At 37.6% G+C, this 66,642-nt stretch overlaps 3 protein-coding genes and 2 pseudogenes across 4 annotated transcripts; all 5 read left to right on the top strand.

Annotated features, from left to right (window-relative positions):
- The first annotated feature begins 5,914 nt into the window (after positions 1–5,914).
- LOC143585306 (fatty acyl-CoA reductase 3-like) lies at positions 5,915–9,732 on the top strand. The gene is made up of 10 exons (XM_077067120.1): positions 5,915–6,123; positions 6,527–6,630; positions 7,208–7,410; positions 7,605–7,705; positions 7,836–8,031; positions 8,362–8,523; positions 8,614–8,695; positions 8,786–9,055; positions 9,175–9,302; positions 9,418–9,732. The coding sequence occupies exons 1-10, from the start codon at positions 6,045–6,047 to the stop codon at positions 9,569–9,571; spliced, it is 1,479 nt and encodes a 492-aa protein (XP_076923235.1). The 5' UTR covers positions 5,915–6,044; the 3' UTR covers positions 9,572–9,732.
- A 2,125-nt stretch (positions 9,733–11,857) lies between these two features.
- Positions 11,858–15,371, top strand: LOC143585314 (fatty acyl-CoA reductase 3-like; annotated as a pseudogene).
- A 2,327-nt stretch (positions 15,372–17,698) lies between these two features.
- LOC143585303 (fatty acyl-CoA reductase 3-like) lies at positions 17,699–20,958 on the top strand (annotated as a pseudogene). The gene is made up of 9 exons (XR_013144531.1): positions 17,699–17,855; positions 17,935–18,038; positions 18,859–19,059; positions 19,254–19,354; positions 19,485–19,680; positions 20,013–20,174; positions 20,265–20,346; positions 20,437–20,706; positions 20,826–20,958. The product of XR_013144531.1 is annotated as a fatty acyl-CoA reductase 3-like (transcript).
- A 6,566-nt stretch (positions 20,959–27,524) lies between these two features.
- On the top strand, positions 27,525–31,139 carry LOC143585302 (fatty acyl-CoA reductase 3-like). Its single transcript, XM_077067118.1, has 10 exons — positions 27,525–27,616; positions 27,720–27,823; positions 28,682–28,884; positions 29,184–29,284; positions 29,377–29,572; positions 29,715–29,876; positions 30,000–30,081; positions 30,170–30,439; positions 30,723–30,850; positions 30,935–31,139. Exons 1-10 carry the CDS (start codon positions 27,538–27,540, stop codon positions 31,086–31,088), a joined length of 1,479 nt encoding a protein of 492 aa, XP_076923233.1. The 5' UTR covers positions 27,525–27,537; the 3' UTR covers positions 31,089–31,139.
- A 24,641-nt stretch (positions 31,140–55,780) lies between these two features.
- LOC143585304 (fatty acyl-CoA reductase 3-like) lies at positions 55,781–59,419 on the top strand. Its single transcript, XM_077067119.1, has 10 exons — positions 55,781–55,955; positions 56,035–56,138; positions 56,958–57,160; positions 57,355–57,452; positions 57,583–57,778; positions 58,111–58,272; positions 58,363–58,444; positions 58,535–58,804; positions 58,924–59,051; positions 59,167–59,419. Exons 1-10 carry the CDS (start codon positions 55,877–55,879, stop codon positions 59,318–59,320), a joined length of 1,476 nt encoding a protein of 491 aa, XP_076923234.1. The 5' UTR covers positions 55,781–55,876; the 3' UTR covers positions 59,321–59,419.
- Positions 59,420–66,642: the final 7,223 nt, after the last annotated feature.

Below are 66,642 nucleotides of genomic sequence, written 5' to 3'. Positions count from 1 at the left end.
ATAAAATCGCCAAGATCCGTGATCATCTGCTGACTGCCAGAAGCCGACAGAAGAGTTACGCAGATCGTAGACGGAAGCCTCTCGAATTTCAAGTTGGTGATCTTGTTCTCCTCAAAGTGTCGCCTTGGAAAGGTGTTGTCCGCTTTGGGAAGAAAGGTAAGCTTGCTCCTCGTTATGTTGGTCCATTCAAGATTCTCGCGCGTGTGGGAAAAGTTGCCTACAGACTTGACCTGCCGCCCGCGCTCAGTAATGTGCATCCAACGTTCCATGTATCCAATCTCAAGAAGTGTTTAGCTGACGAGAACCTTCACATTCCACTTGATGAAGTTCAAGTTGATGAAACTATGCGTTTCGTTGAGAAGCCTGTTGAGATTATGGATCGCGAGGTTAAGCAAACCAAGCGCAGTCGTATCCCTATCGTGAAAGTTCGTTGGGAGTCCAAGCGCGGAGCCGAGTTTACATGGGAAAGGGAAGATCAAATGAAGATCAAGTACCCGCACCTGTTCTCTGCGCAACCTACTTCGAGATAAATTTCGGGACGAAATTTCTTAAAGTAGGGGAGACTGTGACATCTGACCCGATCCGACCCGACCCAGGTACCCGTTTCTCTGACCCGATCTCTTTCTTTTATGATTTAATATTTATTTATACTTATATTTTACTTTTAATAATAATAATATATTTTCCTTCCCGCCTCTTTCTCTCTCTTTCTTTCCGCCGTCCCGCCCTTAAGCCTTGTTTCACTCTTTTTCTTCTAACTCTTTGCTTGTCCTTTGTTCCTTCCCGCCTAAGGTTGTCTGCGCAGCTCCACGCGCCCGACCCCTTACAAAGGAATCCCGCGTGAAGACCATCTGTTCCAGCGATACGCGAGATGAACTCTTCTCGCAGCGCGCTAAGAATTGTAATTCTTCTCGCAGCGCGCTAAGAACGGTAGTTCTTCCCGCGACGCGCTAAGGATTTGTAGTTCTTCTCGCAGCGCGCTAAGAATCGTAGTTCATCCCTCGACGCGCGAAGAATTATAGTTCTTCCCGCGGCACGCTAGGAATTTTAGTTCCTCCCGCGGCGCGCTAAGAAATGTGATTCTTCCCGCGGCGCGCTTGGAAATGTAGTTCTTTCCGCGACGCGTTAAGGTTGTTTCTGTCTGCCTTCGCGCTCGCGCTCTCTTGACCTTCTGTGTCTGCCTTCGCGCCTTAGCCTTCTCACGCTAAACCCTTTGAGTTTTCTTCTGTTTAATCTAGCCGTTTGCTTTTGTGTTGTCTTATCTTTTGTGCTGTTGACCTAATCTGCTTTATGTCTGAAAAGTTACTTTCGGCGCAGCATGCGCACCAACCCCATTGGTTGACAGATAAAGTGACTGACATAATCTTTTGAGGATCTGCTTTTTCCATGCTTGACCAGTAACTTTATCTGTCCTCTTCCATGCCTTTTTCTGAATCCTGTCAGCCTTTTTCTCTTTTTCCCTGCTACCATATCTTTTGATATCTTTACTTTTCAGAACTTTTTACTGTTGATATCTTTTCTTTTACTTTTGGAGATCTTTTCTAGGGTTTGTGTCCCCTAGGGTTTGCCTATATATAGTACTATTTTCTTAACACTTCACACACTACACTTATTCTCTTCCTCCCTTTTTGCTCTCTGCCGTTGTTCTTCAGCCGCCTCCCTCCTCTCTTGCCTCCGTCTTCCTCCCTGTTCTGCCCTGCTTTTCCGGTAATATATATATATAATAATTAACTTATTAATTATGCTAACTTATAATCAAGACTTAAAACCGATCGTTAAAACAATAATCTTATTTATAGGTTAACTTGTGCTTGTTTAAAGTTGGTTCTTGCTTTATCTTACACCGCATCGTTTATCAAGTGAGTTATCTCGTACCTAATCCCTTTTTGCTTTTAATGTTTTGGGATGATCATGTGTTCATACAAACTTAGAGTCTTAAACTTGTTTATGAACTTTAGTCGCGCAGTATCCCACGTGTTGAGGACGTAGACTTGGCTGTTTATTTGTATGTGTGGATCATTAACCGTCTTGTCGGTCTATTCCGCAGTTTTCATGGTACCATTAGATGAACACGGGAGAACTATCGTTTATGATTTTCTCTTTTGTTACACTTGCACAGTTAGTCTTGTTTGTGAGCTCAATTGTGAGCACTGGCAGTCTTGTCTCTTAGAGTTGGTCCCGATCTGATTACACCCTTGTTGAAACCCAGACATACACATGTTGCGCGCAGATTTATGGTTATCTATGTATTGTATTAAACTTGATTTCTCACCAACACGCAAGTGTTTGACGTTTATTTTAACACATGTTCAGGTTTGCAGTAGCTGTTTTGGAGCTTGTGGACACGTAGGAAGTTTTCTTTATTTTTGACCTAGATTAAAATGTATCAAGACAAGTTATTGCTGTTCGGATATTATGATTTATAATATATTGATTTATGTTATCTCTTGTTTACCCTGCGCGTGCGCGAATGAATGTATTTATTAAATATTGACACCCAATAGTGTCACGAGTAATGAAACAATATGTGGCGCCCCGATGTATAATCCGCCTTTGGTCGGGGTGTTACATCAAACTAGTTATACATAAAATATGTCTTGGGGAGGGTTATTTTGAGAACCATGGTGCGTTTTAAGAACTCAATTTTGAACCATACATTTAATTAAATGATATGAAATGTATGACTGAGATTAAATTAAATTAAAAAACGAAGCAAGAGAGAGAATAAGTATTTTTGATAATTACACAAGTTTAAACGTTAGTTACACATGTGTAAAAAGTCGATTCGGTGTGTAAAAAAATACCGTAATTTTTTGTACATCACTTACACTTACGTATTACACATGTGTAGAAAAAAATCGAAAAATAAAAATTGTTACGTTGAGTTCTTTCGAGTTCTTAAAACTCAAAGGGGTTCTCAAAATAAATCAATCCAATATGCCTTTTTCATAAACCGTTAGTATTAGCTATTTTATTTTGATAACTAGTAAATAATTTTATCGGGTGATATCGTGAAAAAAACGACTATGTGTAAGTGTCAATACTCAGTATAACCAAAGCAAAATCATGGTGGATTTTTTTTTAATTACTTTTTAAGACATATGATCAAATACATTTTATTCTTAACATGAAAACAGTGAGAAACAATTTGTTGTTGTTATTAGGTTTATATTTATAGGTGTTTGCTGTTATTTTTTGTTCGTATTTGCTAATTTTCGATTATGAGCCGTTATAAGTATTTGTTGATTTATATTTTGTTGTTATTATTAGATTTTTTCTTTTGTTGTTATAAGTATTTGTTTGTATTTGTTGTTATTATGTTGTTCTTCATTTTGATTCTTTTGTTGTAATTTTTAAGTTTTTTTCTTGATTATTACAAATCATTGTTTATGTATACTGGTATTGTAGTTGGTATTGTTCTTACGTTCTCATTTTTATATAAATTGATATTATTTCCTACGTTCTCATGTTAAGATTAAAATGTACATGAGCCTTCCCTTATTTTTTTTATACCAACACATTATATATGCATCCAACTTACACGTTAATTACTTTTTTCAATTTACTTAAGAAAATTATGTATTTATAAAAGCCATATTGTTACTGCACAATATTAAATACTAATTTTTAATCCTTTCACAATCTCATTTAAAGTTTAGGAGGTGTACATGTACAAAACCGGCAGAACATGTACCGTTTTAAGTCGTTAATAAATTTCACAATTATGTTCAGAATTAACATCTATGGACACTTTAATTAGAAAAAAATTGTTAGAATTTTGTAAGAAAAAAAAAACATGTTGGCTTTTTATAGTATTATTGCTTCATTAGTTTGATTAAATTTTATTTTAACTAAAGTTTTATCATCATTGACCGGGTGATGCTAGCTAGGTAGGAGTTGGAAGTTAGAGATGGCTAGAAACAGAAACAATTTCCTTAATTGGGCGGTGTTGAAGAACCAAAGTATGACTTTGAAATTAACCTTAATGCCCATGCAGTCCACATACACATTGTTCTCTCTTTTTAATTAATGTGTTCGTACGTAACATGCGTCTTAGAATTTTCTATTGATTCAAGTTGATTTATTTAAATTATGAAACTTTCATTAGTTTAGACCAGTAAATTTAAAAATTTAACTTAACTGTTGAAACCTTTTGGGTTAAAGCTAGTTTCAACTTTCAACATATATACACACACATATATATATATATATATATATATATATATATATATTTAATAAAAGAGAGAAAATATCATATATAGAATAACACTTAAGTTTCAAAATTGTTTCAATTATATTACTATTTTTTTGCACAAACAGAATCATTAAACCTTCAAACCGAGCCATGATCGGAACTTTTTGTGTCAAGAATAAAATGGAGGAGAAGATGCGGGAGTCGGGATTTCCAATCTACATAGTTATATTAAAATAAAAAAAACACGTTAATTAAATATATTAAAAAAATAAAAAAATACCTAAAATCCACGTACGTCATCAACCCACATCAACATATAAAAAGGAAAGAAAGTTTTTCTAATTGAAACCAAAAAGGAAAATGCTAAAATTAAACTACGTTAAAATCTATAATTTAAATAAAACATGTAGGATGACTGACTTAATTAAAACACTTTTAAAACTTAAAAACACTAACTAAAGTATTTTTAAAATGTGGTCATTATTATGTAAAGTTACCCCAACTTTACTTATCTTTTATAAGATCATATCACTATATATTGTATAGTATCTTTTTATAAGATCATATCACTATATATTGTATAGGTGAGTGATATGATTTAGCGGCTTGCCGGCTTGAATAGAACGTATTGTTTGTGGTTTGTACTTTGTACTAGGTTTATTTTCAGTTCTAATAATATCTCTAATCTGAGCTTATAGTTTACCTGACTAATTTCATTGGTTATTACTTCTTGTTCATTAGTCGTTACTTCTTGTTCCAGTTATCTAGAACTATTTTGCATCTTTAAGTTTATGTGCTTTCTTTGTTTGTAAATGCTTAAAGTGATTTTGATCTTACGAATGTTAAGAGTGATCAGTGAGATGAACATGTTGGGCACTTGGGCCGACAATTCTTTACTTAACAGGTTAGAAATGACATACTTAACACAACTAATATCAAACGTGAATACGACTCTTTTTAACTATTTTATATGTCATGACTATAAGACATTTTTAAGTTTCATCTACCAATAAGAGAAACTGAAGAAATCTAGCAGCTACTAATTACAATTATTTAAGAAAATAAAAAATATTCACATACTGCATTTTTTTTATTAACAGATCTTATCGTGTCTTAAACATATACCTAATAATTAGCCCAACATGTTATTACAAATATAGGTGGACGTTGTGTCGGTGGACGTTGTCTCAAATATTAACAACTGATTATACACTCTCAATACCACTAAGTACTTGGTTTGCAAATTTTAGCACAGTTGTGTATTTTAAAACGGGATAACCCTCTCGAGTGTATCAAACTGTGGATGATACATTGCAACTCTCCGAGTATATTTTTCAAAGTCCAGACCCAAATTTTTTAAAAAAGTAAAATATATATATATTGCAATTTATATTTAGTACACGTCACAAGTAAAATGAGTATTTTTTTTAGATTTGTATTCTTATATTAAAATAATAATTAATGTAAATGACATGGCATGCTTAATGCGTTAAATAAATTCATACTCGTTCGTTATATTGTGGTTTAACCATCGAGACGTATTGATATTTTTTATTAGATTACGTGGAAAGCATACCGTGAATGTGAAGCACCGAAATGTCCGATTGTCTTTACCAAACAATCTATAAAACATTGATTGGGTGTGCTCTTTCATTACTCACCACTTGTCAACTTCCTTCATCCTTTCTCACCTTAACCTATCTTTATATATTGCTTGTGTCCTATTTTCTTCTTCACCAATTTCCCTACAACTCCCTCTCTCTCTCTACAAACTACTTTGTTCTTACTCAATCTCTTTCTCACTCTCTCTACAAAGTCTTTGTGTTCTTGTTTGCCATACTAGCAACTAATGGAGTTGGATAGCATTCTTGGTTTTCTTGATAACAAGACCATTTTAATCACTGGCGCCACTGGTTTTCTTGCTAAAAGTAGCATCTCTCTCTCTCTCTCTCGCTCTTTCTCTCTAGATCTCTCTCTCTCTCTCTCTATATATATATATGTGTGTGTGGATAGGTTACTTCACTAGAGAATGATAAAAAAAGTAAAGAACCGGGTGTGTTTCACTTGTAAATAATCATAAAATTTTAATTTTACATACTTTTAAAATTCATTTTTTACTTCTACTTCTACATATGTTTATACGCAAAAGTTTGTAAAAAATTTATGCAAACAATATTTTTTTTTGTGTAAAAATGAGTTCTTTTATGATATTTTTATATATAAAACTCAGGGTTCTTTGGTTATAAATTTTTTTGTTTACTTAATGAACCTCCCCTTATAAGTATATATGTAATGTTTTTTCACAAATTGTCGTGTTGTGTGCGTTTGTAGTATTTGTGGAGAAGATACTAAGAGTTCAACCGAACGTGAAAAAGTTGTATCTTCTTGTGAGGGCTAGTGATGCCAAATCCGCTTTGCAACGTTTCAACAAGGAGGTATGTATATATATCGTTTTTTAAAGTATATACACATTTGTCTCAGTACATAAGAGTTTGGTATACTTAATTCGTGTTTGGTGAGGTTTGTTTTGCCGATATTGTTTCTTACGATTAAGAATAATATTGCACAATTAGATACAAGATGATCATATTGCCTTCTTAAAATGCCTCGCTATAAAATCATTATTTCAATCCACTTTAAGAGTTATGTATATATGTATGGATCTACGTATGCATGCATGTAACTACTTTTTTAGGCAGAGTTTAATTATATCTTTTAGTCGAACAACTATAACACTGTTTGTTTGAACTTTGAAACGCTGTTGTTTTACAGAATCCAAGACTTGTTACGAAATCTGTCTCTTCGTTTCAGGAAATTGATATTGGTTACCTACAAATATATATATATATATATATATATATATATATATATATAATGGTATATGAATACTAAATGAAATAATAAAATGAAAACTCACAAACTTTTCAAAGTTAGCTGACCAGACTATTAATTAATAATAATATAATAATATTTCATTACATTCTTAAAAGCAATTATTAAAATTGTCTTCAGGCTGTGGCAAAGGACTTGTTCAATATCTTGAAAGAGAAGTATGGTACAAATCTGCAGTCTTTCTTGTCGGAAAAGGTAACTCCGGTCGCCGGAGACATCACCTATGAAAATTTGGGAATAAAAGACCCTGGCTTGATTAAAGAGATGTGGGGAAATATTGATGTTGTTGTCAATGTGGCTGCCACTACCAACTTTGATGAAAGGTACAACTACTATATATTTTCAAGTTAAATATAAATTACTGATTAATTAATAGTTAACTTACAATAAATACTTATTTTGAGAACTTTATTTGTGTTGTGTGCTAACCAAATTTTATTATTTTAAGAACAATTTATATAGATTTGAGAAGAGTTAACTAGAATGATTTTGATTCTTTTCATTTGATTTATTGTAGATACGACGTTGCATTAGCTTTGAATACGTTTGGAGCCAAAAATGTTTTAAATTTTGCTGCCAAATGTGATAAAATAAAGTTGCTTCTTCACGTATCCACTGGTTAGTATGCATATATAGACTCGTTATTTTGAGTTATTTAAAATATGGTTCTATCGTATACATGCATTAACTATATGAATTTTACACACATATAACCATGATGATCGAATTTAAAATTGTGTTTGTTCAGCTTATGTATCCGGTGAGAAACCTGGGCTAATACTAGAAACTCCATATCATTTGGGAGAGGCGCTTAATGGTGCGCACGGGCTTGATATTAATACAGAGAAGAGGATCATTGAAGAAAGATTAAAAGAACTTAGTTATGATGAAACCGCTACTGATAAATCGATTACATTGGCCATGAAAGATCTTGGTATTGAAAGGTAAATAGAGTTTTGCTTTTTTTTTTCCCATCTATCCCCTCAAAAAACATAGCAAGAAATTCTTTTCAGGTTTGACTCACCACTTACACTTTAAACTTATAAGCTGATAAACTTTATTTTTCTCTCTAAATCACCCTATACATATGGATCGATATTTTCCACCATGTTAGTGGTAACTTAGACCGATTATCTTGAAATCTATTGAGTAACTTTTTAATATCAAACTAAGTATATATTTTTTGTGTCTATAGGTATCCTATAACTAATTAATAGTCTTTATTAAAGGTATCAGTTTTTTTAATTACAACTTGATTTCATCCCTTTGTATAGAGCAAATAAATTTGGTTGGCCAAATACATATGTTTTTACAAAGGCATTAGGAGAAATGATGCTCGGACACTTGAAAGGAAACATGCCGTTAGTCATTCTTCGACCAACGATCATCACCAGCACCTACAAAGAACCCTTCCCCGGTTGGATCGAAGGCATAAGGTAAATAATTCCTCATTCTATTTCCTTTTAAATAAAAAGGTTAATTTATTTGATTAAAGTAATATTTTCATATGTATTCGAAAAATACAGAACAATTGATAGCTTAGCACTTGGTTATGGCAAGGGCCAATTATCATGCTTCCTCGGGGATCCTGAATCCGTAATTGACACGGTGGGTTCAATTTATACATCATCTTAGCTACTTAACTTATTTTCGTGATTGAAATTACTAACTATGAATGTGTAAAAAATAATTTGACAGATACCAGCGGACATGGTGGCGAATGCTATGATCGCGACAATGGCAGCGCATGCAAATCAAGCATCATGTGAAATAATATATCATGTTGGATCGTCTGTGTCTAACCCACTAAAATACAAATCAATTCAACAAAGTGGGTATAATTATTTTTCAAAGCATCCCATGATCAACAAAGAAGGCAAAGCAGTTATAGTTAGCAATGTTAAGGTGTTGAACTCCATGGCTAGCTTTCAAAGATACTTTTCTCTTCGTTATCTGATTCCATTACAGGTTAATCCACATGCTCATACATTGACTTTAGGACCATCAGTAATTTTACAACTAAGTGCTGTTGTTCATCATGTATTGATGAATTTTTATATATAAATGTATGGACTGCATGTTTTCAGGGTTTGCAAGCTGTGAATGCAACATTATGTCATGCTCTCAATGGAACTTATACAAATCTTAAAAGAAAGACCAATTTTGTGTTGCGGCTGGTGGAGTTATACAAACCTTATTTGTTCTCAAAAAGCTTGTAAGTTAATTCTTAATCATACAATCACTTTTATTTTTTACAATAATTAATGAATAATGTTTACTTAATTAATTTCCCTGATAAGTTTTGAGCATTTCTTTCTTTCTTTTGTTAGGTACGATGATATGAATACGGAAAAACTTCGTCAACTAGTAAGAGAAAACGAAATTGAAGCCGATATGTTCTATTTTGATCCTAAGACAATTAAATGGGACGTTTATTTCGAGCATACACACCTTCCTGGTGTTGTTAAACATGTATTTAAATGATTGCAGACCTCACGAAAACAAGGGATGTCGTATTTGTCACCATATTTTTTATTTTGTATGAATGTCATAAATTATGCTTTTCTTTATTGTTGTAACCGCGGGTGAACTGTAACATTAAGATACCGTGAAGAACATGCTATTGTATGCAATTTCTACCGTGTATAACAAATAGTGTATTATATGTTATCCTTTTAATTAAACGTGAACAAATGTTAACTAGAAAATGTCAGTTAATTATTAAATCTATTAACATGATCAACTAAAAACTAATGAATACAATTCAGATGGTTTGAAGACCAAGATAAAATAGTATACACAAGCGGAGTATTATATAAAAGCTACACATCATTTACAAGCGATTTGTTATAAAGAAAATGATTTTGAAACAACTCAGATGGTTTGAAGACCAAGATAAAATAGTGTTTTCTGCACTTATTAATTTTAGTACATAATTATATTGTGTTATCGTGCGACAGTGAAAAACTTTAGCAAGTTTAAAGTAGAAAAACATTTATATCTATCACCAATCAAACATTTCAAGGTTTAGGTGGTCCAAAATGTTAAATGTATAAAAGAGAAGGACTGAGATCGTAAATGCAACATAAAAAATTCATAAATTTTATTTAATAAAAATACCAAGAAAAAAAATATAAAAATCTTTAACTTTTCAAATAGTAGTATAAACACATGCATGTATTTATACTAGTTGTTAAAGTTTATGTAAATTATATAAAAATTATTGAAGCGTAAGTTTTAAGTTATTTTGTAAACATTATAAAGTTGTGTGCATGAAGTGTAAGTAATCAAAACTTTGATTTAGTTGAAAATAAAGTGAATAAAACCAGGAGGGCTATTTGGTCATTAATTGAAAGATGTACAAAAGTGGTAAGTCTATGAAAGTAGTAGAAACGATAAGAGAATGCCTAATGGAACTAGAAGGACTTATGTTTCCTGTTACGTTGAATGTTTTAACGTTAGGAGGATCTTGGGTATCGATTGGTTAGCCGAGTTTGAGGCTCAAATAGTATGTTGAAAGAAGATGATTCATCTTAAGACACGTGATGGTAATTCGGTAACCATTTATGGTGGGTATGTGATCATCTCCATGATCAAGGCAAGAAAGTAAATGAGGGTGCGGTGCTATCTGGCACATGTTCACTTCCGCCATTTGAAATGGCATGAGTGATTAATATTGGTCAAAAAGAAGAGAAAGTCTTGTAAATTGTCATAATTGTCAGTATTATTCACTTATGCCATTTGAAATGACATAAGTGAACAGTGTGGTCAAACACCTTGTCAGACATGTGTCAGAATATTACTATTCACTTCCGCCATTTAAAATGGAGAAAGTGCAATAAATGTATGGGCATACTATAAAGGGGTAAAAGTGGTGTTCCGCCATTTCAAATGGCGGAAGTCACTTATTTTCCACATTTAAAATGGCGGAACACCAGAAAAACCTCCAGATCACCAGACAATTTCTGGCACGCTCTACAACTAGTGTGGGTTCCGCCATTTCAAATGGCGGAACACCTAAAATCACAAAAAAAAATTCTCTCTCCTATAAATCATTTCTTCCCTTTCATTTTTCCTATATTTAAAATTTTTTCAATAAAAAAAGCAACCTCATTAGTATTTATTGAACCCGATTCATTGTCAACACATGCCACTAATGTACTTTAATCACTTTTCTTCAACAAACCAACCAATTATTGTTTTCTTCAACAAACACAATCGGCTCCATGTGCCTGATTTTGCCAACCAATTATAGCCAAATCAAGACCCATGTGTTGCTTATTTCATGTGATCTATGTATATATAACATCTAGAGGGATAAAAAATTGAAAACCCTACGTACGCACTTTAATGTCCTGAATTTTTCATACATAAATTATATGCCAAATCGATCAAACTCTTTTCAATTATATGGTTTTATTTTTTCTATAGCAATTAACATATCAACTTTTATATAGTATATGTCACGTACAATGATTTTTCTATATTTTTGTCTAAAGTATATATTATTAATCCAAAATTCTAAATTCAAATGATCACATAGCATGATTAAGAAACGTTAGGTAATTAACACATAAACAGATTTTACTTAACTTATAATGATGTGGTTTCACCATTGATACAATTTTCTTTTTTGTCTTATAAGTTTACGTAACACCGAAAATCCTGACTGTTTTTACCAAACCAGCGGCCACTTGCCAACGTGTACTCCCTCTAGCTTCCTTTCACACCTTAACCTATCCTTATATATCACTTGCGTCCTATCTTCTTCCTCACCAATTTCCCTACAACTCCCTCTCGATATCTACAAAGTCTTTGTGTTCTTGTTCTTGCTATATTTGCAACCAATGGAGATGGATAGCATTCTTGGTTTTCTTGATAACAAAACCATTTTAATCACCGGTGCCACTGGTTTTCTTGCTAAAAGTATTTCTTCTCTTTCGCTCTCTAAATAACTATATATGTATGTATAACGTTTTTCACAAACGTCATGTTGTTTGTGTAGTATTTGTGGAGAAGATACTAAGAGTTCAACCCAATGTGAATAAGTTATATCTTCTTGTGAGGGCTACTGATGCCAAATCCGCTTTGCAACGTTTTAATAAGGAGGTATATATTTATATCCATATATATCGATTGGTGTTAAGTATATATTTGTTATTTTAATACGTAAGGAGGTAAGTTGTGTTTTCATTTTTTTAGCGCGAACCAGACTTCGTTGTGTTGAGATTTGTGTCACGATTTTTTCTTATGGCTAAGAATAGTGTTGCACATTCAATACAAGTACAAGGTGTACCACATTGGGACAGTTGCCCTCCTTAATTTTTCCTTTTTAGTGTAACATACCCAAAAGTCTTGATCGTCTTCCATAAAATTTTGGTTTACTAGCCCCCATGAAAATAAATTCTCAGTCTGCCACTGAATACAAGATGATCGAATGGCTTCATTGTAATGTCTCACTTACGTCGGGATCATGAAATCATTTCTATATTTCAATCTACTTTTAAAGTCGTACGCATGCATGCACACACCTACCTCGATCTTAAAAGAGTTTTAGGGCATGGTTTAGTCGTAGTCAAACAACTTGAGAGAAGGTGTCGTCCCACTCCGAGCATCTCAGGGGTGGTTTTCGTCACCGTGGGGCTTAGCCACCTGCCAAGCCGCACCTCACCGGCCTACTTTTTCATAGCAACAGTTCTAAGAATTGGCACTTCAACTTATGTATAGATAGATATATTAATGAAAATAGAAACAAAACTTAAAAGTATTTTTTTACCTTGGTTGGTAAGGTGGTGAGGATGTAAAATAGGAGGTGAAAGGTTCAATATTTCTTTTAGAATGCAAAATTTAGATGTTCAAAAAAATAATAATAAATTTCACTAAAATCCTAAGAGAAACAACTAAATATAATGTTTCAAATTGTTTATAGGCCGTGGCAAAGGATTTATTCAATATCTTGAAAGAGAAGTATGGTACAAACCTGCAGTCTTTCTTGTCGGAAAAGGTAACTCCGGTCGCCGGAGACATCACCTATGAAAATTTGGGAATAAAAGACCCTGGCTTGATTAAAGAGGTGGGGAGATATTGATGTTGTTGTCAATGTAGCTGCCACCACCAACTTTGATGAAAGGTACAACTACTATATATTTTCAAGTTAAATATAAATTACTGATTAATTAATAGTTAACTTACAATAAATACTTATTTTGAGAACTTTATTTGTGTTGTGTGCTAACCAAATTTTATTATTTAAAGAACCATTTATATAGATTTGAGAAGAGTTAACTAGAATGATTTTGATTCTTTTCATTTGATTTATTGTAGATACGACGTTGCATTAGCTTTGAATACGTTTGGAGCCAAAAATGTTTTAAATTTTGCTGCCAAATGTGATAAAATAAAGTTGCTTCTTCACGTATCCACTGGTTAGTATGCATATATAGACTCGTTATTTTGAGTTATTTAAAATATGGTTCTATCGTATACATGCATTAACTATATGAATTTTACACACATATAACCATGATGATCGAATTTAAAATTGTGTTTGTTCAGCTTATGTATCCGGTGAGAAACCTGGGCTAATACTAGAAACTCCATATCATTTGGGAGAGGCGCTTAATGGTGCGCACGGGCTTGATATTAATACAGAGAAGAGGATCATTGAAGAAAGATTAAAAGAACTTAGTTATGATGAAACCGCTACTGATAAATCGATTACATTGGCCATGAAAGATCTTGGTATTGAAAGGTAAATAGAGTTTTGCTTTTTTTTTTCCCATCTATCCCCTCAAAAAACATAGCAAGAAATTCTTTTCAGGTTTGACTCACCACTTACACTTTAAACTTATAAGCTGATAAACTTTATTTTTCTCTCTAAATCACCCTATACATATGGATCGATATTTTCCACCATGTTTAGTGGTAACTTAGACCGATTATCTTGAAATCTATTGAGTAACTTTTTTAATATCAAACTAAGTATATATTTTTTGTGTCTATAGGTATCCTATAACTAATTAATAGTCTTTATTAAAGGTATCAGTTTTTTTAATTACAACTTGATTTCATCCCTTTGTATAGAGCAAATAAATTTGGTTGGCCAAATACATATGTTTTTACAAAGGCATTAGGAGAAATGATGCTCGGACACTTGAAAGGAAACATGCCGTTAGTCATTCTTCGACCAACGATCATCACCAGCACCTACAAAGAACCCTTCCCCGGTTGGATCGGAGGCATAAGGTAAATAATTCCTCATTCTATTTCCTTTTAAATAAAAAGGTTAATTTATTTGATTAATGTAATAATTTCATATGTATTCGAAAAATACAGAACAATTGATAGCTTAGCACTTGGTTATGGCAAGGGCCAATTATCATGCTTCCTCGGGGATCCTGAATCCGTAATTGACACGGTGGGTTCAATTTATACATCATCTTAGCTACTTAACTTATTTTCGTGATTGAAATTACTAACTATGAATGTGTAAAAAATAATTTGACAGATACCAGCGGACATGGTGGCGAATGCTATGATCGCGACAATGGCAGCGCATGCAAATCAAGCATCATGTGAAATAATATATCATGTTGGATCGTCTGTGTCTAACCCACTAAAATACAAATCAATTCAACAAAGTGGGTATAATTATTTTTCAAAGCATCCCATGATCAACAAAGAAGGCAAAGCAGTTATAGTTAGCAATGTTAAGGTGTTGAACTCCATGGCTAGCTTTCAAAGATACTTTTCTCTTCGTTATCTGATTCCATTACAGGTTAATCCACATGCTCATACATTGACTTTAGGACCATCAGTAATTTTACAACTAAGTGCTGTTGTTCATCATGTATTGATGAATTTTTATATATAAATGTATGGACTGCATGTTTTCAGGGTTTGCAAGCTGTGAATGCAACATTATGTCATGCTCTCAATACAAATCTTAAAAGAAAGACCAATTTTGTGTTGCGGCTGGTGGAGTTATACAAACCTTATTTGTTCTCAAAATGCTTGTAAGTTAATTCTTAATCATACAATCACTTTTATTTTTTACAATAATTAATGAATAATGTTTACTTAATTAATTTCCCTGATAAGTTTTGAGCATTTCTTTCTTTCTTTTGTTAGGTACGATGATATGAATACGGAAAAACTTCGTCAACTAGTAAGAGAAAACGAAATTGAAGCCGATATGTTCTATTTTGATCCTAAGACAATTAAATGGGACGTTTATTTCGAGCATACACACCTTCCTGGTGTTGTTAAACATGTATTTAAATGATTGCAGACCTCACGAAAACAAGGGATGTCGTATTTGTCACCATATTTTTTATTTTGTATGAATGTCATAAATTATGCTTTTCTTTATTGTTGTAACCGCGGGTGAACTGTAACATTAAGATACCGTGAAGAACATGCTATTGTATGCAATTTCTACCGTGTATAACAAATAGTGTATTATATGTTATCCTTTTAATTAAACGTGAACAAATGTTAACTAGAAAATGTCAGTTAATTATTAAATCTATTAACATGATCAACTAAAAACTAATGAATACAATTCAGATGGTTTGAAGACCAAGATAAAATAGTATACACAAGCGGAGTATTATATAAAAGCTACACATCATTTACAAGCGATTTGTTATAAAGAAAATGATTTTGAAACAACTCAGATGGTTTGAAGACCAAGATAAAATAGTGTTTTCTGCACTTATTAATTTTAGTACATAATTATATTGTGTTATCGTGTGACAGTGAAAAACTTTAGCAAGTTTAAAGTAGAAAAACATTTATATCTATCACCAATCAAACATTTCAAGGTTTAGGTGGACCAAAATGTTAAATGTATAAAAGAGAAGGACTGAGATCGTAAATGCAACATAAAAAATTCATAAATTTTATTTAATAAAAATACCAAGAAAAAAAATATAAAAATCTTTAACTTTTCAAATAGTAGTATAAACACATGCATGTATTTATACTAGTTGTTAAAGTTTATGTAAATTATATAAAAATTATTGAAGCGTAAGTTTTAAGTTATTTTGTAAACATTATAAAGTTGTGTGCATGAAGTGTAAGTAATCAAAACTTTGATTTAGTTGAAAATAAAGTGAATAAAACCAGGAGGGCTATTTGGTCATTAATTGAAAGATGTACAAAAGTGGTAAGTCTATGAAAATAGTAGAAACGATAAGAGAATGCCTAATGGAACTAGAAGGACTTATGTTTCCTGTTACGTTGAATGTTTTAACGTTAGGAGGATCTTGGGTATCGATTGGTTAGCCGAGTTTGAGGCTCAAATAGTATGTTGAAAGAAGATGATTCATCTTAAGACACGTGATGGTAATTCGGTAACCATTTATGGTGGGTATGTGATCATCTCCATGATCAAGGCAAGAAAGTAAATGAGGGTGCGGTGCTATCTGGCACATGTTCACTTCCGCCATTTGAAATGGCATGAGTGATTAATATTGGTCAAAAAGAAGAGAAAGTCTTGTAAATTGTCATAATTGTCAGTATTATTCACTTATGCCATTTGAAATGACATAAGTGAACAGTGTGGTCAAACACCTTGTCAGACATGTGTCAGAATATTACTATTCACTTCCGCCATTTAAAATGGAGAAAGTGCAATAAATGTATGGGCTGACTATAAAGGGGTAAAAGTGGTGTTCCGCCATTTCAAATGGCGGAAGTCACTTATTTTCCACATTTAAAATGGCGGAACACCAGAAAAACCTCCAGATCACCAGACAATTTCTGGCACGCTCTACAACTAGTGTGGGTTCCGCCATTTCAAATGGCGGAACACCTAAAATCACAAAAAAAAATTCTCTCTCCTATAAATCATTTCTTCCCTTTCATTTTTCCTATATTTAAATTTTTTCAATAAAAAAAGCAACCTCATTAGTATTTATTGAACCCGATTCATTGTCAACACATGCCACTAATGTACTTTAATCACTTTTCTTCAACAAACCAACCAATTATTGTTTTCTTCAACAAACACAATCGGCTCCATGTGCCTGATTTTGCCAACCAATTATAGCCAAATCAAGACCCATGTGTTGCTTATTTCATGTGATCTATGTATATATAACATCTAGAGGGATAAAAAATTGAAAACCCTACGTACGCACTTTAATGTCCTGAATTTTTCATACATAAATTATATGCCAAATCGATCAAACTCTTTTCAATTATATGGTTTTATTTTTTCTATAGCAATTAACATATCAACTTTTATATAGTATATGTCACGTACAATGATTTTTCTATATTTTTGTCTAAAGTATATATTATTAATCCAAAATTCTAAATTCAAATGATCACATAGCATGATTAAGAAACGTTAGGTAATTAACACATAAACAGATTTTACTTAACTTATAATGATGTGGTTTCACCATTGATACAATTTTCTTTTTTGTCTTATAAGTTTACGTAACACCGAAAATCCTGACTGTTTTTACCAAACCAAGTGGCAAAACATTAATTGGGTGTACTCCTTCATAACTCACCACCGGCCACTTGCCAACGTGTACTCCCTCTAGCTTCCTTTCACACCTTAACCTATCCTTATATATCACTTGCGTCCTATCTTCTTCCTCACCAATTTCCCTACAACTCCCTCTCGATATCTACAAAGTCTTTGTGTTCTTGTTCTTGCTATATTTGCAACCAATGGAGATGGATAGCATTCTTGGTTTTCTTGATAACAAAACCATTTTAATCACCGGTGCCACTGGTTTTCTTGCTAAAAGTATTTCTTCTCTTTCGCTCTCTAAATAACTATATATGTATGTATAACGTTTTTCACAAACGTCATGTTGTTTGTGTAGTATTTGTGGAGAAGATACTAAGAGTTCAACCCAATGTGAATAAGTTATATCTTCTTGTGAGGGCTACTGATGCCAAATCCGCTTTGCAACGTTTTAATAAGGAGGTATATATTTATATCCATATATATCGATTGGTGTTAAGTATATATTTGTTATTTTAATACGTAAGGAGGTAAGTTGTGTTTTCATTTTTTTAGCGCGAACCAGACTTCGTTGTGTTGAGATTTGTGTCACGATTTTTTCTTATGGCTAAGAATAGTGTTGCACATTCAATACAAGTACAAGGTGTACCACATTGGGACAGTTGCCCTCCTTAATTTTTCCTTTTTAGTGTAACATACCCAAAAGTCTTGATCGTCTTCCATAAAATTTTGGTTTACTAGCCCCCATGAAAATAAATTCTCAGTCTGCCACTGAATACAAGATGATCGAATGGCTTCATTGTAATGTCTCACTTACGTCGGGATCATGAAATCATTTCTATATTTCAATCTACTTTTAAAGTCGTACGCATGCATGCACACACCTACCTCGATCTTAAAAGAGTTTTAGGGCATGGTTTAGTCGTAGTCAAACAACTTGAGAGAAGGTGTCGTCCCACTCCGAGCATCTCAGGGGTGGTTTTCGTCACCGTGGGGCTTAGCCACCTGCCAAGCCGCACCTCACCGGCCTACTTTTTCATAGCAACAGTTCTAAGAATTGGCACTTCAACTTATGTATAGATAGATATATTAATGAAAATAGAAACAAAACTTAAAAGTATTTTTTTACCTTGGTTGGTAAGGTGGTGAGGATGTAAAATAGGAGGTGAAAGGTTCAATATTTCTTTTAGAATGCAAAATTTAGATGTTCAAAAAAATAATAATAAATTTCACTAAAATCCTAAGAGAAACAACTAAATATAATGTTTCAAATTGTTTATAGGCCGTGGCAAAGGATTTATTCAATATCTTGAAAGAGAAGTATGGTACAAACCTGCAGTCTTTCTTGTCGGAAAAGGTAACTCCGGTCGCCGGAGACATCACCTATGAAAATTTGGGAATAAAAGACCCTGGCTTGATTAAAGAGGTGGGGAGATATTGATGTTGTTGTCAATGTAGCTGCCACCACCAACTTTGATGAAAGGTACAACTACTATATATTTTCAAGTTAAATATAAATTACTGATTAATTAATAGTTAACTTACAATAAATACTTATTTTGAGAACTTTATTTGTGTTGTGTGCTAACCAAATTTTATTATTTTAAGAACCATTTATATAGATTTGAGAAGAGTTAACTAGAATGATTTTGATTCTTTTCATTTGATTTATTGTAGATACGACGTTGCATTAGCTTTGAATACGTTTGGAGCCAAAAATGTTTTAAATTTTGCTGCCAAATGTGATAAAATAAAGTTGCTTCTTCACGTATCCACTGGTTAGTATGCATATATAGACTCGTTATTTTGAGTTATTTAAAATATGGTTCTATCGTATACATGCATTAACTATATGAATTTTACACACATATAACCATGATGATCGAATTTAAAATTGTGTTTGTTCAGCTTATGTATCCGGTGAGAAACCTGGGCTAATACTAGAAACTCCATATCATTTGGGAGAGGCGCTTAATGGTGCGCACGGGCTTGATATTAATACAGAGAAGAGGATCATTGAAGAAAGATTAAAAGAACTTAGTTATGATGAAACCGCTACTGATAAATCGATTACATTGGCCATGAAAGATCTTGGTATTGAAAGGTAAATAGAGTTTTGCTTTTTTTTTTTCCCATCTATCCCCTCAAAAAACATAGCAAGAAATTCTTTTCAGGTTTGACTCACCACTTACACTTTAAACTTATAAGCTGATAAACTTTATTTTTCTCTCTAAATCACCCTATACATATGGATCGATATTTTCCACCATGTTAGTGGTAACTTAGACCGATTATCTTGAAATCTATTGAGTAACTTTTTTAATATCAAACTAAGTATATATTTTTTGTGTCTATAGGTATCCTATAACTAATTAATAGTCTTTATTAAAGGTATCAGTTTTTTTAATTACAACTTGATTTCATCCCTTTGTATAGAGCAAATAAATTTGGTTGGCCAAATACATATGTTTTTACAAAGGCATTAGGAGAAATGATGCTCGGACACTTGAAAGGAAACATGCCGTTAGTCATTCTTCGACCAACGATCATCACCAGCACCTACAAAGAACCCTTCCCCGGTTGGATCGGAGGCATAAGGTAAATAATTCCTCATTCTATTTCCTTTTAAATAAAAAGGTTAATTTATTTGATTAATGTAATAATTTCATATGTATTCGAAAAATACAGAACAATTGATAGCTTAGCACTTGGTTATGGCAAGGGCCAATTATCATGCTTCCTCGGGGATCCTGAATCCGTAATTGACACGGTGGGTTCAATTTATACATCATCTTAGCTACTTAACTTATTTTCGTGATTGAAATTACTAACTATGAATGTGTAAAAAATAATTTGACAGATACCAGCGGACATGGTGGCGAATGCTATGATCGCGACAATGGCAGCGCATGCAAATCAAGCATCATGTGAAATAATATATCATGTTGGATCGTCTGTGTCTAACCCACTAAAATACAAATCAATTCAACAAAGTGGGTATAATTATTTTTCAAAGCATCCCATGATCAACAAAGAAGGCAAAGCAGTTATAGTTAGCAATGTTAAGGTGTTGAACTCCATGGCTAGCTTTCAAAGATACTTTTCTCTTCGTTATCTGATTCCATTACAGGTTAATCCACATGCTCATACATTGACTTTAGGACCATCAGTAATTTTACAACTAAGTGCTGTTGTTCATCATGTATTGATGAATTTTTATATATAAATGTATGGACTGCATGTTTTCAGGGTTTGCAAGCTGTGAATGCAACATTATGTCATGCTCTCAATGGAACTTATACAAATCTTAAAAGAAAGACCAATTTTGTGTTGCGGCTGGTGGAGTTATACAAACCTTATTTGTTCTCAAAATGCTTGTAAGTTAATTCTTAATCATACAATCACTTTTATTTTTTACAATAATTAATGAATAATGTTTACTTAATTAATTTCCCTGATAAGTTTTGAGCATTTCTTTCTTTCTTTTGTTAGGTACGATGATATGAATACGGAAAAACTTCGTCAACTAGTAAGAGAAAACGAAATTGAAGCCGATATGTTCTATTTTGATCCTAAGACAATTAAATGGGACGTTTATTTCGAGCATACACACCTTCCTGGTGTTGTTAAACATGTATTTAAATGATTGCAGACCTCACGAAAACAAGGGATGTCGTATTTGTCACCATATTTTTTATTTTGTATGAATGTCATAAATTATGCTTTTCTTTATTGTTGTAACCGCGGGTGAACTGTAACATTAAGATACCGTGAAGAACATGCTATTGTATGCAATTTCTACCGTGTATAACAAATAGTGTATTATATGTTATCCTTTTAATTAAACGTGAACAAATGTTAACTAGAAAATGTCAGTTAATTATTAAATCTATTAACATGATCAACTAAAAACTAATGAATACAATTCAGATGGTTTGAAGACCAAGATAAAATAGTATACACAAGCGGAGTATTATATAAAAGCTACACATCATTTACAAGCGATTTGTTATAAAGAAAATGATTTTGAAACAACTCAGATGGTTTGAAGACCAAGATAAAATAGTGTTTTCTGCACTTATTAATTTTAGTACATAATTATATTGTGTTATCGTGTGACAGTGAAAAACTTTAGCAAGTTTAAAGTAGAAAAACATTTATATCTATCACCAATCAAACATTTCAAGGTTTAGGTGGTCCAAAATGTTAAATGTATAAAAGAGAAGGACTGAGATCGTAAATGCAACATAAAAAATTCATAAATTTTATTTAATAAAAATACCAAGAAAAAAAATATAAAAATCTTTAACTTTTCAAATAGTAGTATAAACACATGCATGTATTTATACTAGTTGTTAAATTTTATGTAAATTATATAAAAATTATTGAAGCGTAAGTTTTAAGTTATTTTGTAAACATTATAAAGTTGTGTGCATGAAGTGTAAGTAATCAAAACTTTGATTTAGTTGAAAATAAAGTGAATAAAACCAGGAGGGCTATTTGTTCATTAATTGAAAGATGTACAAAAGTGGTAAGTCTATGAAAGTAGTAGAAACGATAAGAGAATGCCTAATGGAACTAGAAGGACTTATGTTTCCTGTTACGTTGAATGTTTTAACGTTAGGAGGATCTTGGGTATCGATTGGTTAGCCGAGTTTGAGGCTCAAATAGTATGTTGAAAGAAGATGATTCATCTTAAGACACGTGATGGTAATTCGGTAACCATTTATGGTGGGTATGTGATCATCTCCATGATCAAGGCAAGAAAGTAAATGAGGGTGCGGTGCTATCTGGCATATGTTTTCCACACGAAAGTAGAGATGCAAGGGATACATGCTATTCTCGTGGCAATAGACTTATCAAAGGTATTTCTTAAGGATCTTACAGGAGTCCGTCAAATCAGGAGATTAAATTTTATATTGATACTTTATTTGGAGCTCAGCCATCATGAAAGCATCATATCGCCTAATTCTATTAGAAATGAAAGAGTTAATAACCTAACTACAGGACCTCCTAGATAAGGGTTTCATTGGTCTGAGCAGTTCTCCATGTGGTCGTCTAGTGTTGTTTGTTAAGAAAAGGATGACAATATGTTAATGTGCATTGCCTAGATAGTTGAACAAAGAACAAGCATCCGTTTTCATGGATCAATGATCTGATTGACCAGTTGCATGAAGTAAGATGGTTTTTCATAATAGACTTAATGTCCAGTTACCGATAGTTAAAGGTTAGAGAAGCATATATGTATCGAAGATGACGTTTCGCACGCTATACGGACATTACATGTCTCTTGTGATACCATTTGGACTTGCTAATGCCTCTGCAACATTTATAGATTTGATAAATTGGGAAACTAGACCGGTGCTAAATATATCGATCATTGTGTTCATCGACGACATACTGATTTACTCAAGGATAGAAAAATCATGTGTTTCAGCTTAGGGAAGTGTTGGAAACGTTATCAAAGGATATCTTGTATGCTAAGTTCTCCAAGTATGCCTTTTGTCTACTTGAAGTTATGTTTATTGGACGGGTTAACAACCAAAACAAAAACATGGTGGCTCCCGCCGAAGCTGAAGTAGTGAGGGATTGAAAAGCTCCAAGGATGCCAATAGAGATATATAGTTTCTTAGGACCGGTGGGTTATTATCAAAGGTTCATTTAGGACTTATCGAATATAGCTTTTCCTTTGACTAATTTACTTTGGAAAGAAGTAAATTAAGTTCGATGGGGGGGGGACTGTGCATATATATATATATATGTGTGTGTGTGTGCGCGCGCGCGCGTTCAAAAAGTTAAGAATAGGCTTACCCAAACACCTGTATTGGTCATCCTGATACCGAAAAGACTTGGTGATTTGTTCGGATGCCTCATACCAAGGATTGGGTTGTGTACTCATTGTAACAGGGAAATGTGAGCCTATGTTTCATGATAGTTAAAGTTTATAAAGTGAATTCTCTAACTCATGGTTTCGAACAGGCAGTAATTGTGTTCACATTAAATATTTAGAGACATTATCTCTGCGTAACTAAGTGCACAATAAACACATATCACAAATTAGTTTGAAGTATTTTCTTGAATAAAAGAACCTAAATATGAGAAAAAGACATTGTTGGTATTGATAAGGAATATGATTGTGAAATCATATATCATCCGTGAAAGGCTAATGTGTTTGCCGACCAATTAAGCCAAAAGGAAAAACAGACTCTTGCAAAGGTAAAATCTTATTATAAGTTGCTGTTAACATCGATTTTATGGAACAAATTAGAAGAGCTCAATTACAGGCCCTGACAGAATAGAACGTGAAACAAGAAAGGCTACTAGGCCAACAGATACACCTACTAAAGAACACCTTTGGTGTTAAGACATAGAATGAATATGGATACCCCGCTTTGTGGAAATTTACAGTCAAACTTTTAGAAGAAGCAAACTAGACCAATTATTTTGTTCATACAAAGACAATTCAAGATATGAAAATTAAAATAACTACTAGTGGCCATGTATTAAATGTGACTCAATATGTGAGCAAGTGCCCACCTTGCTTGCAAGTCAAGGCAAGGTGTGTGTATTTCAACGTTTTTACTTCTGTTTTCTATTTGATCTAAAGGATCCACTTTAATGGTATTATGATTAGAATTTTACAGACTTGACGTAACACGTGTATTCTCAAAACTAGTTTTAATTATAGTTTTTAAATAGCTATATATATATATATAGTTAGTTAGTTTTATTGTAACTGGATATTAATTAATTGTTATTGCATCAGTATATGTTAAAGAAAATATATACAAATTCTAGACTCGTTTAGGCTCGCCTACTCGTGCTCTATAAATAAAGCTCGATTTCGGGCTCTATTATTGAACAAAGAATACTTTCAGGATCGAGCGCAAGCTCACACGATCATTTAAGCTCAACTTGATTCGAACTTTTAGTGAGCTGATCTCGAGTAACTCACAAATGGCTTGACTCGCTCAAACCCCTATTTATGAATCCCTCTTTCCCTTCCAATACAATAGATATACGAAATATCAAAATATAATAGTAGTGCTCGCTAGTTTTGAAATATTAGTAGTCAGATTTTAGTGTAGTTATAATATATAGTCTTTCTTCGAAGTGCATGCATTTGTTAAATGCAATACACCGTGTGTACGAATGTTTGGGAAGGGGGTTGCAAATGAGTTATAGTATGTGGAACAAAATGTTGCTGACGATCGAGATGTTATATTAAATGAGCATGCATGTGGTGAGGAAGCTAAGGGCCATTTGCAAGTTGCCAAACGTTGGATCTTAACTTCTTAAGGATTTAATTCGTGTGCATATCTGTCATGTCATGCATGACCATAACTTCTTCTTTATTATCATAACAAAAGGTGGTTGATTCTGAATTGTAACAAACACAGAGCCGTCTCGTGGGTAAGTTAAATGAGGCAATGACTTTAGGCCTCCAGATTTATAGGGTCTCCGTCTTAAATAAGATTTATATATTATGAGATTTTGAAAGTAGAGTTTTTTTAGAAATAGTAACTCAATAATGAGCCACAAGTTAAGGATGATTGTTTCATATCCATATTCACGGCATATCATCCATATTCTATAATTCTTGTATACTCTCTAGCACTATACACGTAAAGAAAAGAAAATAAAAAGGCCTTGACGTTTTAATTAGTTTTAGGCCTCCGAGAACGTTGAGACGGGCCTGCAACAACATGGAACCGAAGTGCATGTATTTGTTGAATACAATACGCGTTGTGGAACAATGTATGGGCTTGCAAATGACTATGCAAAATTTAGCGACTTAAAAACAATGTTGAATGTCATCAATGCGATTCTAAAAAATGCCCCCCCCCCCCCCCCCCAAATGGCATGGTGCCAACTGCCAAGCACATCAAGATTTTAAATGTGCCGAGTTTGACAATATTCAAAGGACTAGTATGTAATGCATTTATTATTCATGGATGGGATGCCATAAGTTTTTATTAATTTTGCATATGTAGTTGACACGTACACTCTTTGTATGTATATATCTTTGTAGTTCTATTTAATTTTGTTTTTCTAAATGTTAAATCATTATTGTGACGGCGGCTTGGATTGAAAAACGAAATAAAATTTCAATTGGACGGTGTGGAAGAACTAGTTTGAAAACGTAATGCATGTCCGAGTAGTCACACGTACACATTGTTCGGTCTTTCCATTTAAATAACGTGTTCCGGAACCTGTCAGCCTGCTTGACATGGAGTGGTAATAGTTTCACTTTCGATCTTAACCTTAGAACAAGAACTATCATAAGTTCAAGTTAATTATATTACGTAATTAGCTAGACCGTTAGTTTAATTCTCTCTTATTATGGCTAAAACTCGTCAAAGTGCATTACATTCATAATAACCACAGCCGACGTCGTCTAGACATACATGAATCCATCCTAATTTATAACACTATGAAAAAAAACAAAAGAAAAGGGAGATGACCAAAAAAACGTTGATTTAACTAGTTAAAGTAACGAAATATTCATTTGACTAGCTTTTTACCATGCATTTTAATCAAAATGTCAACCCTTATTAATCACGTTGACACACACACTTTTTAATCATTAGTCAGCAAGATTTCCAACCAACAAGATTCTGCCACGCATTATAAAAATGTCGGTTTGATCGATGGTGGTTTTTTTTACTCGTTGGAGCTAATGGGATATTTTAGGCGTCCGACTAGATTTATCTATCTTTCTAACAACAAATTTTTGCCTCCATCAAGAGTTTTTTGGATAACTGACAAAATTAGGTTGGTTAAAATCTCACCGATGAATGATTAAAAACCATTGATTTAACAAGACTTAGGGTGAACATTTTAAGAATAAGATGGTCAAACGAATAGTTTCTTAATTTTATTGTTCAAATGAACATTTTGATCATTTTCTCTAAAAAAATAAGGAAAATTGGATTTTAATAATCCCAACTTAGTGCAGTTGACCGATAATAATCCCAACTTTAAAAATAGCTGTTACTGGTCCCAACTTTCATACTATTTGTTTTCATTAGACCCCCGTTTAAAAAAATTTAACGACGTTAGGTTTTTTTCAAATTTTAGATTGATATTTTAGGGCTTTTGATCAGAATGAGAATATGAATCGACTTATGTAAAACTTAACTCGAAATGGCGCTTTAAACAGTTTAAGTTTTGTTAATTAAAAGTTTAAACATCGGAATTGAAGCATCATTTAGTCATTTGGACCCACCGTTTGATGGTAAGTTTTACATCATCGACTCGTATCTTCATTCCGAACAAAAGCCCTAAAATATCAGTTTGAAATTTGGAAAAAACTTAACGTTGTTAAATTTTTTTTAAAGGAGGACCAATGAAAACAAATAGTGTGAAAGTTGGGATCAGTAACAACTATTTTCAAAGTTGAGATTATTATCGGCCAACTGCATTAAGTTGGGATTATAAAAATCCAATTTTCCAAAAAATAAAAAGTAAATTCTATCACAAGTAAAAATGTATGTTATAAATATCTGATTTACCTCGTAACTATACATGAGGTACGTATAAAATCCAGAAAAATGTATTTTTCAACGTACTATTATCTCGTAGATATGCTTTTCTATAAGCAATTAACATATCAATTTTTTTTGCTGGCCAAAAATAAATAAATACATAGTCCATTTTTTTAGTATAAGTAGGCAGAATGATTTTTTTTTCTATATATCTTTTTACTAATTAAACAACCGGTCAAAAACATTTGTTAGGCGTACTCCTAAATTCATTACTCACCAGTCACCACTTGCCAACTCCCTCATTCGTTTCTCACCTTAACCTATCTTTATATATATTTATTGCATTCTATATATCTTCTTCTTCACCAATTTCCTTTGCCATTTTCTCTCTTAAGTACTTTGTTCCTACTAAAAGTTAACTCTCTTTCTAACGTTGTTGTGTTAAAAGTATCCACTTGCCATACTTGCAACGAATGGAGTTGGATAGCATTCTTGATTTTCTTGACAACAAGACCATTTTGATCACTGGTGCCACTGGTTTTCTTGCTAAAAGTATCCCCTTTCTCTCCTATCTCTATATATAAATATGCTTACACACACACACATACATATATAACTATTATTCACAAACGTTATGTTGTTTGTGTATATGTAGTATTTGTGGAGAAGATACTTAGAGTTCAACCGAATGTGAAAAAGCTATATCTTCTTGTGAGGGCTCCTGATGCCAAAGGCGCTTTGCAACGTTTCAATAAGGAGGTATGTATCGATCCCTTTTTAAGTATGTATTCGTTAGTTCAACGCGTAAGGAGGTAAGTTATGTTTTCAATTTAAGTCACCAATTATATACTTTGTGTTTGGGGTGGTGAGGTTTGTGTTGTGTTGTGTTGTGTTGGGAATGTTTCTTACGAACTAATATTGCACTTTCGATACAAGATGACCACTGCTTCGTTATTATATTTCACTTGATCAATGTTCTGAACATGCATCTATCTTAATTTTTGGTGGAGTTTAATTTGAACTTTTATAAATGGTTATTCATTATCAATTAATCAAAGTGGTGATAACACTATATATTTTTTAGAATGATGCCTTTCTTTTTTGTATTTAGGTCACTATACTCTCTAATTTGAAGAGCTCTGTTGCCCTATTCTTGTCTTGTCAGATTATGTTGTCTTAACCAGGCTCTCGCTAATTTTAAAGTTTAGCTTGAGCGTTCCTCCGAAAAACTATACCACCAGCTACAACTTAGAAGATTTTCTAAAAGAACTGTCAAAGTTTAAAATATAACGGTTTAAAAAATATACTCATTATGATTAACTTTTAATTCTTATGCCATCCCACTATAATAGTCTGTCTGAAACAGTATTCTTTCACAAATACCAAAATTTGTACGAAAAGATAAGCTCCTATCATTTAAGGAAATTGATATTTCGTATTAGTGTATAAGACTTTTGACATAGTGAATAAAAATGATAGATAACTATTAAATGAAATAATAAAGAGAGAGCTCAGAATAATTTTCAGAGTGAACTCAGACTATAAATAATAATATAATATTCCACTTAAAACCTAAGATATTAAAAACAACTAATTAATATTTATAATCATTTACAGGCAGTGGCAAAGGACTTGTTCAATGTCTTGAAAAAGAAGTATGGTACACAACTGCAGTCTTTCTTGTCGGAAAAGGTAACTCCGGTCGCCGGAGACATCACCTATGAAAATTTAGGAATAAAAGACCCTGACTTGATTAAAGAGATGTGTGGAGATATTGATGTTGTTGTCAATGTTGCTGCTACCACCAATTTTGATGAAAGGTACAACTACTTAAATTTCTAGTTTAAATCATAAGCATTACTGGCAAATTAATGATCATCTAATAATAAGTACTTTCTATTGTGTCATCCCTTCTGATGATGGAATTGAAATGATTGTCAGTTATCCGCTGGTGATTCAAATGACATGTTCAAATTTTTTTTATTAATAATAAGTACTTATTTTGAGAGCTTTGGTGTTGAGTTTCATACAAATCACATTTTAAGAACCATTTAAACAGCAATGTAAAACACTTACATAGAACTATATATATTGATTTTTCTCATTTGGTTTATTACAGGTACGACGATGCATTAGCTTTGAATACATTTGGGGCTATAAATGTTTTAAATTTCGCTGCCAAATGCGATAACATAAAGTTGCTTCTCCACGTATCTACGGGTTAGTATATACACACTCGTCACTTTAGTTAAATATGATATCGATAAAGTTAAATACATGATGAATTATAACTATATTATTTCTTCAATCAGCTTATGTATCTGGTGAGACACCGGGGCTCATACTAGAAACGCCATATCGTTTGGGAGAAGCACTTAATGGTGCTCATGGATTGGACATCAACACAGAGAAGAAGATCATCGAAGAAAGACTAAAAGAACTTAGTTTCGACGAAACAGCTACCGATAAATCAATTACAAGGGCCATGAAAGATTTGGGTATTGAGAGGTAAAAATGATTTTGCTTTCATCAAACTAAATTAATAAATGTCCAGATTATGAAAGTAAATCTGTTGCATCTACAAGCATCATTAAATTAATAAATATCCAGTGTCGTAATCCTACATTGCTTTCATTCCTTACATATGCAGGGCAAATAAATTCGGATGGCCGAATACATACGTTTTTACCAAGGCATTAGGAGAGATAATGCTCGGACACTTGAAAGGAAACATGCCGTTAGTCATTCTTCGACCAACGATCATCACCAGCACCTACAAAGAACCCTTCCCTGGTTGGATCGAAGGCATAAGGTAATTACCAATTCATCATATCATTCTATTTTTTCTAATTTAAAATGTAACATTATTCAAAATTTTCTTCTAAGAAAATCAGTTAAAATTAATAATATCCTTGCACACATTTTAAAATTACAGGACAATCGATAGTTTGGCAGTTGGTTATGGCAAGGGCCAATTATCATGTTTTCTTGGTGATCCCGAATCAATTATTGACGCGGTGGGTTTAGTTTATGCATAATCTTAGCTAATTAATTTCTCTTCATGATCGAAATCGCTAACTGTAATGGGTAAATATGATCTGGCAGATACCTGCTGACATGGTGGTGAATGCTATGATCGCGACAATGGTGGCACACGCAAATCAAGCATCATGTGAAATAATATATCATGTTGGATCTTCGGTGTCAAACCCATTAAAGTACAAATCAATTCAACAAAGTGGGTATAATTATTTTTCAAAACATCCATGGATTAACAAAGAAGGCAAACCGGTGATAGTTGCCAACGTTAAGGTGTTGAACTCCATGTCTAGCTTTCAAAGATATTTTTCTCTTCGTTATATGCTTCCACTACAGGTTAGCCCAAATTCTTTTGAAATTCACAAAGCATATTGTTCCAAACTATTGCAACGAGCCAACGACATCTTTGTGATGGTTTTTACATTGCAATAAGTGAAAGACGGTTTTGATGCCTAAATTGCGACATAAATTTTGCCACTAGTCACTACAAAGTGTATTTGACACTAATTTTCATCGATTATTATGTCACAAAAATGTTGCTAACACACAGTAGGTGTACAATTTTATTCATGTATTAATGAATGCTTAATATATTAATGTATGGACCATGTGTTTTCAGGGTCTACAAGCTGTGAATTCCGCATTGTGTCATGCTTTCAATGGAACTTGTACAAATCTTAAAAGAAAGATTAATTTTGTTTTGCGGATGGTGGAGTTATATAAACCTTATTTGTTCTCAAAAAGCTTGTGAGTTTATTCGTAATTATATAGCCACTTTAATTCATTTCCAGATGTGAATTCAATATCGATCTCTCTTATTTCTTTTGACAGCTACGATGATAGGAATACTGAAAAACTTCGTCAATTAGTTAGAGAAAACGAAGTTGAAACCGATATGTTCTATTTTGATCCTAAGACAATCAAATGGGATGCTTATTTTGAACATACACACCTTCCCGGGGCTGTCAAACATGTATTTAAGTGATCGTAATCTTCGCACAACAAGTTATTATGGCGTATTTGTTATCGTATATTTTTTTGTTTAGATGTCAGAAATTATGTTTTGCTTTATTAGTGTAACGTCCACATGGGAACTATTAAATTAAGATATCGTGAAAATACGTTGTTGTTTGTAAGTGTTATTTTTCTTGGTGTATAATTAATGTATAATATTACATGTCATCCTTTTACTTAAACGAATAAAACATGTTAAGTCGAACACAAAAATTTTATTTAGTGTATTTATTACAATGTTAAACTCTAATTAGATCCATTGGTTTTGATAATGACTAAATAAATGTGACTAGTTCATCAATATTGATGATTGTTACATATTCTTAAACATCTTATTGGGTGAACAATAATTAAACCATATTTAATAACTTGTTTTGATAATGATTGTATAGATTAAAATGACTTATAATGTTACTTGTTCATTTTGATGACTATGTGTCAGGTACACGTCCTACACATTTAATGATCATCTCAAGTCATAACATAAACATGCATCAAAAGATTAAAGATCAAGCTAATGCATTCACATGAAGATGAGTAAGATAATACATCAAATGCTCATATGACTATTAAAGGACTTCACAAAAATGTGAAAACAACATTAGATAATGTTGTAATATTAAAGATGTAATATTAAAGAGATTATTAACTAAATACTTAGACAAAGTTTAAGTAAAATAAAGTAAATCAAAACGGAAAATGATTTTGAATTTTATATGATCTAAGGATAAGGTTTCTAGATCACAAATTAACTGACGAATTAAACATAAAATGACGAAAACGACTTTGGTCACAAATTAACTGAATGAAACGCCTAATTTGGTCACAAACTATTCTCAAAGCACTTCGGTCACAATTTCGATCACTAATTTTGAGATGGAAAACAGGCATGCCTCAACCTTTTTATGTCGCAAAACAACCTCGTAGCAGCATATTGTATGTGATCTTTTTAGTTCAAATGATCGATATATAATTGATCAGCTTCAACGTGTTGTTAGTTGATACGTACGATTTTGATCTTTGTAGTTCGATAAAATGTTATATTCATTAAAGTTAATCATTATTGTGAGTCACAATAATGACGCTATATCACCAATAATTAACCAGAATTCAAATTCGATCATGATACAACTCAAAAAATAAAATAATTTATTTTGTTGTCACAAATATATGGTTAACATACCTATCTATGGAAAGTTTGCTATAAAAGGCAGGTATTGATGAGTTGAGAGTTGGGGTCTTGGGGACCAATGTAGTTATAACTTGCAACTTGGCCATATTGAGATATTATTATTATTATTATTATTATTATTATTATTATTATTATTATAAAGTTTGGTATCGTTAAGTGGTGATTGGACCACTTGGCGGCACCTTAATAGTCACTAACATATTTTTTTTGTTTTTTTTTATTTCTGGTACCGTAACAAAAATAACGAAAGCCGGACGGAACCAACAACGCTCAGATTTTACCAACACCCGAGTTTACTTACCAACACCATCCCGTTGGTCAATCTCAATTTTTTTCTATATTTTTCCCGTTTTTAACTCTTGTACCACAACGAAAGTAACCAAACAAACTGAGCTCGTGTTGAGTTACCGCCTCAATGCCCAGAACTGACAACACTTGGATTTTACCACCGGCCGAGTTGACCGACCAAATAAATGTCAAATATTTTAATTTTATATGTTAATTCAACGACAGTGCCGTAACAAACGAGATGGAAACTGCCTGAATTTGTGTAGGCACACCCCCTCAACACTCGGGATCAACAACGCTCGGGTATTCTCAACTACGAGTTTTACCGACTGACACCACCTCATTGGTCCATCTCAATTTTTATATATGTTTTTTGTTTTAGTTTTGGTTTTTAGTTTCAGTATCATAATGCATATAACTAAAACTGATTGAATTCGCGTCGACTTATCGTCTCAACGCCCAGGACTGACAACGCTTGCATTCATCACCATCCGGGTTTTACTGACTTGCCCGACGCAACACATCAGGTAAAAACACTAGTGCATAACATTTGAGGACTTCGGCGTCGTAAAGCACCCCATTGGGCCATTTTGCGGCACCTTAGTGGTGCAAGTCTTTTTTTTCTTTTTTTTTTGTTTTGGTTTCGGTGCGCAATGAACATGACGAAACCGACTGAATGTCAATTTTGTTTATTTTTGTTTTAGTGATGATACCATAATGAATGTAACGATAACCGACCAACTTCGTGTAGACTCGCCGCATTTTGTTTTAGTTCCAGTGTGCCTGACGAACGTAGCAAAAACGATTGAATGCTGTTTTTTTTAGTTTTATTTATTTTTTTAGTTCTGATACCGTAACAAGTGTGAGTGAAGCTGACCCAATTTGCGTAGACTGACCGCCTCTACGCATGGGATTGACAACGGTCGACTTATACCAATGATCGAGTTTTACTAACCGACGTCACTACATTGGTCCACCTCAATTTTAATACTCCTTTTGTTTTATTTTTGGTTGTAGTTCCGATACAATAATGCGCGTAACTGAAACTGACCGAATTTGAATTAATTTAACGCCTCAACACTAGGAACCGACAAGGCTTGGGTTTTACCACAGTCTGGATTTTACCAGTCGACCCCGGCGCAACGCGCCAGGTAAACCTTTAGTTAAATTATAAACTACAAATCATCCATTAGTCGTTGCTGACATAATAAATGGGCCATTCGAATCATTAATATAAGGTTAGAATGTTGGGGACGTTAAACTCATCGGGTGTGAAGACCACTTTATCTCTGACGTGGCAACATTTTTGCAGGCTAAGGGCATTTCGGGGTGTTAAAACATGCCGGTGGGGGATGGAGAAAGGGTGCCAAAATGGATGAGTGGTAGCCGATTAATGCCAGAAGGGGTTGAAGGGTGGAGCGTTAGAGGGAAGTCGGAGATTTCGCTGATGTGGCTCCGATTTGAGTGTGGTAGCGCCCCGGGCATTCACCGGCAACACATGGCCTAATAACATGGTTGCTTGGTTTCATAGACCAAGTCAACCACGCACATTGCTAAGGAAGATTCGAAATTATTTAATAATGTTTTTAGTAAAGCACACCATTTCAACCTGCATGTGACGGTAAAGCGCATTAAATGTATTGCATGTTTGAAAGATGTCGTACGTTGCAATGGGGACGTGACGCGAACTCTGTCAGTATCAGTTCGGTTCATTACCTTAAAGTTTCATGATCAAAGTTGAAAATCTAAAAGTTTTGTGTCAAAGTTGAAAATTTAAAAGTTTTATCATAAAAATGCAATTTTTTTATTACCAAAGTTAAAACTCTAATAGCAAAAGTTCAAATGAGGCCAAAGTATATGCTAACAAAGTATAGGGGCCAACAATTTGTACCAAATGTCGAATTAATCATCTACCATAAGGCTATGTGTAGTGGAGGGGCTATAAATTGGAGCATTTTGCGTCATGTGGCGCCCAGTCAGCAAATTGTGAGTTTTTGTTTTTTGGGTGTAATGGTGTAGGGGCTACAATAATAATATAATAATAATAATATATATATAACACACATATTAATATAATAATAATAAAATCAATGTGATGCCAGGCGACAAATTCACCTCGTCCTCGCCCCTTTTCGCCCCAAATTCGCCCAGGAGAGCGGTGTGCACCACAAAAATCGCCCATTTTCGCCTAAATCGTCGCCCCACTACACTAAGCCTAAGTAAAATCACCTTCATTGTCATAAAAATGAAGTGTGCACAACCGTGAACCTGAATATATATAGGGGAAAGGCCTCCGGACAGCCCGTTAATACATGTTAAAAAAGTTTAATGATTTTTAAAAATTTTAGCTTGTATTAGATAATTGAGAAGGGTTGTTTTCTACAAAGGGCCCACTTACAAGTCAAAATTAGAATTTAAGGGGTTACTAACTTACTATTTTTTACACATGGGTCCATTGCTAGTCTTGAGACACCGGCTAGAAAAAGGGTGTTGCTATACATTCTTAGTCTAATCTCACACTACCTATAAAGTTTAAATGATCGTCATAATTCACATGCAACCGTCGTTTGGTCTTTCTCACTGTTATGACGCACCCATGCATGCAAACCGACCATTATAAAGTTCATCTGACTAAATTATGTTATAGTTGATTTCGACGTGTCTAACGCCAACCCTAGAACTTGTACGCTTGTTTAATTTAAGCTTCAAAATGACCATTTTATTTGAACTACCATCATTATGAAATTGGTTAGAAGGTTAAACTAGAGTTCTAGCCATTAATACTCCTCCCATGACTGTTTAGGAAAAGCACTTGGATTTAACTCATTGTGAAATAGGTTAGAAAGGTAATTAGAGTTATGATCATCAATGCCCTATCTCAATATTTCAAGTGAGAATTTCAGTATTTCACTACATTTCCTTAGTTCTCCAAGTTTGACACCTATGTTTTGACTCGCCGAAATTTTAATGGGTTCTCAGAGATGGCCATGTTTGGAGGTGGTGTTCGATCGGTGGTGTTCTTTTTAGAAATTACGATAGCATATTCAGGAATTTAAGCATTTTAATAGCCTCGTTTAAGTTTATTTATAAAACTCGTTCTTCATTATCAACTATATCTAATTTGAACTATCTTCAATTTTATAGTCTTAATTAACTTGTTACTAGGTTTTTATTTAAGGAAACTCGAAATAAATTATTAGTTATAGTTTCATTTGTACATAGGTGAAGAGGTAGGTCCCAGCAGAGCACAGTTGGACCCGCAGGACTCACCTTGAAGAGGGACGTCTGCGCAAGGACTAACTGGTTCCGCAGGACCCACCATGCTCAGAGATGAAGACCTTACGCGCAGTACGCCAGCTGTTCCCGCAGGGAAAGCCTCCCAATGGTGAAGTACCCCGCCTGTCCCCGCAGCTGCGGATACAAGCCATCAGGGAAGGCTACCCGCACTAATAGCAAGGCTACACGCACAAAGCACTAACTCTCAATAATTCAGTGTCACCTGAAGGAATGAGCAAGGCGGGAATATTCCCGCCCAAATGAGCCAGTCCGTATGCTTCTGGAAGATCTTTTGTACTATACCTGCCAAGGTATGGACAAAATAGACAAGATCTGACCAAAGCAGCCCATGAACCAATCACAGGGTGACAGCTCACCGACAACAGTACGAGGAGGAGCATGCTCTAGTACTGTTTGTCATTATTAGCCGCTGCCTACTCACCAACCCTTGTCGTGGCACGCACATAGCCTGCAGTTGGTGGAAAGGGAACAGTACACAGCCGGCCTTGTCACTATCAGCCGCTGCCTACCCACCAACCAGCATGGCACGTGCGTGGCTCATAGTTGGTAGAACAGGAATATTATACAGCTGGCTGTACCTGCTTGGAAACCTACCTTCGGCTATAAATACTCCAACACCTTGGAACGGTATCATCATCTGGTATTTTACTTTCACTAGCTATTTCTCTCAATATACACTTATATTCAGAGCAATCTAGTCTGATTCTCACGCCGGAGGGTGGTCACAAGGAGGAACCCCCCCTTCTCAGTGACGAGCTCACGGTGTTTGTTTTGCAGGTCATCTGAAGAACATCCTTCTTTACCAGACCTGACCCTCGTGGGAAACATCTATTTAACCCCCAGATTATCCGTAATCTGCCCGGGGTCGATTAGTGTTTCTTCATTGGCGCCATCCGTGCATAAAAGCTAGAACTAATTCTCAATTTTTTCAAAATTTCTGAAGAAATGGTTAACGTTACTCCGGTCCCAAGGCCAGTAAGTAACCAGGAAACCCCGGTAACCACAACCCCAGCCACTGGGAGGAACACCGGCGGTTATACAAATTTTACGAACACTACCCCGGTTACCCAAGCCGGGACAAGTGCAGTAAACAATATTTCACTGGGGTTCACTGATGCCCAGTTGGATAAACAGACGACGCTCCCTCGCCAAACACTCGATCAAGTTAAGGCGTGGGCAGAAGCACGTCAGAAAGAGTTCCAAGCTGAGTTGGATGAACGTTTGCGTTCACTCCAACAGGCTGACGAATTCGGAAGTACTCGACAACAGCTCAACATGAACAGTGAGTGCGAGTACTCGGACGATGATCGGGAGGAATCCGACACCGACGCAAACCCTCGCCACAGGGCGAAAGGGAAGCGTAAGGAAACGGACTTCCAACCAAGAAGGAATTTTGGAGAAACCTTCAAACCAAGGAACGCGGGAGGAAACCCACGTGACTTCTCCAAAACCTTTAGACCAACTGCCGCAAATGCGGGAAAGTCCAAGTTTGCAAGGGACATTGCGGAAGCAATCGCCCCGAAAAGTGCCAAACAGATGTCCAACATCGGCACCTATGATGGTATGTCCGACCCTGATGATCACTTGAACAGATTCATAGCGGGGGCAACCGTCAGCAGCTGGACGGAACCCACGTGGTGTTATATGTTCCAGATGACGCTGGTTGGAGCAGCCAGGGCGTGGTTCGATCGTTTACCGGTCCACCACATCTATGATTGGGCGGACTTTCAGCACAAGTTCAGCCAACACTTCAGTCAACAGAGGAAATATACTGAAGAACAGTGGACGATCCTCAACTGCGTGAGAGAAGAGGATGAATCTTTACTAGACTTCATCACTCGCTTCAACTCCAAAAAGCTGAGTCTGGGCGACATAAGTGAAGATCTTGTTCGCGCCGCTTTCATCCAGGGCGCCGAATACCCAGAGCTTATCCGCACGTTGACGGGTAAGGACGGTATGCCATCAACATGGGATGCCATCATGACGGCGGCTAAGCGCTTTGCCGAGACGGAGAAGCAACTGGGTAGGGACCTTCCCCAGAGTACACATCTCTACACGCAGAGGACCAGAGAAAACAATGTTCGGATCGCCCGACAGAACAAAAAGAGGAAGCTAGGTATTTGGCAGTCAAGGGTAAACTTTGACACCTCATCCAGCTCTCGCCCTCTTGTTGGCGGAAGGGATAACACGCACCCTTCAAGCCGAAAACACCGGTGGACGCCACTCACCAAAAGCGTCACGGAGATATTTGCTACCGAAAAACTCCCATGGCCAAAAGCTCCAATGATCCGGCAACGACCTAATGCGGATCAGAGCAAATTCTGTGACTTCCACGGGACAAAGGGTCACAGTACAGAGGAGTGTACATCCTTGAAGGATGTAGTTGAAACATTCGTCAAGGATGGAAGACTTGCACACCTTGTGGCATCAATCAAGAATGGAGGGAGGACTGAGAAACGGTACAAAGGCAATGGACGAAAGCCCGTTGACATCAGCATCCACATGGTTCATACTAACATCACAGGAAGAAAAAGACGAGCGACAGAACCATGCGCGTGGAAGGAAGCTGAAGTGCGCTTCCCGCGAGTGCCAGGAGGACCCAGCAAAGAAGGCCCTATCGTCATCAAAAGCCAGCTGGGGCACTACATCACTTCACGCACTCTTGCTGACAACGGCGCCTCGTCAACGGTGATGTACAGGCAGTTCTTCGACAAGCTAGATGACGAAGACAAGGAACGCCTGGAAACGGTCTGCGCCTCGATGGAAGGGTTCGACGGCAGCACAAACACCCCCCTGGGTATCCTATCTTTCCCCGTCACTCTCTCGGACGGGAAACACTCCCGCACAGAAGATGTGGACTTTGTCGTAATGAGGAAGCCACACCACACATACGACATTCTCTTTGGGAGAGACGGGATGGCAAGATTCAACGCCGTGGTATCTTCAGTCCACGGCATGATGGGATGGCCAACAGCTGAGGGTGTAGCGATGATCACCGGCATTCCCCAGGTATGCATCGCATCTGTCTCATCTAAACCTAAACCAAAGATGGCTAAACCAACCATCACCGAACCGGAAGAATGGGCCTTCAATGGCAAATACCCTGACCAGGCCGTTACCATTGGCCCAACAGTCATTGATCCCACGCGTACCTTACTCAAACGCTTACTACTGAAAAACGCTGACATCTTCGCATGGACACCAGCTGACATGACTGGTGTACCTCGAAGTAAGGCAGAGCATAAGCTGAAGTGTGACCCGGCTTTTACGCCAGTCATACAAAAGCGCAGAGTAATGGGGGCGGAACAAGCTAACGCGTGTAGAACCCAAGTCAAGGAACTCCTTGATGCGGGCATCGTACGCGTTAGCAGATATCAAACATGGGTTGCAAATCCCGTTATGGTACCGAAGAATAACAAACAATGGCGCATGTGCATAGATTTCAAAGACTTAAACAAAGTATGCCCCAAAGATTGTTATCCGTTACCCGAAATTGATCTTAAGGTAGATTCGTTAGCACCGTTTCGCCTTAAATGCTTCCTGGATGCGTATAAGGGGTATCATCAAATCCACATGGCCGTTGATGATCAGGACAAAACCGCTTTTCGGACGCCCGATGGCACATTTTGTTATCAAATGATGCCATTCGGACTTAAGAATGCCAGGTCCACATATCAACGACTGATGGACAAAGAGTTCATTGCCTAAATTGGGAGGAACTTGGAAGTCTACATGGATGACTTGGTCATCAAAAGCCCTGACGCAGAAGCAATGTTGAAAGACATCGAAGAAACTTTCGACACGCTCAGGAAGATAAACATGAAGCTCAACCCGAGCAAGTGTTCCTTTGGGATGGAAGAAGGGAAGTTCTTAGGGGTCATCGTCACTAAAGATGGCTTCAGAGCGAACCCTGAAAAGGTCGAGGCCATTATCAAAATGGAATCACCTACTACCATCAAGCAAGCTCAGACACTGAATGGACGACTAGTTGCACTTAACCGCTTTTTGGCAAACCATGCGGACAAGTCGTTTCCTTTCGTGTCAACATTAAGGAACTGTTTGAAGAAAACGCACTTCCTCTGGACACCAGAAGTGGAAGCAGCTTTTCAGGAGATTCGGTCACGCTTGATTGAACTCCCAACGCTCACAGCACCAGAAGCAGGGGAGGAATTAATCCTATACCTTTCCGCCACAGATAGAGCAACCGGAGCAGTCCTGCTAGCAGAGCGGAAAGGCATCCAGATGCCAATCTACTATGTTAGCCGTGTCCTGACAGACGTAGAAACCCGGTACTCCACCCTGGAAAAATTAGTCTTAGCACTTGTACAAGCTTCACGCAGGCTGAGACGATATTTCCAGGGTCACCCAATCACCATTCTCACCAACTTCAAACTCGCAAACGTTCTAGGCAAACCCGAATTATCGGGACGTCTAGCCAAATGGGCAATTGAGTTGGGGGAATATGCGATAAAGTACAAGCCAAGACCAGCTATGAAAGGCCAGGTCCTGGCCGACTTTATTGCAGAAGTCCCCGCTTCACGGGAGAAAGAGTGCCAGGAGGAGGCTCAACCCTCCCCAGCACAGGACATCACTGATGTCTGGCGACTCTACACTGATGGAGCAGCCAGCAACGAGGGTTCAGGCGCAGGGTTGAAATTAACCAACCCAGCAGGCCAAGAATACACTTACGCTATTCGACTGGACTTTTCAAGTACGAATAACGAAGCCGAGTACGAAGCATTCTTGGCAGGGCTGAGAATTGCACGTAAAATGGGAGTGAAAAACTTGGAAGCCCACGTAGATTCCATGTTAGTGGCCAATCAGATAAACGGAACGTACACGGCCGTGAACGACACAATGGCCCTATACCTCGCACAAGCAAAAACCCTTATGCGCGATTTTAATGATTGTAAAGTCATACACGTCAAGCGTAGCGAAAACAAATCTGCGGATGCGTTAAGCAAGCTTGCGTCATTAGCCTTCACCCATTTGGGAAAGGACATCCGCATTGAACTCCTTGAAGCACCATCAGTCCCGCACAAGGAAATTTGTGTCATCCAAACCGGTACAGAAACGTGGATGACACCAATAATAAATTACCTTGCAGCGGGTATACTACCAGAGTCGAAAACGCAGGCAAGAAAACTACGCTGTAAAGCACTGAACTATCAACTCATCGATGACATCCTTTACAGACGTAACTTTCTTGGTCCACTCCTCAGATGCGTCGATGACCAAGATGCCGACTACCTCCTAAGGGAAGTACACGAAGGCATCTGTGGGATACACGCAGGTCCACGCGCAGTTGTAGCTAAGCTAAACAACGCGGGATACTTTTGGCCGGGGATGCATACGGATGCACTGGCATACATCAGAAAGTGTAGGTCTTGCCAACTCTACGCACCCAACACACATCGCCCGAAGAATGAACTTGTTCCAGTTACCTCTTCATGGCCATTTCAGAAGTGGGCCATCGATGTGACAGGCCCATTTCCCACAGCAGCAGGAACGTTCAGTATCTAGTGGTCGCCATCGACTACTTCACCAAGTGGATAGAAGCTAAACCCTTAGCCCAAACAACCGCAAAACATATCAAAAAATTTATTTGGGAATTTATTATTTGTCGTTTTGGACTTCCACAGAATCTGGTGAGCGATAACGGCACCAACTTTGCTGACAATAAGCTACAACAGTGGCTGAAAGAACTTCAAATCACCCACACCTTTACCTCAGTGGCACACCCGCAAGGTAACGGTGAGGTGGAAAGAGCGAACAAAAGCATCGTCGAAGGCATAAAGAAAAGACTCCTGGAACACAGATCCGGTTGGGTAGACGAAGTTCCACACGTCCTTTGGGCAAACAGAACGCTGAAAAATGCCAGTACGGGAGAAACCCTGTTCAGCCTCACTTATGGCACTGAAGCCATGGTCCCAGTCGAAATTGGTTTGCCCTCACCAAGGGTCTTGATTCAGCCAGATGACAATGATGCGGAAAGACGGTTAGACCTTATGCTAACCGAGGAACGCAGAGACTTAGCCGCAGCGCGTGAAGAAAACTACAAGCGACAAATGCAAAAATACTACAACACGCGGGTAAAACTCTGCAACTTCAACGTAGGAGACTACATATTGCGTAACAACGAGGCTTCAAACCAAGAGCGCCCAGGAAAACTGGCACCGGTCTTGGAAGGACCATACATTATCAAAGAAGTTTTGGAAAAAGGCGCATACCGGCTTGAAAGGCTCGATGGCACTCCTATCCCAAGAACATGGAACGGAGCTCAATTACGCAAATGTTACATGTAGATCAATTCCAAATTTGTAAAGAAAAGGCCTAGAGCCACTTCTAATGGAAATGATTCTCCTTTCACATTGTGTTGATAGCCTTACCTTTATAATTATGAACTTCCCACGCTGATATGCCGGTATTCACCGCATAAATATGGGAAGAAGTAAGTCGTTGCGTGTGGAAGGCGGCAAAACCCGCATAAACACAAAACGGTAAAAATTTCTAAGGAAAACCTTCACGCAGGTCAGCCATAGGTGAAGTTTGGTCATCCCAATAAATGAAAGTGACGGTCTTACCCGCACAATCATGATAAAGGAAACTGAACATTGACCTATTGGCAACCGCGCGTCGAAAGGTTAACTTATTTAAAACACTTAGAAAATTTCAAAGGAAAAGATGAGGAAAACTTCCACGCAGGTCAGATATAGGTAAAGTTTAGCCATCCTACTAAGTGCAATTGACGGTCTTATCCGCACAATCACGAAAGAGGACGCAAAACTTTAACTTATTATCTGCCACGTTGAAAAGTTAACTTATCTAAGTAATAAAGAAATTGCTAAGTTAAATCAAAATATGCGTGAAATAAACAAGGCAAGGCATTAGCAAATAATCTTTATTCCATCGAAATTCAAATATTACAAAGATTGCTGGGTACATACCCGCATACAAAAGAAGCTATACAAAAATAAAAATCTACTCTAATGGTGGAAAGGGATCTTAAGGATCAAGCTTCAGGACCACTTCCACTTGGACCCGCACCATCAGTAGAGTGTGGCGGTTCAAGGAAAGCTTTAAGGATAGCTAGCCCATCATCAGCAGCAGCAATCTCGTTCACCTTCTCCACCACCGGATGCGGGAAGGCAGCATACTGATTCCCTGCTTGGTCATACGCAGCTTCAGTATCCACATTGTAAAGAGGGAAGTTGGAAGGCGGGATGCCTTGTTTAACAAACCCTAGACCAAGCAGGAAGCCAGCCTTTTCCCCATCCTCATGAGAAGCGTTGAGGGCTGCGCTCATCGCATCGTCATATGATGTGTTCGTGAACACCCGATGCACAACCTACAAAACAGAAGTTTGTCAAACTCAAGAGTAAGGAAAGGCGTAAAGTTAGAATTAGGAAGCTGCGCATACCTGCGACAACGCTTCTCGAAGAAGCCATTCCTTGGCAACCAGAGCCTCCTGGAGGGCAGCTTGAGCTTCATTACGGGCGCGTTCGGCTTCGTTCTTTGTGAGGTTGGCAAGCAACACATCTTTGGCTGCAGCCTCTTCGACGCCCTTTAGCTTACGCACTGTGTGGTCAAGCACCCCCCTCTGGTCCAAGATCTCTTGGAGCTTCTTGGCTTCTTCCATGGCCAAGGCATCATGAGCCTGCTGGAGCCTCTCTAATTTGGCTTTAAGTTCCTCATTTTCGATGCGTAGAGGCTCAGCAGCAGCTTCAGCCTTGGTGGCCCTCTCGGTTGAGTTCCTGGCAGTTTCCTTGGCCAGCCGAAGCTGTTCGTTAACAGCTTGGGCAGCCTTGGAACGGGCCTCCAGACGAGCCTGAACGTCAACCTCAAGGGCCTTGAAGGCCTTCTCCTTTTCCGCAGCAACGGCTGCAAGCTTCACATTCTCCTCCCGGATGGCCCGCGCCTGAGCCACTTCAAGGCTACGCGCCGTCTTTAACTTGTCGTTTTCACGACAAAGTAGCTCGACGCGCGGCTGCATCCGGGCGAGAAGGATTCTGAGCTCGTTGGACAGCCTACCTTCCTGGTAGCTGGCCATGGCCTCCCCCAGCGCACCGCTTGGGGCGGCGTGACGCGCCCATTCCACGCAGTCCTCAGCAGTACGGAGGGTCGTTCCCCAGCGGATCTTCCACCTAGTAGCGTACACCTCGTTGGAATCACAAACTGCAATAAAACAAAAAACGGTTAGAGAAAGAAAGGATGAAAGGGATATAGGCCAAAATAACCCTACGCACCTGTAGGGCCAACAACAGGCCGATAGCCACCAAACCCGTCACCTGAACTTAAGGGATATCCATCCAAAAGGTCAAGGAGACGGGAAGGAGGCAAGGATTGGCTAGACGCCCCAGCCCCAAACGTACCTGAAGGACCGGCCGTAGTCGCAGGCGCCGGAGACGTGGTGGAGGCTGCCGCGGCGGAAACCAACGGAGGTGAACTCACCGGAGGTGAACTCACAACCGTCGCCGCGGTTGCGGAAGATCCCGCAAGAGATATCACCGCCGGCTCAGTGATGGATTCGGTGAAAATGGCACTGACAGCCGGCGGGGATAAGGTTACAGCTGGGACAGTTGGCTCAACGGGATGAGCAACTGAACCAGTACTGCAAGCAGGCGTAGCCGCCTGGGTCATCGCCTCGGGTAGGTTGACCAAACCTACCTTCATGGGTCCAGAGCTGCTCCCTCCCGCTTCACTTTGGAATGTCGTAGCATCCACGCCTGCACGAAGACAAGATAAATAAGTATAATAGCGGAAAGATAAGAAGTTAAAGTAATGAACACTTACGGGTCTTTTTGAGCCTGAAGGTGCGAACGGGCGAGGACGAACCCGTTGGAGCCGGCCTCTTCACGCCGGTCACCGTCGTCGACCGGGGCTGCTCGGAGGTGACAGCCGTCTGAACCTCCGGAACAGTGGTCTCACCACCAGGGTTCCCCGCCACCTCTTCACTTTCGGTCTCTGAGTCAGACCGATGCACCGGATCGGCAGTGGAGGCAACCTTCGCCTTACCCTTCCCGCCGGCGGCCTTCTTCTTCCTCGCCAAGAAAGGACCATCTGCGGATTCCTCAGAAGACGATAAAATTAGAGGAATTCCCGCAGAGGTTTCAGCATTGACAGGGCGAGGGTTAAAAAGTTCTTTACATGGCCGCCTGGCGCTCAGGATCTCGTGGCCTGGCGAGTAGACCTCCACGAACCGATCCGCCGTTTGCTCAAGGATGGGCAACTCGTTCTCGTCAAGAGCGCGAGTACCCATCCGAGCGGGAGCACCAGCCTCCCGCGGCTGCAGGAGAGACTGCAAGTCGTTTCCCTCTGAAAATAAAGAGATGGTTAGAACAAAAACCCTAACCTAGCAAATAAAATAAAGCATACCGTAAGGGACAGAGTTCAAACCGTATTCGAGGACGATCGGCACTTGCGGAGTCTCAGAGCCGGCATCCTTCCATACCCGGCTCATCCCGAGCATCACCATCCCGGACTCCGCAAACAGGTAAACCGGAGTCTGGATCCGGGAAATCTTGGAGAACCATTCCGCCTCCTGGTAGTTGGAGGCGTGAAGGTTGGGGAGTGCTCTCCCGTTTTTGAATGTCATCGCAATAGGGATGACACGGGCAGAGATGTAGAAGAACTCCCGCTTCCAAGACCGAAGACTGCGCTCGGTGGCGCAAATCTTCAGACCCTTGATCCGGTTGACCAGGGTGTACCACCCTTGGATGCACCTCCAAGAGTAGAAGGTCATCAGGCGGTCCACATGGGGCTCTACACCCACAATGAGGCACACCCACTCGAAATGGCGGATCTTCGCAATCGCCATTGGGTGTACCTCCGTCAAGTGTACACCGTGTCTCTCCAGAACACGGTACACAAACTTCGTCAATGGGAACCTCAGATTCCCATAGACGAAGAATGCAGCGTACACCCCTATCTTGCCCTTGGGGGCATCGTACACCGTCTGATGAGGCTCCGGAAACTCAGGCTCGAAAGGCTCGAGCATGAACTTCCGGACGATGTACTGGTAGAGTTCAGTAGGAAGAGCGCACTGGAACTCGCCGGCAGTGCTCTTGTCGTCCTTTTCGGACGTCGACGTCGGGTTCTCGACGAACAACTCAGCCTCCTCGGCAGTGGCCTCAAAATCACGGGTAGAAGACATGTTTTGGATGTACAGAACCAACGATTTCAGAAGAATGCTCGACGGAATAGTGAGTATTCGCCGGAAATCGTTTTAAGAAGATGAAGAGAGAAGTGAAAGTGTGGACTAAGGTGCACCCTCTCGCCCTTTATATACTCATCGCAATTAATGCGATGAATTTAATGCGGAAGAGAGAGAAATCGCAGGTGCAATGAAACTATGACACGTGGCAAAGAGCAAGCTGGCAACAGCTGTTGAAAGGACGCGTGCCATTAATTTCGCGGCCACGCGCCCAAAAAATCGCGCCCACGCGCCTGAAAAAGCGCCTGGAATGACCATATACTGTCACGTCGCCATAACTTCCTGCACGTCCTGACACTGTCAGAAGAAACCGTCGGACGACGTTTCAACAGTTTGGACTGTTCTTATCCTTTCACCAACTCTTCGAATTTCAAAAAGATTCAAAAGTAAGCGGAAAAATACCCCTTACCTTGGCAACCAAGTAACTATAAGACAAGTGCGAGTACAGTGTCAAGGCAAAACCCTTCACATACTTAGCACCCGCAGGGAATGGACGCCAAGAATACCTTGGAAGTAAGATAACTATAAGACGAGTGCGGGTACAGTGTCAAGGCGAAACCCTTCACATACTTAGCACTCGCAGGGAATTGAAACCAAGAAGGATCTTCTGGGCCATGCTTGCAGAAAGGGAAATAACATCCCCGCATAGCGGGAACGTTGAGAACTAGATTGTTTGAAGCTCCAGGATGGAATTGGTTCTTTAACATAATTGATCACTATGTTTAAAACTACCAAAACCTCGTGGAGAATCTACAAGTGAAACTCAACGATCCTGACTTGCGAGGAGGTTACACACCTACCCGCATCATACCCAAAGATCAAGCAGAAAAGTCGGGAATTTCTGCACGTGACATTAGGGAAACCGCGGGAAGAATCCCCACGGACAACCTTAAAACTAAATCCTTTTCAAAACCCCTTGCTTAAGTCCAAAGTTCACCTCACTTATTAACAATTCATGAGAAGAACATTGGACTGGGGGGACTTGAAGAGGTAGGTCCCAGCAGAGCACAGTTGGACCCGCAGGACTCACCTTGAAGAGGGACGTCTGCGCAAGGACCAACTGGTTCCGCAGGACCCACCATGCTCAGAGATGAAGACCTTACGCGCAGTACGCCAGCTGTTCCCGCAGGGAAAGCCTCCCAATGGTGAAGTACCCCGCCTGTCCCCGCAGCTGCGGATACAAGCCATCAGGGAAGGCTACCCGCACTAATAGCAAGGCTACACGCACAAGGCACTAACTCTCAATAATTCAGTGTCACCTGAAGGAATGAGCAAGGCGGGAATATTCCCGCCCAAATGAGCCAATCCGTATGCTTCTGGAAGATCTTTTGTACTATACCTGCCAAGGTATGGACAAAATAGACAAGATCTGACCAAAGCAGCCCATGAACCAATCACAGGGTGACAGCTCACCGACAACAGTACGAGGAGGAGCATGCTCTAGTACTGTTTGTCATTATTAGCCGCTGCCTACTCACCAACCTTTGTCGTGGCACGCACATAGCCTGCAAGTGGTGGAAAGGGAACAGTACATAGCCGGCCTTGTCACTATCAGCCGCTGCCTACCCACCAACCAGCATGGCACGTGCGTGGCCCATAGTTGGTAGAACAGGAATATTATACAGCTGGCTGTACCTGCTTGGAAACCTACCTTCGGTTATAAATACTCCAACACCTTGGAACGGTATCATCATCTGGTATTTTACCTTCACTAGCTATTTCTCTCAATATACACTTATATTCAGAGCAATCTAGTCTGATTCTCACGCCGGAGGGTGGTCACAAGGAGGAACTCCCCCTTCTCAGTGACGAGCTCACGGTGTTTGTTTTGCAGGTCATCTGAAGAACATCCTTCTTTACCAGACCTGACCCTCGTGGGAAACATCCATTTAACCCCCAGATTATCCGTAATCTGCCCGGGGTCGATTAGTGTTTCTTCAATAGGCATATATATTTATGTTTTATCTAAAAAAAAAGATAAATAGACTATAAAAATTAAAGTGTGTGGATAATGAAAGATGGCCTACCAAGCATATGTATCGACTTAAGTAAATGATCATGCATGTGATGAAGAAGCTAGGGGCCATCTGCAAGTTGCCAAACATTGGATCTTTATTAAGGATTTAAGGTATGCTGATCTGTCATGTCATTCACAACCATAACTTCTTGTTTATTATCATAACGAAAGGTGGTCGAATCTGAAATATTCGTAACAACGACATGGAACCCGAAGTGCATGTATTTGTTAAATGGAATACGCGCTGTGGAAGAATGTTTCGGAAGGGGTGTGCAAATGACTGCAAAAATTTAGCATGGTGTAGTTAGAACACGTTGAATGTCATCAATGCAATTCCGAAGAACCGGAAAAAGGACCCCCAGGTGTCCAAAACGGCATGGTGTAGTTATTTATTGATGGGATCATATCATCAAGTTTTTATTTCTTTTCGAAATATCTGGTATCCTGGTAAAATTTATGTCACATGCAAAATAAATCGGTTATAGTTATTATATATTGCTGTCAAATTAATTCCTTGTTATTATTAAGCTAGACCTGGCTATTACCCAGGAAAACGACTTTGGTAACAAATAATTCAGGTCACAATTTGGGCATCTCGATCCCAAAGCCCTTTACAATTTCGATCGCTAATATTGAAACGGAAAACAAGTAATAGTGATCATAAATTCAAAGTTCATTTGAGTTTGCTTAGCTAAAGGTGGGTTTTTCCCCATAACTGGAAATAACTTGGAGGCGATTAAGGCTCTGTACGGCTGGGTCGAGCCAACTGTTGGTGTCTTTTGCCATTTAGTCACCCTATACGGAGTACCTAGACAATTCTCTGTTAGTTGATCGTTAAAACAAATCAGGTGTTAATTATTTCTTATTATATTTACGTACAAGTCTGGCCATCACACCGGAAGCAAGGGCGGACCCACCTAACTTGTATTGGAGTTTCGGAACCCCAATCTTTTTTACAAATATATTAGAAATGCTAGTATAATTTATTCAAGAACCCCATAAAATTTTTAGGTAAAACTCATTGTAATTAACTTATCTCTAATATAGTGGTGAATGCTTTGCTTTCAAATCCAATGGTCACATGTTGGAGTCTTTCTAAAAGTTGTTTTCATATTATTTTTGTGTTATTTAAATTTTTGTTAAAACTTAGTGTTTTATTGGTTTAAAAGCAATTTATTTTTGTGATTTGTTAAATTCTAATTAAACTTAAGGCTTTATTTGGTTTAAAAATATTTGTTTTAAAGACAGTCATAGAAATCTGGTATCCAAGTAACACACAACTTAAGTAAATCTCAGGCATAGTTTGAAAGAAAGTTTGAGTCCTCGTATTCTTTAAATAATACTAGCCGCTGTTTGTCATTATTAGCCGCTGCCTACTCACCAACCCTTGTCGTGGCACGCACATAGCCTGCAAGTGGTGGAAAGGGAACAGTACACAGCCGGCCTTGTCACTATCAGCCGCTGCCTACCCACCAACCAGCATGGCACGTGCGTGGCCCATAGTTGGTAGAACAGGAATATTATACAGCTGGTTGTACCTGCTTGGAAACCTACCTTCGGCTATAAATACTCCAACACCTTGGAACGGTATCATCATCTGGTATTTTACCTTCACTAGCTATTTCTCTCAATATACACTTATATTCAGAGCAATCTAGTCTGATTCTCACGCCGGAGGGTGGTCACAAGGAGGAACCCCCCCTTCTCAGTGACGAGCTCACGGTGTTTGTTTTGCAGGTCATCTGAAGAACATCCTTCTTTACCAGACCTGACCCTCGTGGGAAACATCCATTTAACCCCCAGATTATCCGTAATCTGCCCGGGGTCGATTAGTGTTTCTTCAATAGGCATATATATTTATGTTTTATCTAAAAAAAAAGATAAATAGACTATAAAAATTAAAGTGTGTGGATAATGAAAGATGGCCTACCAAGCATATGTATCGACTTAAGTAAATGATCATGCATGTGATGAAGAAGCTAGGGGCCATCTGCAAGTTGCCAAACATTGGATCTTTATTAAGGATTTAAGGTATGCTGATCTGTCATGTCATTCACAACCATAACTTCTTGTTTATTATCATAACGAAAGGTGGTCGAATCTGAAATATTCGTAACAACGACATGGAACCCGAAGTGCATGTATTTGTTAAATGGAATACGCGCTGTGGAAGAATGTTTCGGAAGGGGTGTGCAAATGACTGCAAAAATTTAGCATGGTGTAGTTAGAACACGTTGAATGTCATCAATGCAATTCCGAAGAACCGGAAAAAGGACCCCCGGGTGTCCAAAACGGCATGGTGTAGTTATTTATTGATGGGATCATATCATCAAGTTTTTATTTCTTTTCGAAATATCTGGTATCCTGGTAAAATTTATGTCACATGCAAAATAAATCGGTTATAGTTATTATATATTGCTGTCAAATTAATTCCTTGTTATTATTAAGCTAGACCTGGCTATTACCCAGGAAAACGACTTTGGTAACAAATAATTCAGGTCACAATTTGGGCATCTCGATCCCAAAGCCCTTTACAATTTCGATCGCTAATATTGAAACGGAAAACAAGTAATAGTGATCATAAATTCAAAGTTCATTTGAGTTTGCTTAGCTAAAGGTGGGTTTTTCCCCATAACTGGAAATAACTTGGAGGCGATTAAGGCTCTGTACGGCTGGGTCGAGCCAACTGTTGGTGTCTTTTGCCATTTAGTCACCCTATACGGAGTACCTAGACAATTCTCTGTTAGTTGATCGTTAAAACAAATCAGGTGTTAATTATTTCTTATTATATTTACGTACAAGTCTGGCCATCACACCGGAAGCAAGGGCGGACCCACCTAACTTGTATTGGAGTTTCGGAACCCCAATCTTTTTTACAAATATATTAGAAATGCTAGTATAATTTATTCAAGAACCCCATAAAATTTTTAGGTAAAACTCATTGTAATTAACTTATCTCTAATATAGTGGTGAATGCTTTGCTTTCAAATCCAATGGTCACATGTTGGAGTCTTTCTAAAAGTTGTTTTCATATTATTTTTGTGTTATTTAAATTTTTGTTAAAACTTAGTGTTTTATTGGTTTAAAAGCAATTTATTTTTGTGATTTGTTAAATTCTAATTAAACTTAAGGCTTTATTTGGTTTAAAAATATTTGTTTTAAAGACAGTCATAGAAATCTGGTATCCAAGTAACACACAACTTAAGTAAATCTCAGGCATAGTTTGAAAGAAAGTTTGAGTCCTCGTATTCTTTAAATAATACTAGCCGCTGTTTGTCATTATTAGCCGCTGCCTACTCACCAACCCTTGTCGTGGCACGCACATAGCCTGCAAGTGGTGGAAAGGGAACAGTACACAGCCGGCCTTGTCACTATCAGCCGCTGCCTACCCACCAACCAGCATGGCACGTGCGTGGCCCATAGTTGGTAGAACAGGAATATTATACAGCTGGTTGTACCTGCTTGGAAACCTACCTTCGGCTATAAATACTCCAACACCTTGGAACGGTATCATCATCTGGTATTTTACCTTCACTAGCTATTTCTCTCAATATACACTTATATTCAGAGCAATCTAGTCTGATTCTCACGCCGGAGGGTGGTCACAAGGAGGAACCCCCCCTTCTCAGTGACGAGCTCACGGTGTTTGTTTTGCAGGTCATCTGAAGAACATCCTTCTTTACCAGACCTGACCCTCGTGGGAAACATCCATTTAACCCCCAGATTATCCGTAATCTGCCCGGGGTCGATTAGTGTTTCTTCAATAGGCATATATATTTATGTTTTATCTAAAAAAAAAGATAAATAGACTATAAAAATTAAAGTGTGTGGATAATGAAAGATGGCCTACCAAGCATATGTATCGACTTAAGTAAATGATCATGCATGTGATGAAGAAGCTAGGGGCCATCTGCAAGTTGCCAAACATTGGATCTTTATTAAGGATTTAAGGTATGCTGATCTGTCATGTCATTCACAACCATAACTTCTTGTTTATTATCATAACGAAAGGTGGTCGAATCTGAAATATTCGTAACAACGACATGGAACCCGAAGTGCATGTATTTGTTAAATGGAATACGCGCTGTGGAAGAATGTTTCGGAAGGGGTGTGCAAATGACTGCAAAAATTTAGCATGGTGTAGTTAGAACACGTTGAATGTCATCAATGCAATTCCGAAGAACCGGAAAAAGGACCCCCGGGTGTCCAAAACGGCATGGTGTAGTTATTTATTGATGGGATCATATCATCAAGTTTTTATTTCTTTTCGAAATATCTGGTATCCTGGTAAAATTTATGTCACATGCAAAATAAATCGGTTATAGTTATTATATATTGCTGTCAAATTAATTCCTTGTTATTATTAAGCTAGACCTGGCTATTACCCAGGAAAACGACTTTGGTAACAAATAATTCAGGTCACAATTTGGGCATCTCGATCCCAAAGCCCTTTACAATTTCGATCGCTAATATTGAAACGGAAAACAAGTAATAGTGATCATAAATTCAAAGTTCATTTGAGTTTGCTTAGCTAAAGGTGGGTTTTTCCCCATAACTGGAAATAACTTGGAGGCGATTAAGGCTCTGTACGGCTGGGTCGAGCCAACTGTTGGTGTCTTTTGCCATTTAGTCACCCTATACGGAGTACCTAGACAATTCTCTGTTAGTTGATCGTTAAAACAAATCAGGTGTTAATTATTTCTTATTATATTTACGTACAAGTCTGGCCATCACACCGGAAGCAAGGGCGGACCCACCTAACTTGTATTGGAGTTTCGGAACCCCAATCTTTTTTACAAATATATTAGAAATGCTAGTATAATTTATTCAAGAACCCCATAAAATTTTTAGGTAAAACTCATTGTAATTAACTTATCTCTAATATAGTGGTGAATGCTTTGCTTTCAAATCCAATGGTCACATGTTGGAGTCTTTCTAAAAGTTGTTTTCATATTATTTTTGTGTTATTTAAATTTTTGTTAAAACTTAGTGTTTTATTGGTTTAAAAGCAATTTATTTTTGTGATTTGTTAAATTCTAATTAAACTTAAGGCTTTATTTGGTTTAAAAATATTTGTTTTAAAGACAGTCATAGAAATCTGGTATCCAAGTAACACACAACTTAAGTAAATCTCAGGCATAGTTTGAAAGAAAGTTTGAGTCCTCGTATTCTTTAAACAATACTAGCCCTAGCCTGATCTGAACAATGACCGCTCCAAAAATTCTAACATTGGTGTTTGAGAAATCTACATCGAAAAAAAGAGGACCCAGTTGAGAAAAAAATCATGTATCTGTCACTGATTGGAAAGTTGGATAAATCAACTTAGCTACTAAGGTACACTTATAGATTTTGGAGTTAATCCGGAGAGGAGACACAAGACCAGCACAGCCAGGCCAAGAAGTCAACCGCCCAGCCATCGAATGCTAGATCACAAACTTTTAATGGGCAAGATCTAGAGGGGCGTCGCCTGTCATTATTGTACGAAATTAACATGTTCGTCCCTACACCATCATGTAATGTATTTAGTGCTCCTTTCCCTACTCTCATATAAAAGGAATAGTCCTTAATTTAGAAGGGACATTGAATGCTATTCAACTACCATTCACCAATCATGTTTACTATTAGTTATTTGCTTCGTCCCACCTAGTCTAGGTCTGAAGTTTCTTATCTGATATTCATTGTTACTTGTCTGGATAAGCGTCCTGCTAGATTCTAAGACTCACAATTCGCTAATTTGGGTACTAGATTCAACATCAATGCCATCTATGGAACCCGGGTGTGGTTCGTCAAGTAAAATATCCCAAGCCGATATCTAGACATTTCGTATATATGAATCCATATTAACTAATCTACATCACCATAAAGGAAATAAAATCTAGCATACAAGTAAAATTTGTATATTGTTAGGGTACCAGGCCGGGGCGTAACTTGCCCTATCCGATCAACCCAGATTTGACAGCCAATAAAAAAGGAAAAATTTTTAGAAATGGGAAAAATGAAAGAGATGAAATGGTTTATAGGAGAGAGAATTTTTTTTTTGTGTTTTAGGTGTTCCGCCATTTGAAATGGCCGAACCCACACTGGTTGCAGAGCGTGTCAGGATTTGTCTGGTGAGCTAGAGGTTTTTCTGGTGTTCCGCCATTTCAAATGGCGGAAGTCACTTATTTTCCACGTGTTCCGTCATTTGAAATGGCGGAACACCAATTTTACCCATTTATGCACTTCCGCCATTTCAAATGGCGGAAGTGAATAGTAATATTATGACACGCGTCTGACGTGGCGTTTGACCACCCTATTCACTTATGTCATTTCAAATGGTGGAAGTGAATAATACTGACAATTATGACAATTTACAAGACTTTCTCTTCTTTTTGACCAATATTAATCACTCATGCCATTTCAAATGGCGGAAGTGAACATTACTTTATATTATTATTTTCTTTTACAGTATTTTTTTCTTCAATTTTTTTTTTATGAAAAATATATTTATAAATTTTAATACTAATTTAAAATATATTAAAGTTTAAAATATATTTTTCAAATAATTTTTTTTAAATAACTATAAAAGAAAATAATAATATAAAGTACTGTTCACTTATGCCATTTGAAATGACATAAGTGAACAGTGTGGTCAAACACCTTGTCAGAAATGTGTCAGAATATTACTATTCACTTCCGCCATTTAAAATGGAGAAAGTGCAATAAATGTATGGGCAGACTATAAAGGGGTAAAAGTGGTGTTCTGCCATTTCAAATGGCGGAAGTCACTTATTTTCCACATTTGAAATGGCGGAACACCAGAAAAACCTCAAGATCACCAGACAATTTCTGGCACGCTCTACAACTAGTGTGGGTTCCGTCATTTCAAATGGCGGAACACCTAAAATCACAAAAAAAAATTCTCTCTCCTATAAATCATTTCTTCCCTTTCATTTTTCCTATATTTAAAAATTTTTCAATAAAAAAAGTAACCTCATTAGTATCTATTGAACCCGATTCATTGTCAACACATGCCACTAATGTACTTTAATCACTTTTCTTCAACAAACCAACCAATTATTGTTTTCTTCAACAAACACAATCGGCTTCATGTGCCTGATTTTGCCAACCAATTATAGCCAAATCAAGACCCAGGTGTTGCTTATTTCATGTGATCTATGTATATATAACATCTAGAGGGATAAAAAATTGAAAACCCTACGTACGCACTTTAATGTCCTGAATTTTTCATACATAAATTATATGTCAAATCGATCAAACTCTTTTCAATTATATGGTTTTATTTTTTCTATAGCAATTAACATATCAACTTTTATATAGTATATGTCACGTACAATGATTTTTCTATATTTTTGTCTAAAGTATATATTATTAATCCAAAATTCTAAATTCAAATGATCACATAGCATGATTAAGAAACGTTAGGTAATTAACACATAAACAGATTTACTTAACTTATAATGATGTGGTTTCACCATTGATACAATTTTCTTTTTTGTCTTATAAGTTTACGTAACACCGAAAATCCTGACTGTTTTTACCAAACCAAGTGGCAAAACATTAATTGGGTGTACTCCTTCATAACTCACCACCGGCCACTTGCCAACGTGTACTCCCTCTAGCTTCCTTTCACACCTTAACCTATCCTTATATATCACTTGCGTCCTATCTTCTTCCTCACCAATTTCCCTTCAACTCCCTCTCGATATCTACAAAGTCTTTGTGTTCTTGTTCTTGCTATATTTGCAACCAATGGAGATGGATAGCATTCTTGGTTTTCTTGATAACAAAACCATTTTAATCACCGGTGCCACTGGTTTTCTTGCTAAAAGTATTTCTTCTCTTTCGCTCTCTAAATAACTATATATGTATGTATAACGTTTTTCACAAACGTCATGTTGTTTGTGTAGTATTTGTGGAGAAGATACTAAGAGTTCAACCCAATGTGAATAAGTTATATCTTCTTGTGAGGGCTACTGATGCCAAATCCGCTTTGCAACGTTTTAATAAGGAGGTATATATTTATATCCATATATATCGATTGGTGTTAAGTATATATTTGTTATTTTAATACGTAAGGAGGTAAGTTGTGTTTTCATTTTTTTAGCGCGAACCAGACTTCGTTGTGTTGAGATTTGTGTCACGATTTTTTCTTATGGCTAAGAATAGTGTTGCACATTCAATACAAGTACAAGGTGTACCACATTGGGACAGTTGCCCTCCTTAATTTTTCCTTTTTAGTGTAACATACCCAAAAGTCTTGATCGTCTTCCATAAAATTTTGGTTTACTAGCCCCCATGAAAATAAATTCTCAGTCTGCCACTGAATACAAGATGATCGAATGGCTTCATTGTAATGTCTCACTTACGTCGGGATCATGAAATCATTTCTATATTTCAATCTACTTTTAAAGTCGTACGCATGCATGCACACACCTACCTCGATCTTAAAGAGTTTTAGGGCATGGTTTAGTCGTAGTCAAACAACTTGAGAGAAGGTGTCGTCCCACTCCGAGCATCTCAGGGGTGGTTTTCGTCACCGTGGGGCTTAGCCACCTGCCAAGCCGCACCTCACCGGCCTACTTTTTCATAGCAACAGTTCTAAGAATTGGCACTTCAACTTATGTATAGATAGATATATTAATGAAAATAGAAACAAAACTTAAAAGTATTTTTTTACCTTGGTTGGTAAGGTGGTGAGGATGTAAAATAGGAGGTGAAAGGTTCAATATTTCTTTTAGAATGCAAAATTTAGATGTTCAAAAAAATAATAATAAATTTCACTAAAATCCTAAGAGAAACAACTAAATATAATGTTTCAAATTGTTTATAGGCCGTGGCAAAGGATTTATTCAATATCTTGAAAGAGAAGTATGGTACAAACCTGCAGTCTTTCTTGTCGGAAAAGGTAACTCCGGTCGCCGGAGACATCACCTATGAAAATTTGGGAATAAAAGACCCTGGCTTGATTAAAGAGATGTGGGGAGATATTGATGTTGTTGTCAATGTAGCTGCCACCACCAACTTTGATGAAAGGTACAACTACTATATATTTTCAAGTTAAATATAAATTACTGATTAATTAATAGTTAACTTACAATAAATACTTATTTTGAGAACTTTATTTGTGTTGTGTGCTAACCAAATTTTATTATTTTAAGAACCATTTATATAGATTTGAGAAGAGTTAACTAGAATGATTTTGATTCTTTTCATTTGATTTATTGTAGATACGACGTTGCATTAGCTTTGAATACGTTTGGAGCCAAAAATGTTTTAAATTTTGCTGCCAAATGTAAAATAAAGTTGCTTCTTCACGTATCCACTGGTTAGTATGCATATATAGACTCGTTATTTTGAGTTATTTAAAATATGGTTCTATCGTATACATGCATTAACTATATGAATTTTACACACATATAACCATGATGATCGAATTTAAAATTGTGTTTGTTCAGCTTATGTATCCGGTGAGAAACCTGGGCTAATACTAGAAACTCCATATCATTTGGGAGAGGCGCTTAATGGTGCGCACGGGCTTGATATTAATACAGAGAAGAGGATCATTGAAGAAAGATTAAAAGAACTTAGTTATGATGAAACCGCTACTGATAAATCGATTACATTGGCCATGAAAGATCTTGGTATTGAAAGGTAAATAGAGTTTTGCTTTTTTTTTTTCCCATCTATCCCCTCAAAAAACATAGCAAGAAATTCTTTTCAGGTTTGACTCACCACTTACACTTTAAACTTATAAGCTGATAAACTTTATTTTTCTCTCTAAATCACCCTATACATATGGATCGATATTTTCCACCATGTTAGTGGTAACTTAGACCGATTATCTTGAAATCTATTGAGTAACTTTTTTAATATCAAACTAAGTATAAATTTTTTGTGTCTATAGGTATCCTATAACTAATTAATAGTCTTTATTAAAGGTATCAGTTTTTTTAATTACAACTTGATTTCATCCCTTTGTATAGAGCAAATAAATTTGGTTGGCCAAATACATATGTTTTTACAAAGGCATTAGGAGAAATGATGCTCGGACACTTGAAAGGAAACATGCCGTTAGTCATTCTTCGACCAACGATCATCACCAGCACCTACAAAGAACCCTTCCCCGGTTGGATCGGAGGCATAAGGTAAATAATTCCTCATTCTATTTCCTTTTAAATAAAAAGGTTAATTTATTTGATTAAAGTAATAATTTCATATGTATTCGAAAAATACAGAACAATTGATAGCTTAGCACTTGGTTATGGCAAGGGCCAATTATCATGCTTCCTCGGGGATCCTGAATCCGTAATTGACACGGTGGGTTCAATTTATACATCATCTTAGCTACTTAACTTATTTTCGTGATTGAAATTACTAACTATGAATGTGTAAAAAATAATTTGACAGATACCAGCGGACATGGTGGCGAATGCTATGATCGCGACAATGGCAGCGCATGCAAATCAAGCATCATGTGAAATAATATATCATGTTGGATCGTCTGTGTCTAACCCACTAAAATACAAATCAATTCAACAAAGTGGGTATAATTATTTTTCAAAGCATCCCATGATCAACAAAGAAGGCAAAGCAGTTATAGTTAGCAATGTTAAGGTGTTGAACTCCATGGCTAGCTTTCAAAGATACTTTTCTCTTCGTTATCTGATTCCATTACAGGTTAATCCACATGCTCATACATTGACTTTAGGACCATCAGTAATTTTACAACTAAGCGCTGTTGTTCATCATGTATTGATGAATTTTTATATATAAATGTATGGACTGCATGTTTTCAGGGTTTGCAAGCTGTGAATGCAACATTATGTCATGCTCTCAATGGAACTTATACAAATCTTAAAAGAAAGACCAATTTTGTGTTGCGGCTGGTGGAGTTATACAAACCTTATTTGTTCTCAAAATGCTTGTAAGTTAATTCTTAATCATACAATCACTTTTATTTTTTACAATAATTAATGAATAATGTTTACTTAATTAATTTCCCTGATAAGTTTTGAGCATTTCTTTCTTTCTTTTGTTAGGTACGATGATATGAATACGGAAAAACTTCGTCAACTAGTAAGAGAAAACGAAATTGAAGCCGATATGTTCTATTTTGATCCTAAGACAATTAAATGGGACGTTTATTTCGAGCATACACACCTTCCTGGTGTTGTTAAACATGTATTTAAATGATTGCAGACCTCACGAAAACAAGGGATGTCGTATTTGTCACCATATTTTTTATTTTGTATGAATGTCATAAATTATGCTTTTCTTTATTGTTGTAACCGCGGGTGAACTATAACATTAAGATACCGTGAAGAACATGCTATTGTATGCAATTTCTACCGTGTATAACAAATAGTGTATTATATGTTATCCTTTTAATTAAACGTGAACAAATGTTAACTAGAAAATGTCAGTTAATTATTAAATCTATTAACATGATCAACTAAAAACTAATGAATACAATTCAGATGGTTTGAAGACCAAGATAAAATAGTATACACAAGCAGAGTATTATATAAAAGCTACACATCATTTACAAGCGATTTGTTATAAAGAAAATGATTTTGAAACAACTCAGATGGTTTGAAGACCAAGATAAAATAGTGTTTTCTGCACTTATTAATTTTAGTACATAATTATATTGTGTTATCGTGTGACAGTGAAAAACTTTAGCAAGTTTAAAGTAGAAAAACATTTATATCTATCACCAATCAAACATTTCAAGGTTTAGGTGGTCCAAAATGTTAAATGTATAAAAGAGAAGGACTGAGATTGTAAATGCAACATAAAAAATTCATAAATTTTATTTAATAAAAATACCAAGAAAAAAAATATAAAAATCTTTAACTTTTCAAATAGTAGTATAAACACATGCATGTATTTATACTAGTTGTTAAATTTTATGTAAATTATATAAAAATTATTGAAGCGTAAGTTTTAAGTTATTTTGTAAACATTATAAAGTTGTGTGCATGAAGTGTAAGTAATCAAAACTTTGATTTAGTTGAAAATAAAGTGAATAAAACCAGGAGGGCTATTTGTTCATTAATTGAAAGATGTACAAAAGTGGTAAGTCTATGAAAGTAGTAGAAACGATAAGAGAATGCCTAATGGAACTAGAAGGACTTATGTTTCCTGTTACGTTGAATGTTTTAACGTTAGGAGGATCTTGGGTATCGATTGGTTAGCCGAGTTTGAGGCTCAAATAGTATGTTGAAAGAAGATGATTCATCTTAAGACACGTGATGGTAATTCGGTAACCATTTATGGTGGGTATGTGATCATCTCCATGATCAAGGCAAGAAAGTAAATGAGGGTGCGGTGCTATCTGGCATATGTTTTCCACACGAAAGTAGAGATGCAAGGGATACATGCTATTCTCGTGGCAATAGACTTATCAAAGGTATTTCTTAAGGATCTTACAGGAGTCCGTCAAATCAGGAGATTAAATTTTATATTTATACTTTATTTGGAGCTCAGCCATCATGAAAGCATCATATCGCCTAATTCTATTAGAAATGAAAGAGTTAATAACCTAACTACAGGACCTCCTAGATAAGGGTTTCATTGGTCTGAGCAGTTCTCCATGTGGTCGTCTAGTGTTGTTTGTTAAGAAAAGGATGACAATATGTTAATGTGCATTGCCTAGATAGTTGAACAAAGAACAAGCATCCGTTTTCATGGATCAATGATCTGATTGACCAGTTGCATGAAGTAAGATGGTTTTTCATAATAGACTTAATGTCCAGTTACCGATAGTTAAAGGTTAGAGAAGCATATATGTATCGAAGATGACGTTTCGCACGCTATACGGACATTACATGTCTCTTGTGATACCATTTGGACTTGCTAATGCCTCTGCAACGTTTATAGATTTGATAAATTGGGAAACTAGACCGGTGCTAAATATATCGATCATTGTGTTCATCGACGACATACCGATTTACTCAAGGATAGAAAAATCATGTGTTTCAGCTTAGGGAAGTGTTGGAAACATTATCAAAGGATATCTTGTATGCTAAGTTCTCCAAGTATGCCTTTTGTCTACTTGAAGTTATGTTTATTGGACGGGTTAACAACCAAAACAAAAACATGGTGGCTCCCGCCGAAGCTGAAGTAGTGAGGGATTGAAAAGCTCCAAGGATGCCAATAGAGATATATAGTTTCTTAGGACCGGTGGGTTATTATCAAAGGTTCATTTAGGACTTATCGAATATAGCTTTTCCTTTGACTAATTTACTTTGGAAAGAAGTAAATTAAATTCGATGGGGGGGGAGTGGGCATATATATATATGTGTGTGTGTGTGTGCGCGCGCGCGCGTTCAAAAAGTTAAGAATAGGCTTACCCAAACACCTGTATTGGTCATCCTGATACCGAAAAGACTTGGTGATTTGTTCGGATGCCTCATACCAAGGATTGGGTTGTGTACTCATTGTAACAGGGAAATGTGAGCCTATGTTTCATGATAGTTAAAGTTTATAAAGTGAATTCTCTAACTCATGGTTTCGAACAGGCAGTAATTGTGTTCACATTAAATATTTAGAGACATTATCTCTGCGTAACTAAGTGCACAATAAACACATATCACAAATTAGTTTGAAGTATTTTCTTGAATAAAAGAACCTAAATATGAGAAAAAGACATTGTTGGTATTGATAAGGAATATGATTGTGAAATCATATATCATCCGTGAAAGGCTAATGTGTTTGCCGACCAATTAAGCCAAAAGGAAAAACAGACTCTTGCAAAGGTAAAATCTTATTATAAGTTGCTGTTAACATCGATTTTATGGAACAAATTAGAAGAGCTCAATTACAGGCCCTGACAGAATAGAACGTGAAACAAGAAAGGCTACTAGGCCAACAGATACACCTACTAAAGAACACCTTTGGTGTTAAGACATAGAATGAATATGGATACCCGCTTTGTGGAAATTTACAGTCAAACTTTTAGAAGAAGCAAACTAGACCAATTATTTTGTTCATACAAAGACAATTCAAGATATGAAAATTAAAATAACTACTAGTGGCCATGTATTAAATGTGACTCAATATGTGAGCAAGTGCCCACCTTGCTTGCAAGTCAAGGCAAGGTGTGTGTATTTCAACGTTTTTACTTCTGTTTTCTATTTGATCTAAAGGATCCACTTTAATGGTATTATGATTAGAATTTTACAGACTTGACGTAACACGTGTATTCTCAAAACTAGTTTTAATTATAGTTTTTAAATAGCTATATATATATATAGTTAGTTAGTTTTATTGTAACTGGATATTAATTAATTGTTATTGCATCAGTATATGTTAAAGAAAATATATACAAATTCTAGACTCGTTTAGGCTCGCCTACTCGTGCTCTATAAATAAAGCTCGATTTCGGGCTCTATTATTGAACAAAGAATACTTTCAGGATCGAGCGCAAGCTCACACGATCATTTAAGCTCAACTTGATTCGAACTTTTAGTGAGCTGATCTCGAGTAACTCACAAATGGCTTGACTCGCTCACACCCCTATTTATGAATCCCTCTTTCCCTTCCAATACAATAGATATACGAAATATCAAAATATAATAGTAGTGCTCGCTAGTTTTGAAATATTAGTAGTCGGATTTTAGTGTAGTTATAATATATAGTCTTTCTTCGAAGTGCATGCATTTGTTAAATGCAATACACCGTGTGTACGAATGTTTGGGAAGGGGGTTGCAAATGAGTTATAGTATGTGGAACAAAATGTTGCTGACGATCGAGATGTTATATTAAATGAGCATGCATGTGGTGAGGAAGCTAAGGGCCATTTGCAAGTTGCCAAACGTTGGATCTTAACTTCTTAAGGATTTAATTCGTGTGCATATCTGTCATGTCATGCATGACCATAACTTCTTCTTTATTATCATAACAAAAGGTGGTTGATTCTGAATTGTAACAAACACAGAGCCGTCTCGTGGGTAAGTTAAATGAGGCAATGACTTTAGGCCTCCAGATTTATAGGGTCTCCGTCTTAAATAAGATTTATATATTATGAGATTTTGAAAGTAGAGTTTTTTTAGAAATAGTAACTCAATAATGAGCCACAAGTTAAGGATGATTGTTTCATATCCATATTCACGGCATATCATCCATATTCTATAATTCTTGTATACTCTCTAGCACTATACACGTAAAGAAAAGAAAATAAAAAGGCCTTGACGTTTTAATTAGTTTTAGGCCTCCGAGAACGTTGAGACGGGCCTGCAACAACATGGAACCGAAGTGCATGTATTTGTTGAATACAATACGCGTTGTGAAGCCAATGTATGGGCTTGCAAATGACTATGCAAAATTTAGCGACTTAAAAACAATGTTGAATGTCATCAATGCGATTCTAAAAAATGTGGGTGTGCCGGATTCTGGGCATCGAGCCCCATGTGGACCGCCTGATGACCTTCTATACCTGGAGGTGCATCCAGGGGTGGTACACCCTGACAACCCGTATCAAGGGTTTAAAGATTTGTGCGACCGAGCGCAGTCTCCGATCGTGGAAGCGGGAGTTCTTCTACATATCCGCCCGCGCCGTCCCCCTTGCCATGAAGTTTAAAAATGGCCAAGCAATTCCGAGCCTTCACGCCCCCAACTACCAGGAGGCGGAATGGTTCTCGAAGATATCCCTGGTCCAATCTCCGGTTTACCGGTTTGCGGAGTCCGGGATGGTGATGCTGGGGATGAGCCGGGTGTGGAAGGAGGCGTCTCAGGTTCCCATCCTTCTCGAATACGGTTTGAACTCTACTCCTTATGGTATGTCTTGTCTTTCTTGCTGATATGAGTTTGTCTTCTAACTGTTTCTTTTCTCTTAGAGGGGAACAATTTGGAGTCGCTCCTGTACCCGCGGGAAGCTGACGATCCTGTGCGGATGGGTACTCGTGCTCTTGATGAGAACGAGTTGCCCATCCTGGAGCAAACAGCGGATCGGTTTGTGGAGGTTTATCCGCTGGGTCACGAGATCCTGAGCCACCGGCGGCCAGGTAAGGCGTTATTCTCCCCTCCACCCCTCAGTGCTGTACCCGCTGCTGGAATTCCTTACATCCTGTCTTCTTCTGAGGAATCCGCAGATGGTCCTTCGTTAGTGCGGAAGAAGCGGGCTGCCGGCGGGAAAGGGAAGGAGAAGGCGGCCTCCACAGCCGATCCAGTGCTCCTATCTGACACTGAGTCAGATAGTGAAGAGGCGGGGGGGAAGCCCGGTGGTGAGAAGACCACTGTTCCGGAGGCTACGACTGTTACCTCTGGAGAACCAATGACAACCACGGTGACCGGCATCAAGAGACCGGCTCCATCGGGTTCGTCCCCGCCCGTCCGTACGTTCAAGCGGAAGAAACCCTGTAAGTACAACTCTCTTAGCTTTTATCTTCATAGTTTAATCTTCAAGTCTTTTTAACACTTTTCTTCTTTACGCAGGTGTGGATGTTGGCGCATTCCAGGGTGAGGGGCCGAGTACAACCTCTCCGCCAATGACGGTAGGCTTGGTCAGCCTACCTGAGGCGTCGACCCAGGCGCCTGCGCCTGCTTCCGCTGGTTCAGTTGCTCATTCTGAGCCGACTGTTCCAGCCGAGATGACGTCACCGCCGGCGGTGAGTGCAATTTTTACAGCATCGTTCACCGAGCCGGCGGTTACTGTTGCTGCTGACTCTTCGGCGGCGTCCGCGACGGACACCATGCCTCCGCCATCGACTGCGGCGGAAACCATGCCGCCTCCGCCATCGGCCTCGACGGCTGGACCTTCAGGTACGCGCGGGGCTTCTCGCCGATCTTTGTTACCTTCCCATCTGCCTGACCTTTTGGATGGATTTCCCTTAGGTTCAGGTGATGGGTTCGGTGGCTATCGGCCTGTGATCGACCCTACAGGTGCGTAGGGTTCTTTTGTCCTTTATGTAATTTTTATCATCTTTTCCTAACTGCTTTGTTTCTTTTGCAGTGTCGGATTCCAATGAAGTGTATGTTCCAAGATGGAACATACGCCGAGGAACAACCCTTCGTACACCTGTGGAGTGCGTGGACTGGGCTCGCCACGCTGCTCCCCATGGTGCGTTGGGGGAAGCCATGGTTAGCTACCAGGAGGGTAGGCTAACCAACGAGCCTCGGGTTCTCCTGGCCCGGATGCAGCCACGCGTCGAGCTGCTTTGTCGTGAAAACGACAAGTTGAAAGCAGCTCGTGTTAAAGAAATATCTCAGGCGCGTGCTCTCCGGGAGGAGAACCAAAAACTGACCGCAGTATCTGCGGAGAAGGAGAAGGCCTTCAAGGCCCTCGAGGTTGAGGTTCAAGCGCGACTCGAGGCCCGCTCCAAGGCTGCCCAAGCTGTTAACGAACAGCTTCGGCTAGCTAAGGAGACTGCGAGGAACGCGACCGAGAGGGCCACCAAGGCTGAAGCTGTTGCTGAGCCTCTCCGCCTGGAGAATGAAGAACTTAAAGCTAAGTTAGAGGCTCTTCAACAGGCTCATGATGCCTTGGCTATGGAGGATGCGAAGAAGCTTCAAGAGATCCTGGACCAGAGGGGTGTGCTTGCGCAGACCGAGCGGAATCTTAAGGGCGTTGAAGAGGCCGCTGCAAAGGATGTGCTTCTCGCCAATCTTAATAAGAACGAAGCTGAACGCGCCTGCACCCAAGCTCTGGCTGCCAAGGAATGGCTTCTTCGAGAAGCGTTGCCTCAAGTATTTTAGCTTTATGTCGTCACGCTTTCCTTTGTAGAATAGTTCTTATACTTGTACATTTTTTGTAGGTTGTGCATCGGGTCTTTTCAGAGACATCTTACGACGATGCTATGAGCGCAGCTCTCAACGCTTCTCATGAGGATGGGGAACGGACCGGCTTCCTGCTTGGTCTAGGGTTTGCTGAGAAAGGCGTCCCGCCTTCCAACTTCCCTCTGTATAATGCGGATACCGAAACTATTTATGACCAAGCAGTGAACCATTATGCTGCCTTCCCGCATCCGGTGGTGGAGAAGGTAAATGAAATTGCTGCTGCTGATGATGGGCTTGCTGTCCTTAGAGCTTTCCTTGAACCGTCACACTCTGCTGATGGTGCGGGTCCAAGTGGGAGTGGTCCTGAAGCATGATCCAAAAGATCCCTTTCCACCACTAGCGTATATATTTGCTCTTGTACTTCTTTTGTATGCGGGTATATACCCAGCAATGTTTGTAATATTCAAGTTGATGAAATAAAGAATGTGTTTGTCCTTTTCTTTATTTAACGCATGTTTACACTTGGCAATTTCTTTAGTACTTAGATAAGTTAACTTTTTGACATGGTAAATTATAAGTTTATTTTTTCTTCCTCTTTCATGATTGTGCGGGTAAGACCGTCACTTGCACTTAGTAGGATGGCTAAACTTACATTTATCCTGCGTAGAAGTTTTCCTTATCTTTTCCTTGAAATTTTCTAAGTGTTCAGAATAAGTTAACCCTTGAACGTGGTAGATGATAGGTTGAAGTTTTGCTTCCTTGTTTGTGATTGTGCGGGTAAGACCGTCACTTGCACT

This window comes from Bidens hawaiensis, unplaced genomic scaffold, assembly GCF_021521415.1.
Source record: "Bidens hawaiensis isolate Kalapana, Puna unplaced genomic scaffold, B.hawaiensis_p1.1 tig00033814_1, whole genome shotgun sequence".
Lineage (NCBI taxonomy): Eukaryota > Viridiplantae > Streptophyta > Magnoliopsida > Asterales > Asteraceae > Bidens > Bidens hawaiensis.
The sequence above is the reverse complement of the archived record's forward strand: the minus strand, read 5'-3'. Positions and strand labels throughout refer to the sequence as shown.

Bases quoted from the DNA above. Each gene is read 5' to 3' on its own strand.
- LOC143585306 (XM_077067120.1), top strand. From the start codon at position 6,045: ATGGAGTTGGATAGCATTCTTGGTTTTCTTGATAACAAGACCATTTTA. The intron at 7,706-7,835 runs GTTAGTATGCAT...GTGTTTGTTCAG, and splicing joins GCTTCTTCACGTATCCACTG to CTTATGTATCCGGTGAGAAA. The intron at 8,696-8,785 runs GTGGGTTCAATT...ATAATTTGACAG, and splicing joins CTGAATCCGTAATTGACACG to ATACCAGCGGACATGGTGGC.
- LOC143585302 (XM_077067118.1), top strand. From the start codon at position 27,538: ATGGAGTTGGATAGCATTCTTGATTTTCTTGACAACAAGACCATTTTG. The intron at 27,617-27,719 runs GTATCCCCTTTC...GTGTATATGTAG, and splicing joins CACTGGTTTTCTTGCTAAAA to TATTTGTGGAGAAGATACTT. The intron at 28,885-29,183 runs GTACAACTACTT...GGTTTATTACAG, and splicing joins ACCACCAATTTTGATGAAAG to GTACGACGATGCATTAGCTT.
- LOC143585304 (XM_077067119.1), top strand. From the start codon at position 55,877: ATGGAGATGGATAGCATTCTTGGTTTTCTTGATAACAAAACCATTTTA. The intron at 57,779-58,110 runs GTAAATAGAGTT...CCCTTTGTATAG, and splicing joins AAAGATCTTGGTATTGAAAG to AGCAAATAAATTTGGTTGGC. The intron at 59,052-59,166 runs GTAAGTTAATTC...TTCTTTTGTTAG, and splicing joins TATTTGTTCTCAAAATGCTT to GTACGATGATATGAATACGG.